Below are 72,089 nucleotides of genomic sequence, written 5' to 3'. Positions count from 1 at the left end.
CATAGAGAAACAACGCAAGTCAGTGACTAATGTTGTTTCTGAAATGATATGAGAATCACGCTTGTAATCTAACCCATATCGAGAAGCCTGACTTATGTGGTTTCTCAGGAGAACTTTGTATTTACCTTCAAAGAATAAGATTCTGCATTAAACCAATTTTGACCAAAAAATGACTTATGTTGTTTCTGAAATGACCTGTTCAATTCACTTAGTAAATTTATAATAAATTATCTGTGAGAAAGTACAAACTATTCTTCTATGTAACTTAATAGGCCTACAATAAAATGTACGGTACTAATTTAAATTGAAATTAGTTTGAATTAATTTTAATTTAATTACATTGAGAACAATGAATTCTATTATTATTCGGAGTTTATCAAGTATAATTATCATTTCGCATAGAGGCATACAAAAGCAAATAGCCTACACATATAGCCTTGCATAACTCAATTTATACTGACTCAATTTATACTTGTAAAGCAAAGGCTGAAGCTGCGTTTACACCAACGTTATCAATGAAATGATTATTTCTCCGTCCTTATATTGTTATAATAACAATATAATAATATTATTATAACAATCTAATAATATTCCTATTAGATTGAACGGAACTTGACAAACACATATGTTCATCATGTGTATGATAATTTATGTTCAATCTAATGGAATCTATAAGGAGGGAAAAATAAACATTTTGTTCATAACTTTGGTGTAAACACAGATTTAGACTACAATTTGTATTACTTCATTTCATTTCATTTATTCATATACAATAGATACAATGCAGGTAAAAACAACAGGCATTCGCCCAAAACTGCTTTAAACCTTAATTTGGAATACACAGTCTAGAGGTTATGTAAATGATAACCCTAATTCACACACTATTTTGAGTCCAAAACATGTATGTACCGTACTACAATAATTTTGAATTTATCAGAGTAATTAATTGTTAAAGGCTTCAATTTTTTGATTTTATGAACATTCTTTGTTGATGAAAGGAATTATGACGATTCTATGATTGTAATGATCAATTAAATTCGATTCTAAAGGCTTCAATTTATTTATTTCATGAACATTTTTTGTTGATGAAAGAAATTATGATGATTGGAATGATTTATTATATGATTCTAAAGCCTTCAATTTTTTGATTTGATGAACATTTTTTGTTGATGAAAGGAATTATGATGATTCTATCACTGGAATGATTGATTGGATTTGATTATAAAGGCTTCAATATTTCGATTTCACTAACATTTTTTGTTGATGAAAGAAATTATGATGATTGAAATGATTTATTATATGATTCTAAAGCCTTCAATTTTTTGATTTCATGAACATTTTTTGTTGATGAAAAAAAATTATGATGATTCTATGATTGGAATGATCAATTAGATTCGATTCTAAAGGCTTCATTTCATTAACATTTTTTGTTGATGAAAGAAACTATGATGGCTCTATGAATGAAATTATCAATTAGGAATTAATATCGATTCTAATTGAAATGATTTTACAGATTCTATGCTTCATCCCGAGTGTAATATTCTTTACAAGTGCTATCGTGGGTACTATAGAAGTTCATAAATATATGGACTTGAGTTATCAAGATAATTGGAGTGACGGATCATCTTCTGAAACTCGCGTGAAAAATTATGAGAATCACAACCACCCATGCGATCATACTGAGAAAAACTGTGACAAATCTGCCGAATTCCCAAAGGAACCTCCTCTGATTTGAAAGACTCTTATCATTTTGAAGGTAAGGTAGAATATTTCAAGATGTTAACATAAATTGAAAGCAATTTCGTCAAAGATTGTATTTATAAAGTAGCCTACATAGATTAATTTTTTGTTGTGGTTAAAACACTGTGTTTACTAGTAAATATTTGAAAAAAAAATTTCAGGAGTGAAATGCATTCCTTAATACTCCAAGAAAAGTAAGTGGTTTTTTTTTCAAATATTTACAAGTAACACAGTGTCAGAACCACAACAAAGTTATTATATAGTGTTTCGTCATTGAAAGCAACATCAAGATTAATTTTGTCAAAATAAATCTTGAAAGTGAAATAGCCTTAGACTATTATTTGATTATTATAGCATATTGAGATCAGAGAAAAATTTCTGGGTGTAGAATTATTTATAATTATTTATCTATGTACAATTTGTGACTTATAGTAAGTTACCTAATAGTTTTATTTATCTAAATGTTGTTATCTATAATGTTGTTATGTGTCTGTCTACTTTTGTTACTCAAATCAAATAAAATGATCTTTATTCACAAAAAAAAAGTAATACAGCAGCAGGAACATTTTATAAATAGTGAATACTCCCCACAAAGACAACAAGTCTGGGTGTGGGGAATGAGCACCGTGAACTGCATTATAACAACTGACAGTTGAAAATTTACAATAGAAAAACAACAAAAAACAATAGATATTGAATGAAAAAGACTAAGAAATTGTCAAAAAACCACTGATTTATTGATAATTAGAGAGACCGGTTTCGGTTATTACACCATTGTCAATCTCTGATAAACAAGTTTACAAGATAAACAACTCAGTTTATCAGAGATTGACAATAATGGTGTAATAACCGAAACCGGTCCTTCTAATTATCAATAAATCAGTAGTTTTTTGACAATTTCTTAGTCTTTTTCATTCAATATGAATAATTACCACAATATCAACTTCTCAACTAAACAAAAAAAGAAAAACAATAGAATAAGTATAGTAGAGTAAATAAATAAAAAAGCATCTTTAGAGGATGTGGAGAGCATTTAATGTTGTTGAACCCAAATTTCTGTAGTATTAAAAAAAATATATATATATAGTATTGAAAAGAAGGAAAAAAATGTAGTACAAACTGAATAATTGAAGAGCTCTATTCCAAATGGGCCCAAGTCACAAAAGTGTTTTTCTCAGGAAATCGATTTTTTGATAGTCATCACTTACATGTTGGAAAATGTTTATAATCCAATGTATAAAGTGTGTATTTTGAATTCCATACAATAATTTTGCATATTTTATGTAATTTCTGTGTAATAGGTTAATTTTCTTGCTTTTTTTTCCAAAATGTCACTAAGTCCATGGACTTGGTGACATTTTGGAAAGAAACTTGGACTCGGACCTTCTTCATGTCACTAATATGATAAGTTTCTTCAAGTGCTGTATTTGCTGAGTTGAATATATTTTGCCAATTTTTTTGAATAAATTTTCTTGATCACTTGATATTCTTGGTAATCCCCAGTGTATGTATTCTTGACTTTCACTGTTCTCTTCCCTTGAAAACGCGCTGATCTCGAAGTAAAAATGGTAGTTAGGCTTCAATCTGTAGACAGACCGACAGAAAAAGATGCTCTGCGCATGCGCAAAGGACTAAGGTTGGAATGGAAAGGAACAGCAATGGACTTAGATACACTTTGGAAAAAAACGTGATATTGTGATATCTATTTTGTAGTGACTAAGGATAGTTTGGAGTAGTTAATATGCTAGGAATGAAGGTCTATGTATAAGGTTCAATAATCAGCTGATATCTCGATTTCCACAAAAATGGACTTAGGCCGGTTTGGAATCGAGCTCTTCAATTTTAAGAGACATATACAGAGTCCTGCATATCCAGACGAACACTCACAACCAGGGGTGATGTTCAATGGATATTGGCGGATGAGCTGCGATGCGGCGTCCCTACCAATTTCATGAATCCACCTTTTAAGGTAGCATTTAAAGGTTCTAATGCTGACAACGTTTTCCATTTGCTTCAGATTACTATTTGACTTTTGTCTTTATTTGTGACAATTTATCACTAGACTTTTGTTACCTTTTGCTTTTAAAAGGTTAGGTTAGGTTAGGTTAGGTTAGGTTAGGTTAGGTTAGGTTCATATAAAACACAACAACTACCATACTTATACTATAATAGTTTTCATCTCATCTCACCTATAAGGCTATAGTTTTCATCTCATTTTAGAGTTTTTGGAAAGGAAAAACTTGAAAATGGATAGGAAATACCATAACTACAGTGAGGTCCACGTTATAATGGCAGTGAAAAAAGATGACAGAACAATGCTGCCAATTCTTTGTCATGTCAATGCCTTCTATAGACTGTAGCTGATACAGGTTTATTGATGTAATATTAACTGTTCATTTTCGTTTAAAATAATCTGTTATATTTTATCAAGCAAACAGGTTATCAAGCAATTATTTCATAATGAATTTTCATAATCAAGATTGAATATTTTGTTAATTGATTATATTTCTACATTGTTAAAAACCGATTTGGCAATCGATAGAGATAGCGCTATCTGCTTTGTTGAATGATAGACAAGGATAGCAATACCCAAACACTGCCATTATAACGTGGAACTCACTAGAGTGTTTATGTGTTTCATAATAAGAAAAAGTTTTGAAAACTAAATTATACTATAGTGTGGTCCACGTTATAATGGCAGTGGATAAAGAAAGAAGAATAGCGATGCCAATTCTCTGCATTAATAAATTATATTTCTACACTGTCAAAAACATAATTGTCATCGTTGTGGACCTAGAAAAGGATAGTACCACCGGCTTTGTCGAATGATTGACAAGCATAGCAAAACCAAAGTTGATCAAATACTGTCATTATAACGTGGACCTCACTATAGTCTATAGAACTATTTTCTATTGATTGTTTGCTACTATTTCCAATCGTTATCAATGATTTTGCATGTGAAATTTTGTTGGTAAATCAATTTCAGATGATGGATCACCAAGATTATTGAGACTTCGTCGCGATGATGATGATGATGATGATGATCATGAAGATGAGTTTGCTGGTGTACATGATGAAGAAGATGATGGAGAATATCCTAATGATGATCCTTCTACTTTCACCAGTTTAGACACGCAACCAAAAAGTATTCTTGAATACATTATTCACGGAGTGGTTTCAGCTTTTCATGGAGGTAGACCTACCTGACTTTTGCAATATTCCAAATTAATTAATCAATTAATATTTTTTAACTATTGATTAATTTATTTGATTATTTTCATTTATTCAGTCATGTACAATATTATTACAGTTATATGAGAAGGCACAGCAGGATTATGCCCAAAACTGTCCCAACTCAAATTTTTACTAAAGTCCAAATTTAATTGTAGGTTAAGCTACTATCACTCTTATTGAAATAATTACAATTTACACTTCAAAAAACTAACAAATCTTCAATCAAATTTTTTGAATTTTGGTTTTTCCTGTAGACAAATTTTTATTTAGATAACCTAATAGTATAAAAATCGAAAAACCATGAAATATTTCAAGATTTTAGACACTGAATCGAAAAGTGTTCTTGACTACATTATTTACGGAGTGATTTATTCGGCTTTTCATGGAGGTAAGTTAGGCCTACCTGACTTTTGCAATATTTTTAATTTTTTAGAATTGGTTTTCGCTGTGGAACCATTCTTATTTAGATAACTTGATAGTACAAAAATCGAGGAACTTTGAAAAATATCATAAGTAAAAAGTGTCTTAGCCTGTTGCACAACGTCATCGAAGTAAAGTGTGTATAATTATATAAAAATGAATCATAGTTAATAACATAGAATAAAATTCAATGAATCCATAAATTTTTCATAGAAACAGAAAATGGACTTTGATCAAATGAATAAATGAATAATGGATAAATGAATTTATTTCCTTCTCAAATTACAAATTACAAAAGTAGAAATTAAATAGTATCTTGGAAATTATACTGATCACGTATCCAGTTGTGTGATCAGATAATTAAAGTATAATTAACAAGGTAAAAACATTATCAACTTAAATAATAAATAATAAAAATAAAAATAAAAGCTATGAGTCTAGTCTAGGTGATTAAGATTGCAAAAACAATACTGAAACTACTGCCTGTAGCGCATGATATAAAAAAACAAATAAATTGAAACAGCCCAGAAAACCAAAAACTGGAATAAATGAAATGCATTTAAATGTAATAATTAATATAATACCGTACATGCCTTAGTGGAATAGTGATTCAATTGAATAATAATATTTTTATGAGAATGGTGCCGTTGAACAATGCTAGCTCAACCTGCACCATTATCTAACAACATTTCTAACCATCCATACGTCGTTCACTGTAAATAACCAGCTCTTTGCTCTCTCACAAAATATAATATAGGAATCACACCTTCTCAATTCAATTGGCAATTTATTGTAAATATAAGGTCCTAAGTACATAAACGAGTGCCTAAAAATTTCCCTGCTCACCTTTGGTGTCCTACACAGTAGCTGGTTAACGCTTCTCATATTGTAATAAAGATTTCCCGTACCACAGTTTCCGCTTTTCAAATAAAACAATTTTAAAACTTTAAAAACGAATAAATTTTGGATAGACATTATTTTCAAATTTACATACAAAGGAAAAGAACTCTCTCTTACATTTTTAAACATTATCAATCTTATATATGATTCTGGGTTATTCTTAACCTATTAATAATAGTTTTAAAAGTTCCACCCCAACATACCAAACCATACTGTAATTGAGAGTGTATGGGAGCATAATACAATGTTTTCATTAGCTGCTCATCGCAGATGCTTCTCAGGAAGTAGAACTTTCTTATTGCTCTTCTAACATTTACATGCAAATTTTGAATATGAGTTTTCCATGACATTTTCTCATCATAAGATAAACCCAAGTACTTGAATGACTTGACCTTTTCAATTTCTTCACAGTCACAATTATCACGATTGTCACAATTTTGTAATAATCTATACAAATGAAAATTTCTACAAATTGCATGAGAAGATCCTTGAACTTTTTCCTTGTATTCACAACAACTTAATCGCTTTCTTCGACTTGAATCCATCCTGATTTAAGAATAAATCTCACACTAAGGGCCGTTTGCACAGTGACAGTTTTAACTGAATTTAATTTTAAACTGGATTAAATCCGTATCATGTCTAGTTTGTTTTGGGATGTGTTACATTTTGAGTTTAAGCCACCAGCTGATTAAATTCAGTTTAAGCTTTGACTGTGCAAACGGCCCTAAGTGACAATAAATATCAAGTATTATTTTAATTATTACTAGCAGAAAACCCGTACTCCGCAACGGTTTATTTTAAAACACTTGACAAACTGAAAACATGACTCACTGAAATCTTGGAGAATTGAAAACATGCTCATAACCATCCTCTGTTAATTAAGAATCTATATGCAAAATTTCAAGTTAATCAGTTGAGTAGTTGAGACGTGATGATGCGTCAATAGTTATTTGTGCAACTAGTGCGCAAAGTGTCAGTTTGCTGCACCGAAAGAAACGTTTACTTGAGTGCAGCAGAGGAACTTTGCGCACGTATTTCACATTAAATTTTTCCTACAGTTACCATTGAATATGAAAAGTGGGTAATTATGGGTAAAATTGCCTGAAATCCATCAAATGTTTGTGTGTGTAATTTTATTATTAATAAATAAAATTGAATAATATAGTAGTGTTTGAATGAAGGGGCGGCTGTGTGCTGAATGTGGTGGCTTTCGCTGTCCTCGTCCTTGATATTATTATAACGTGCACCAAAACACTATACCACACTATACCACACTATACCACAGTTACCAACTTAATTTTGCTGCACTGGTGCTCCATATAACCTACTAACTATTTTGCGTTGACATGTTGCAAATCTGGAGTGCAGAAAAATTTTTTCCCGCACAAGAGCGGAAAAGTGATTCTTTGCGTTCTGTTATCAGTGCAGCAATGGCCACTTTTCAACGTAACTGTAGGAAAACATAATTTTCCTATCCCGTACATGTATAAGCCAGCTCTTTTCTTTATTATAGTATAGACTACTGTGTAATAATGTTATTGTAAATATCCAATGAAAGCTATATATGAATAGAGCTAGGGACTCCTGCTACTCCAAAATTTGACCAAAGATTTATAAGTTATATTAGCCTATGTTATTCCGTGGATAATTCAAATTGTAATGTAGCGATTTCAAAAATATTTTCAGGTTCTATTCTCTACGAAGGGGTTCTGGGATTAGTATTTGGATTAGGAGCAAATTTCCATTTGCTTCTGTTGATTGGAGCCCATTGTGTGAGTAGATTAAAATTTTTCCAATAGAATAATGTTTATCTTAATAAGATCTATAAAATAGATTTTCTTTTGTCATAGTTAGTCTTAATTTGACAAAAGGGTAGTACTTGTTATTAGGTATAACTAATGTTATTAGTTATGTGAAGTGAGGGAATGCTTGATTGAAATTCGAGCCGCGCTATTCTCGAATTTGTTTTTAATCGACTTCATTCTCAGATTCTTAAAATCGGGAAAGTCCTGATAATTCTGATAATATCAGTGAAAAATAGAGATTTTCAAAATCGGTACAGATTCATATCTGTCTATCGATAGCGCCACTATCAAACCGGCACATTATTCCAATACAAAACGATTTTCAAATGGGAAAACTCCATTTTATAATCCCTTGCCTGGACCGGGTCTCCCACCAATATGAAAACTGCCATTTTAGTTCAAGTATTTATTTGCAAAAATCGATTTTATAGTTCTAGCTTGTTACCTCATGCATAAGGAAAAACGCACCAGAAATCATGCAGGATTTTCTTTGGAGGGCGCTGGAGAACTAATTTTTATATTTTCTCATTCCACCAAAAAGTAATTTTCATGCAGTTATAACATGGAGGAAAGATAAAATAAGAAGATATCCCATGGTAAAGGAGGTCGTTTATGTTCCAATATGTCACACTGATTTTTCGTTAACTCAAGCTGATTACTGTTGACTACCACTGTCTATTATTACTGTTTTGTTTTGTTGAACGGTATGAGACTCATACTGTGCCGATTTCTGTCGACTACTGTCTATTATTACTGATTTGTTTTGTTGAACGCAGGCACGGCCCTAGGGACTTTGCCGCCCTGGGCGAGATCGGCAACTGCCGCCCCCCCCCTGCAAGTATTCCGTCTTCAATTGTTAATCCCGGGTTCCACACCTCCTTGAGCGATCGCCTAACGCCGGTTACACATTGGGCGGTTTCTGCCGGGGCGGTAATTTCGCCGTCGCCGCCGTTCGAGCAGTAGTCTATGGACTTGAATGGAAGCTTACACACAGGGCGGCAGAAACGCCGCGCGGCTATATTGCCGTTGGCGGCAGCTGTGCAGCCGTCCACTGCCACTGCGGCTGGCGGTGTTTTTGCCGCTCTTGTCTACGTAGTTGCGTAGTGACCAAATGGGCGTTAACACATTTGGCGGTTGTCTACCGTCGCCGCTGATCAGTCGTCTTTCCCAGTTGCTCCAAGTCAGAGGTCTTTGAAAATCAGCCTTTCAATTTGTGTCTTTTTGTAAAGTTTTTAAGTTGTTTATAACATTTATTTATTGTTTCAAGTGTTTGTGGTTGACGAGTGTGAGAAAATGAGTAAGTTAATAGACAGTGAGTTGTTAATATCATTTGTAGAACAGAGGCCAGTTTTGTGGGACAAAACCCTCGACATAATTAAGGATCGAGATGCAACAAGGAATGCGTGGAAGGAAGTGTGTTTCGAGATAGGGGGGATTTTGAAACTCTGGATGACAAGGAAAAACCTGTAATATGTTGTATATCGCTGTCGATTTGATAAAAACGTTCATTTCAATGAATCCAAGCAAGGCGATTTCTCTTCTGTCTTCTATTCCTTCGACGGTACAACAAAAGTGGTAAAAGTTGTTGCCTTTCCATTTTAAGTTAAACCATAGATGAAGGATAAGTAAGATAGATACTATATTATTCTTGTCTCTGGTTAAACACTTAATAATATAATTATACTTTTGAAAAATGTGCAAAATACAATTAACTGAACACTCACGAAACAGAGAAGTCACAACACGTTTGCGATGAATAACTACAATAATTATTTTCGCTATTGATCATATGTGGCGGTAATTTTGCCGCTCGATGTTTGGCGGTATTTTTTCCGCTGAATGTGTAAGCTCGACTTTTTTTTCGAGGCGGCGACGGCAGTTTCGCCGCCGCGGCAGAAACCGCCCAGTGTGTAACCAGCATTACTATTGTGTCTCCGCTGTGATGCGACACCACAGAGTCTGAGTAAACTCTAAAAAATTATGTTTAACAATATTTATTGACAATTAAACAAATATTTGACAAATATAAATATTGGGGAACAGTAAAGTCCAGTCAATATAGACATAAAAATGGGGGTTTGCTTGCAATTTATATCGTAGTTCTGATTTTTTAATATTTTATTTGGATACATGAGAGAGGTTCAGAACCAAATTCTTCATGTAACATTCCCTTGTGCAGATACAGATTGGCCCAAAAAGTTCGTATTTTAGGTTCATTTTCCAGTTTTCAGATATTTCCGGCAAAATCAGTGATCGGACAGAAAAATTTGCTCTTGCCTTTTTTAAGATCATAAAATTCTGAATGAAATGAGATCTTTTGGAACTCTCTATCTCCAATGAGTACTGAGTTATGATTCTTCAAATATGAGTGATATTTTAAGAAAAAAATCAATTTTGATCATATTTAGTATTTGATCAACAATATAGCCCGATTACAATCTAGATGTGAAATTCCCTCTGTGAAATCCCTCTAGGCGTAATTTTGTGCTCTAAAATCTGAGACTAGGTAGAGCGCTCTATCTCATATAGATTTCCAGGTTCACTTGACAACAATGCTCATTGTATTGTGAAAAACTCATCATTTTTAGCTTCAACCATCATAACTATCTATATTGTCCTCACAGTGATATTTCGCACAATGATATAAGCTCATGAGATTATGTTCTATGAGAATCACCCGTTAGTTGCACTACATTTCGGTATTTCCTAGTGGAGAGGCGCGCGAGGACACGATCAAGGATCGCTTAAGGATCAAGCTATCAAAATGAAAAAGTTTTCTTAGGAAAACATTTTTTTTTCAATCATTACTTTCTGAGACATGAGCGCCTAAAGTTTAAATTTTTGGGACAGAACATTTCAAATTCCGAATTTGAAATGTCCTGTCCCAAGAATTTAAACTTTAGGCGTTCATATCTCAAAAAGTAATAGTTGGAAGAAATTTTTTTCCTAAGAAAACTTTTTCATCTTGATATATACCGGTACAAATCGAAAAACTTTGAAAAATATCACCAGTACAAGAAAGCTTATTTTTAGCCTTTGCACAGCCTTAAGACGTATACTGCAACATAGTATTAGGCCTACTTAACTTGCTAAGTAATTAGAACTACAATTTCTACAAGTTTGTTCAACACACCTGTTTAATTAAGTAGAACTCGTCTGACCTTTGCATGGGGAAATTCTTTCACCAATTCTTCAAGATCTGGGGACTGAACTATTTTATGTTCGCTAGACCACTCAGACGTTCCTGGGACATTGTTATTCTTAGAAAAGTCTTCATTAGCTCGAGGTTGAAAAGCTTCTTATATAATTTTACTATTCACATCATTTTGATATTATGAATTTATTATTTATTTGAATTTTAAAATTTTCCGTTCCTTTACATATGCCGCCCCCAAAACCTGCCGCCCTGGGCGGCCGCCCGGTCTGCCCACCCCTGGGGCCGGGCCTGGTTGAACGGTATATGAGACTTATAGGTACTGTGCCGTTCAATAAAACAAAACAGTAATAATAGACAGTAGTCGACAGTAATCGGCTTGAGTTAACGAAAAATCAGTGTGAAATTTTGAGTGCAGAGAGATTATAGACTATTTATTTATAGTCACTGTAAGTATGAGAGACTTCCATCGTCAGATAGCTGCACGAAAAATAACTATATAGTGAGGTCCACGTTATAATGGCAATGGAGAAAGATAGGAAAGCAGCGTTGCCGATCCTCTGTTTATTTATTTATTTATTGTCACATTACATCAAGTTTTTGAGTTTCACTCATGATGGTGACATGTCAATAATCTAAATTATTATATAATTACTATACAGTATTGTCAATTAAAATAATAATAAAAATTTAAGTCTTCTGATGTTTCTGAAAATTAAAACTTCTGTCTTGTCAATGCCTTCTATAGATGTTAGCTGACACAGGTTTATTGATGTTATATTAACTTTTCATTCTTGTTTGAAATAATCAATTATATTTTTATAAATTATATTTATAAAATTATATTTTTATCAAGCAAGAAATTATATTTTTCAATAATTTCATAATGAATTTTCATAGTAAATTAAGATAAAATATATTTTTAAATAATTGTAAATTGTAGGCTACATTGATAAATGAAGATCAAATCAGAGTAAATCTACAGAGTAAATCGAGAAAGAGATAGCGTTATTCGATTTGTTGAATGATAGACAAGGATTGCAATACCATTGCTAATCAAACACTGTCATTATAACGTGGATTTCACTATAATGGACTATAGGCTTGAGTTAACACTGAAATTTGGAACATAAACGACCTATACCATAGAATATCTTCTTTTGCTATCTTTACTTCATTATAGAACGTAGATATATCATCATAGATGGTATTCGAGAAGAGGAATGATTTTAATTTGAATGAAAAAGGAGGAAGTTCTCTGTTTTCAATGTGGATATTTGAAAAAACGTTTCGGCCATCATTCAGGTTAAAACTATAGGACTATCAGCTTGAGTTAACAGTGAAATTTGGAACATAAACGCTCTATACCATAGAATATCTTCTTTTACTATTTTTCCTAAACGTTATTTTAGAAAGTTCTATGTTTTTAACGTGGATATTTGAAAAACGTTTCATCCATCTTTTTAGCTATCAGGCTTGAGTTAACAGTGGAATTTGGAACATAGACGCCCTATACCATAGAATATCTTCCTATGCTATTTTTTCTATGTTAACATTCAAAGTTCTCTGTTTTTTATGTGGATTTTTGAAACATATTTCAGGATGTAAGCAAGCCCATTGCAATCTGGTTAGCTGGACGAGCAATATTCCTATTCGTTGACTTGGGTTTACTGGTAGCTTCAGTTTTCTACACAGGTGTTTTCCTTATGATTGCTCAGATATTCAGATTCAGTGAGTATTTAGGCTACCTATAACTTACTTTCAATCAATCTATTATTGTAAGTGTGAGTTTTGTCCTTCTGTGTAAGTTTTGTAACTTTTTGTGTAGTTGAGAAGTTGATATTGTGTTAATTGTTCATATCAAAAAAAAAAAAAAAAAAAAAAACTAAGAAATTGTCAAAAACCACAGATTCTATTCATAGTTGGAAAGACCGGTTTCCAACATCAGAGTTTATCAGAGATTGACAATGGTGTAACAACCGAAACTTGTTGACATCTCTAACTATCAATAAAGTTGTGGTTTTCGACAATTTCTTAGTCTTTTTATTTGATAAGTTTTGTAATATGCTATTGTAAGTTTTGCTTATAATTGCACAGATGTTATAAGATTCAGTGAGTATTTATTAAAGCTTACTTTAAGTCAATCCTGTTGATGAAGAAAGAAATATTGTTACCTATATACAAGTAAGGGATAGGAAATACACAAGTGACGCATCATGTCTGCCGAACTAGTCAAATGATTAACTTGCAATTTTATATAAATATTCTGAATTTATTAAGGATGGAAAAAGACTTATTCACATATAGCTATTAATCGAATAATTTTAATTGAATAATTAAACAAATTTTAGAAGAAGAAGAAGAAGAAGAAGAAGAAAAAAGAAGAAGAAGAAGAAGAAGAAGAAGAAGAAGAAGAAGAAGAAGAAGAAGAAGAAGAAGAAGACGAAAAAGAAGAAGAGGAAGAAGAAGAATTACAATACATATATTTGTATCAGTCACTGACTCTGATATACTGTTATTGACTGGAAATTCGTCACAATAATTAAGATACATGATGAAACCAATAATGATAAAAGTAAAAATGAATTAATGAACTGATGAATATTAATTTTTGTCCGCAGGTTTCAACTTGTACAGTTTACTTGTTGTCAGAAGTCATCTCCACTTCTTGAACCACAATGTAAAATTGAAATCCACTGACGCTGTTGAATTAGATATATAGTGTAGTTTTAAAGTATTGCTTCAATGGATCAACCGCTGGATATGAAAGATAACATGAAATGTTTCAATATTATTCAATTGCCAGAGAATACAAGAGATTTTCTAAAATAGTTGTACTAATAATAATAGTTCTAATAAAAGTTTTTTGAAAAGAACAATTTTGTCTATTTATTGCTAGTATTAGCAGAATGAATAAACCTCAGTTTACAACCAATATCTCTCTGTACTGTTTGAAAGGTAATGTTGTGGTAGATTATCTATCTATATACTATATACAGTACCGTATGATATAAAGGAAGGAACTAGCTTAGACATATAAATAAAAATATAAATCTGGTATAAATCCAGTTGATACACCATTATTAATCTCTATAGGACTGATAATTGTGTGGTGTAACAACCTAAACTAAATAAATAAGTGGTTTTTATAATATCAAGTCGTTTTTATCAAACTATTTTGAATACATTCATCATATAAAATGTATAAATTGTCTATATAAAAGTGAATAAATAGATCGATGAATGTATAGGCTAGATAAATAAATTTCAACTACAGTATCATGATAATATATTTTATCAAACCATAAATCAAATAAGGTGATCAAATCAAACCAGAATACTTATATTTTATAAGTTATGGGGGAAAAAAAACAGACGTGACAAGTGACAATTCATTTTAAGAATAAATCTCCATCTTTGAAGGTCAATAACTCATGTATAATTGATTGAAATGTCGTGCTAAACCTACCATTTTGTAGAAAATTTTCTTCTCTTTCAAAAAGGTCCTATACAAAAATGAGATAAAATGCAAAGTTTTCTAGATATTGATGAAAGACCTGATAGAATACACAGTTATGGACAAAATCAGACATGAAAAATGACAATTTTATTTTAAGAATAAATCCCCATCTTTGAAGGTCAATCACTCATGTATTATTTATCAAAATATCATGTCAGGCAAACCAATTTGTAGGAAATTAAGTTCTCTTTCAAAAAGGTCCTCTACAAGAATAAGATACAATGAATAGTTTTCAAGATATTGTTGAAAAACCTGATAGAGTACACATTTTTCTTCCTCACAAAGCTTGTAATGAGAGCAGCTTCTCAGCCGAGCTCTTGGAAAACAGAAAGATGATGAAACTGAACGCTCATGTCATCTAGCGACAGAAACATGAACTAATACCAATAGTTTACAAAAAATTCCGCTAGGTGTCGCATGCTGTCCAGATTCTTTCCAATCCAGCCGGCTTTCACTGAAAGAGCTTCTGAGCTTGACTTGAAAACTGATGAGTTCAGAGAAAAATGTGTAGTATGTCTAGTTTTTTGTTTTTAACTTCTGAACAACGCATCTTAGCGTATTTTTGCAAAGGACCGTTTTTGTAGAGAATATAATTTTCTACATAAACGTGATATTTATTTTCACATTTACTTGATTTTACATTAGCTATAGTCCAGATAAAAATAGATAACAATTTTGAGTTCTAAGAAAAATGTGTAGTCAGTCTAGTTTTTTGTTTTCAACTTCTAAACTACGCATTTTAGCGTATTTTTGCAAGACACAATTTTTGTAGAGAGCATAATTTACTACACCACTGTAATTCTTATATTGTCATTCACTCATTTTCTCATCAGTTATAGTTCATTAAACATGAAGACTTGCTCTTTGAAATTGATAACATACATTTTGTTTATTGTTTACAACTTTTGAACCAAGCATTTTGGCTTCATTTCTTGATGAGAATTTTTTTGTGGAGGATGAAATTAATGTTCCAAATAGTTCCATAATTGAAAATGATGGGATATAAAAGGTTCTTGGAAGTTAAAGTTCATTTTCAGACTGATGGTTGTCATTTTTATGCTTTCAAATATTGTTGCAAGTAGTCTATTTTTAAAGGAATTTTACACATTATTTGGTTTCTACTGAATGGTAACTTGATATTTTCTATGAGATTGATAGCAAAGATGTAAAAAACGTAATTGTTTTTTAGGAATTCGGAATTTTGTTACAGCATTCTGTTTTTCAACAATACAATATAGAATCAAATCTATACTATAATAAAGTAAAGAACTGGCTTATACACGTACAGGATAGAAACATTATGTTTGACGCATCATCACGTCTGACTGATTAACTAGAAATTTTGCATAAATAGATTTTTAATTAACCGAGCATGGTTATAGGCCTATTTCCAATTCATTCATCTCACTAAGAACGAGTTGAAAATTCAATGGAGCAGATTTTCAATTCGTTTCCTTGGATTCCAGAAAATTCGAAATTTGATAAATAAATCAGCTTTAAAACTTTCTCATCCGCTTTTTACAATGGTTTTCAAAATTCCGGTGCAGGGACCTATCTGTTCCTAATCCCCCCACTGTGACAAGTGCCCCAAAAAGCACTTAGCCCCAGTCGAAGGGTGAAAAGGGCCGATTCGAATTTCGAATGATGCGTGCCCCTCGTTCATCAATATTTAACTGCCCTCAGTGCTTTGATGAAGCATTGCCCTCCCTTCAAACTTGTCTGCATATAGTGAGGTCCACGTTATAATGCCAGTGGAGGAACATAGGAGAACAGCATTGCCGATTCTCTGCCTTGCTAATGCCTTCTATAGAGGGTAGCTGATACCGGTGTATTTGATGTACTAGCAACTGTTTATTCTTGTCTAGAATATTCAATGATATTTTATTTTTCAAGGAAATATATTTTTATCAATGATTAAAGAATACATTTTCATAATATTTGAAAAAAAAGATTTTGTTTAATTAATTATATTTCTTCATTGTTGAAAACGAGCAGGTAAAGCTATGGAGGTAGAAGAGGAGAGCATTATCTGCTGTGTTGAATGTTAGACAAGGATAGCGACACCAATGTTAATCGAATACTGCCATTATAACGTGGACCACACTATATCTATGAAAGGATATCACTGGAAGAAGGAGTAGGAGAGAAGGCGAAGATAAAGAAGACGGAGAAACGGGTGAAGAAGAAGAAGAAGAAGAAGAAGCAGGTGAAGAAGAAGAAGAAGAAGAAGAAGAAGAAGAAGAAGTAGGAGGAGAAGAAGAAGAAGTAGGAGGAGAAGAAGGAGGAGAAGAAGAAGAAGAGGAGAAGAAGAAGAAGAAGAAGAAGAAGAAGAAGAAGAAGAAGAGAGGAGAAGAAGATGAAGATGAAGATGAAGAAGAAGAAGAAGAAGAAGAAGAGGAAGAAGAAGAGGAAGAATGAGAAGAAGATGAGGAAGAAGAAGAAGAAGAAGAAGAAGAAGAAGAAGAAGAAGAGAAGAAGAAGAAGTAGTTGCCGATAGTCAAACCCCAAATCCGTGATGTAACCAAGTTAGTAGAAAGTTGGGACTTGGCAGAACCGAACCCAAGTTTATTAACTTGGCTCGAGTCGATAATAATTGAATAACCGGGGTTTGATTTGCCAAATCGAGATATTAACTCGGGTTCACCTCCTCAGTTAACCGCAGTTTAGTGTCCCTTCGTATTAGAGTGGGCTAACTCCGAAATCATCATGTCATGACTAATCTGTCATTAAATCATTTATTAGATGATGAACTATGGTGAGGTTCAATGATAGTACAATATATAGCTATGCACTATCCTTGGCTGAGGTCCACGTTATAATGGCAGTATTTGATCAACATTGGTGTTGCTATCCTTGTCTATCATTCGACAATACAGATAGCGTTATCCTTTCCTAGCCCCGCAACTTTGCCATATCAATTTTAATCAAAGTAGAACTATTATTAACATAATATTTCATCTCAATTATGAAAATTCATTATGAAAATAATGAGAAATATAATTTCTTGCTTAATAAAATCTAATTTATTTTTTGCTTGGTGAAATATAATTGAATATTTCAAACGAGAATGAACAGTTATTATTACATCAATAAACCTGTATCAGCTACCGTCTATAGAAGGCATTGACAAGACAGAGGATCGGCAACGTTGTTCTCCTATCTTCTACACTGTCATTATAACGTGGACCCCACTATAGCTCCGCAACTTTGCAGGATAGTTTTTAATCAATGTAGAAATGAGATAATTCAACAAAGTATTCAATATTAAATTATGAAACTTTATTATTTGATCAATGAATTTATTATTTGAAGGAAAAGGTGTGCCAGGAAAGTGTAAGAATGTAGGTATGATAGGCAGGGCTGACGAAAGGTATGATAGGATGTGAAATATTGGTTCAGGTAGTACTAAGGTTACAATAATTGAGGGAAGAAAATATAGTATATTTCGCACCTAGAGCAGAAAATGAGATTTTTCCGGCTCGAAATCGGTTTTCAATCTAGAAAAGATTGAGAGCCGGAAAAACATTTTTGCCCATGGTGCAAACGCTATTTTTTGCCACACACTAAGATAAACAATATATGAGAATAGTTGTTTACTAAGCACTTCCGAAAGCAAAAGTGGAAGGTGATAGCTCTAGCAAATCTGAGGTAATCTGAATATCAGGAAATTGTCCAAGTATTTTCATTTTTCATTCTGATTTGTCTAAATAACCTAAAAGATGATGTTCAATTATGTGGGAGGTTGAGTTTATACTTTTTTATTCTTTCAAATGACAATAAGATGATATTATTATGAAGTTTTTAATTATTGAATAATGAACACAAATAATGAAAAGTTTTTTGATCAGCTGTTTTTTGATCACCTTTCTTAGTTCCATGTTAGCGGCTGGAAAGGGTACTCTCCGGCCTAGGCCGGAAAGAAACCTGTTCTGACGTCAGACGAGAGTCGTCTGCATACAATGTCTTTCAGATCTATGTAGGGACTGGAAAACAGCTGCAGTGTGGCGAAAATTGCTTTTCATTTAAGCAGCTAACGAAGGTTAGTCCATGATTTTTCTCATTTTTTTGTGAAAAATAAAAATCGCTCAAACTTCATGACCGTATGCTCTTTGATGCGAGAATCACGAATCTGGAATTGCAAAATTCCTTACCGTTCATCAAATATGGCTGTTTGAAAATTTGCAAATTTTATGTTTGAACCTGCATAACAGAGAATTTCTATTTCATAACCTTTGTTATTTTGGTTTTGTAACGTTGACTTTATAGCGTTGATTTCAAAATAATTGAGTTTCATTTGTGATACCAAGTGCAGACTGCTCTCAGTCTTAGTATAGTATACTTGGAAAACGAAAGTGACAACAATGCTCTCCTATCAATTCTGCTGACTTTATAACGTGACCCTTATGGAAAATACTGCATTATTTATTATATTTTTCATTCTTTAATTTACAAGTTTCATCTTAGGAAAATACGCAACTCATTCTTTCATTCCAGAGAAAACAAAATCGTTCAAGAAGTTACTATCAACATTCTACGACACTCAACATTTTCCAAACACCTACTAAACTTTCCAGCTGAAAAAACGCGGAGAACCAATTTCAATGACGTCACAATCACCCTCTTTACACCCGGATTAAAATCTGTCATAAAACAAAGTCTTATCACAGTCATAAATTAGAGGCAGCCGTCATAAATATTCCCATTAAATTTTGCGGGTCATAAACTCCGTGGTTCCACTTTTTGCAGCTTCACAGCGCCACAATCTATAATCTATCTACGAGTATAATAATATTATTATCTATTATATTATAATAAAGGAGAGAATTTGCTTATTTATACACCTGTGGTGATTCTTTATTGATTCATATAATAAGTACCTACATCATCAAAATGATAGGGAGGGCAAAAATAAGGTAACCTTGTGCTATTCCTCTCCCAAATTTAGATGAGGTTACACATAGTCCGAAATAGGTTAAGTCTTGTAGTTGTTCACTTCACAAAATTTTCAGTCCTTAATCATTATTCACAAAGTAGATTTTTAGATTTAGATGCTCCAAAATCAAACATAGAAGAATTATTTCACATTATTATCACTAAAATAGGAAATATTCACATATTACAGATATAATAGAGTGATGAATATCGCATCTTACAGGACGTATTTGAGGGACTTGTTAATCGGGAAATGTCTTTATACGGTGGATAAATTTTTTGCAGTTGAATTTTGATTGGCGTGTTATATGTTTTTGTGTTAATATTTTTAGTTAATACCTTGACTTTGTTGTAACATTTTCCAATGTTTTTAACAATAAATGATTTGATTTGATTTGATTAATTTTGAAGGACCAAAAAAAAATCAAATTCAAAACCAAAAGTAACTATAGTTGCTGAGCTACTGTTAAGTGAATTAATACAATGAGTCAAGCTATGTGACTTCTTATTATTCAGTCATAATCACGAACAATATTGCAAAATATGTGAAGAGTTCAAAATTTGTTATGGACTATAACCATATATTTTAACAAAATATCTATATAGCTGTACGCTTGAAATCGTTTAAAGTTTACGAATATTAAGGGACAGTTTTGAACGGTTAGGGGTGGGGAGAAAAAGTTTTATAGGGAAAATGGGGTAGAAATGGAGGCATAGGGAGGGAATAAGGCAGGGAAAGACAAGAGATGATTGCGCCATTCCTTTCGCTGAAAACAAGGGAACAAGAGTGAGAGAGAGTCAGTGAGAGAGAGAGAGTGAGTGACAGGGGAGAAGACCCTTTTTAACGCAAACATAAACACTTATAATATTCACACCATTTATCAGTGACATAAAGTTAGCGGTGGCGTGTATTATCATGTATCATCATCAGAGTCCCTCGCTAGTTTTGTCTTTTTATCATAAATGTTTTCACTTCCCTTCAAAATAATATTCATTTTTTTCTGCAACACGTTTTCCTGTTGTCTTGTCACTGGACTTTGAATCTATAGTGGGGTCCACGTTATAATGTCAGTGGAAAAAGATAGCAGAACAACGTTGCCGATCCTCTATCTTGTAATAATAATAATACAATATCTTCTATAGACGGTAGCTGATACAGGTTTATTGATGTAATATCAACTGTTCATTCTCGTTTAAAATAATCAATTATATTTTATCAAGCAAGAAGTTATAATTTTAATTGATTTATCAAAATGAAATATTTTGTTAATCAATTATTAATTCTACATTGTTAAAAGACGATCTGGCAACAGAACAAAGCGAGAAAGAGATAGCGCTAACCGCTTTGTTGACTGATAGACAAGGATAGCAATACTATTGCTAATCAAACACTGCCATTATAACGTGGACCTCACTATATCGCTATGGGTGGGTAGACACGTGCATACCACTTTGAATTTAGGATGCAACTGTTGAGAAAGTGTCCCCTCAGATAAATTCGCCAAGAAATTGGAATGAGGTAGAGCTGAGACTGAGTTGGTGAGTTGGTGAGATGTAACCAGATGTGTGCTGTGTGCACCTCAACAGCTCTGACGTATTAGCATATATTTCATGTGACGACGAAAAGGGGAAACCTCTGAAATGAAGTGTGGGGCTTTAAATGGGGGAAAAGTGCATCTGCTATCTGGAAAACTGTTTTCCTTATCAAGTCTCTTCCTCCTTTTCATTCTCTTCCTCTCTTGCTCTTATTCCTTGTTTCTTATCCGCTCTTTCTTTCTCTTTCTTTCATTTGTCACTCTCACACACTCATTCTCTCTTTCTTTCTCTCTCTCTCTTTTGACAGAGTGTCACTGGAAAGGATATTTTGAATATTCTTTCCAAAGAATGGACATTGATATGTACAAAGCTCCGCCAATATTTACGTATATACAAAACAATATTATCTTGAAGGATTTTTTATATTGTATTCTTTTTCGTATAATGTACAGATCAATAATTCATATTTCAGTTTATATATAGTGTTTCAAAAAGAATGACACAATTTTTAACAGTTTTATTCATCAAGAAAATGATGTACACAAACCAATTTCACATAAAATTACTCACATAAGTATCAAGTTTATAATGATGTATTATAATAGTGTTCTATGTGCCCTCCTCTTGAGGCTCGGACGACATCTAGACGGTTGCCAAATTCATCCCAGACTGTTTGCAAGATGTCTTCTCGGACTGTAGCTACTGCATCAGTTATCCTGGTTTTTAGCTCCTTATATTATGAAGGTGCTAAGGGAGGAACATAAAGACGATCTTTAACGTTGTTCCTCCCGTAGCACTTGATATTGAGGAGCTAAAAACCAGAATAACTGATATCATCATCATCATCATCATCATCATCATCATCATCATCATCATCATCATCATCATCATCATCATCATCATCATCATCATCATCATCATCATCATCATCATCATCATCATCATCATCATCATCATCATCATCATCATCATCATCATCATCATCATCATCTCATCATCATCATCATCATCATCATCATCACATCATCATCATCATCATCATCATCATCATCATCATCATCATCATCATCATCATCATCATCACATCATCATCATCATCATCATCATCGTCATCAGCGTCATCATCATAATCATCATAATCATCATCATCATCATCATCATCATCATCATCATCATCATCATCATCATCATCATCATCATCGTCATCATCATCAACATCACCATCATCATCATCATCATCATCATCATCATCTCATTCTTCTTCTTCTTCTTCTTCTTCTTCTTCTTCTTCTTCTTCTTCTCCTTCTTCTTCTTTTTCATGCAAAATTTCAAGTTAAAATTCACGAATGACTCATCATCACGTCTGAACTACTCAACTGATAACCTTGAAATATTGCAAATAGATACCTGATTCACAAAGGATGGTTATAGGCCTATTCCAAATTTTTCAAGATTCCAGATGGTAAAGTTTTCAGTTTGTCAATTTTTGACCGAGCGAAGTGAGGTCTAAGATTCAAGTCGACGGTTTGGCATTTCTCTTAATGTTTAAATGTTTGAATGTTTATGTTTATATGTTGCGCATTTACGGCGAAACGCAGCAATAGATTTTCATGAAATTTGACAGGTATGTTCCTTTTTTAACTGCGCGTCGACGTATATACAAGGTTTTTTCATTTCAAGGATAATATAAAAGGGAAAAGGAGCCTCCTTCATACGCCAATATATAAGAGTGAAAATCAGGCTATAGAATTATTCATCATAAATCAGCTGACAAGTGATTACACAGATGTGTGGAGAAGCCAGTCTATTGCTGTATTTCCATAAGGTCTATAGTTTCAATCAGGTACTTGTGGATGAGAATACTGCGTGAGGTCTACTGTTCACAGAACTACTAATTTAGTTAGACCATTGCAGAGCACGGATTTCCTGCTAGTTTCAAAAGTTATGAAAGTGACAAAAGCAGAAAATATGGACTACGAGAATAACATCTTCCCAAGTACAATCAATTCTAAGGTGTAGCAGCTTTCACAAAGTACAGTCTCAGCCGTAAACATTCAATCAGGGGGGAGTCTAACCTCCCTTAACTCCTTTCCACCCCTCAGTTAGGATGTCACCCCACCAAGTGACATCCTGTGCTATCCTTGGCGTGTCCTTGGCGGAGACAAGCGCTCCTAGAAGGTCCTTCGTCCTTCGTCCTTCGTCCTTGCCACAGCATGTCTGCATGTCGCACCCCAAAACATGGCTCCCCAATATTCAAAGTCAAACTGTCAGGAATCCTTATAGAATATCATTAACGTATCCTATTCAACCAGTAATGACAGTTTAAAACTGAATCCAAAGTGAGAAGAGACAGTAAGATTCACTGTCTAACTGTCAGTAGTCCTAATGGATTAACATTGATGTTTTCCATTCAAACAATTCTGACTATTCACAATGGCATACAGTGAGAAGCATCTTGGTTGTTTCTGAATATTTTATCAGGAAATTTGCATCTGAAATGCAGCAAATGTGGATAACCTGCTCCTTCACTCCATGTACATAGTTTCAATTTATTCCACATCTCACAATGTTATCGCCAACTTATTTCCCTCCCCCACATTTATTTCAAAGTAATCCCCCCTCTTCTTCAATAATCTTGAACTTATTCCCTTCCCCTACATTTATTTCAAAGTTGTTCCCCCTCTCCTTCAGTAACCTTGAACTTATTTCCCTCCCCCACATTTATTTCAAAGTTATTCCCCCACTACTACATTTATTTTCAAGTTATTTCCCCTCTCCATGAGTAACCTTCAACTTATCCCCCTACATTTATTTCAAAGTTTTTCCCCCTCTCCTTGAATAATCTTCAACTCATTTGTCTCCCCTACATTTATTTTGTAGTTATCCCCCCCCACTAGATGTAGTTTCAAGTTATTTCCCCTCTGGTTGGATAATCTTCAATATTTATTTCCTCCCCTACATTTATTTTAAAGTTATTCCCTCACCACTACATGTAGTTTTAAGTTATTTCCCCTCTCCTTGAATAATCTTCAACTCATTCTCTTCCCCTACATTCATTTCAAAGTTATTCCCCCACCACTACATGTAGTTTCAAAGTTATTCCCCCTCTCCTTGAGTAGCCTTGATAGAATATTGTAAACTACTGAATTGTTTCAATAGATTAGTGCTTTTGACAATATTAAGTAGTTTTTATCCATCAATGTTTCAAGTTTTTCCTTCTCTTCTTCTGAAATATTTGTAAGGTTCATATTTGAAATATTTGTTATTTCTGAAGGAAATAAACTGATTTTCTAATACTTTTAAAATCGTTTTATTCTTATCCTCCTCACTTCAAAGTTGATCTCCTCTTCTCCTGTGTTTTGAAAGTATTACCTCATCCTACCTTCCTTGCAACATAATATCATTCTCATTTCTTTTATTGCTTTCTTCTTTATTGTTTGATTAATTGATACAATAAGTTCATCATCAAAATGATAGGGAGAGAAAAAATCTGGTGTGGCGCACTCACACAACTTTCCTTGTCGTTATGAAAATTGATCTTCTCTTCATCCCTTCTACACCCTCTCTCTCGCGCTTTCTTCCTCTTCGTCTCTTTCTCTATCTCTTTCTCTTTGGTAGTGTTACTGGGAAGTATATTTTGAATATTCTTTCCAAAGAATGGACATTGATATGTTCAAAGCTCCGTCAATTTATGCAGATACAAAACAATATTATTATCTTGAAGGAATTTCTGAATCGAATTCTTTTTTCTTATCATGTACAGTTCAAAAATAATTACTTTAGCTTGCATTCTAATAATGTATATATTATATATTTCATATTATATATTATATATATTCATTTAAAACTGTATTTTAAGCTATATACAGCTGTGTATAAGCCAGTATATATTGTAATCTGCTAGACTGGGGAACTCAATCAATCAATTTCTCTCTCCTGACTCTCTCTTTCTTTCTCTCACTCAATCTCTCTCTCTCTCGCTTCGAATATTCTTTCCGAAGAATGGACATTGATATGTCCAAAGCTCCGCCAATTTATGTAGATGCATAACAATATGATCTATTTTATCTATAGTTATTACCAATTGCTTTTTTCATATCATATGCAGTTCAAAAATCATTTTCTTGGTCTTTATTATGCGAATTCATCTATAATTTTTCTGCATTATAAGCTATTGTATATAAGTGTAAAAGCCAGTAAATATTGAAATCTACATGAATAAAGTACTCAATCAATCAATCAATCTCTATCTCTTTCTTTCCTATTGGTTCTCATGGCATTCAATCATAATTGGAATCTAACTGGCTTTTAAGCTATCGGAACATATAGTTTCTTCATATAGTTTCTCCCAGTTCTTGTTGAGAATTTGACAAATAAAATGAATTAAAATAATGTAATAAGTTACATAGTTATTTTCAATTTAATTTAATTCATTTTGAAATATTTTGTTAATCTAGTGGTAAACAATTGCTATAAACTAAGTTGAAAACTATGTGCTTACACGTCTACATTATTAAGTTATTTGAAAAGTTTCAATCAACAGTAGAAACATAGTTTTCAACTCTCTATAACAGCTCTCTTAATAGCTTACTCGTTTGTGGCGGGAAAATTGGAAAATGAGTTTTCACAAGTCGGTGGCAAGCGGAAAAGTGTCTGGAGGTGTTTTCAACTTGAAACTTTTCTCTGTGTAACGACTTTTGTAAAACGTTGAGAGCTCAATGAAAGGAACTCTAGCAGATTAAAACTATTTCGCTGTTGCGGTTATAATAATGGTTTTATTCTTCTACTCCTCAATTCTTCTTCTTCTTCTTCTTCTTCTTCTTCTTCTTCTTCTTCTTCTTCTTCTTCTTCTTCTTCTTCTTCTTCGTCTCCTTCTCCTTTATTCAGAGTTTGCTTTCTTTCATCAAAACGTCAACTGCTACTTTCAGACTTAATCCAATCACCGGTCGGTTCAAATTATTATATGTAGCGCAGGATAGCAAAAGTCTCTATTTTCATCAGAAAGAATACACAATCGTGTTAATAATACACACATATTGAAGATATACAGCGTGATACCTATTGTAGAGACATGGCTAGGAGCATAGATAAATAATATAGAGGAAGTGATATCCGATGGTATAGAGCGTTTATTTTGCAAATTTCATTGTTATATCAAGCTGATTGTCCTAGTAGTTATTTTTCGTGAAACCATGTGACGCTGGTAGTCACTCATACTGTGCCGTTCGTACCCTCTCACCCTAACAAAACAGTAATAAGAGACAGTAGTCGACAGTCGACAGCTTGATTTAACCGAAAATCGGCTTGAAATTTGTAACATAAACTACCTATACCATGGGATATCTTCTAATGCTATCTTTACTCTATGATAGATCCTACATAGATTCTCATAGATAATATTAGAGAAGAGAAACTTTTACACAATCAATCAATCAATCATACAATAATAACACCATCAAAATGATAGGAAGAGGAAAGATAAGGTAACCTTGTGCTTTTGATTCCTCTCCCAAATTTATATAGGGTTACACATAGAAATAAACTAGGAGTCTTCTATATATATAAAAGCGAAATGGCACTGACTCACTCACTCACTCACTCACTCACTCGCATAACTAAAAATCTACCGGACCAAAAACGTTCAAATTTGGTAGGTATGTTCAGTTGGCCCTTTAGAGGCGCACTAAGAAATCTTTTGGCAATATTTTAACTCTAAGGGTTGTTTTTAAGGGTTTAAAGATCGTCTTCTAGCATGTATATTCTTCTTCTCCCAATCTCTTAATTATAATTGAAATTTCCATATCATATGTTACTATAGAACTATAATCTAGATAGAGTACCTCTTCGAAACAGTTGTAAACTGGCAACTAAATTAATAATTTTGTCAGGTTGGCATTAAGTTGAGTTGACTTTGTTAGGTTGGCACCAAGTTGAAGATTTAAATGCATTTATCGCGGAAAAATTAAAAATTGACTGGGCACTGCTACTTCAATCCTGGGAATATTATATTACTAGCAGTCAGGCTCGCTTCGCTCGCCATATCCGTTTAGCCAGCCGTTTAGTCTGGACCCCCGACTGGATTGTCCTAACATATGATAAAAATGCCCAAATGAAAAATGCAGGCGAGCGAAGCGAGCCTGCTGATCTCATTCTTGGACGATCCAGTCAGGGGTCCAGGGGGCGGAGCTCCCTGGCTAGACGGATATGGCGAGCGAAGCGAGCCTGACGGCTAGTTTTGAATAAAAGAAGAAAAAGTGATCAAAAGTTGAAATTATGTGGAAAGTGAAGATGAGGGTTTCGAAAATGTGTAATAGAGAAAGGAAAAAGATAGAGAATACTGGGGGATCAAAATAAATGACAAAGACCGAAAAAGTCTCAGATGTTCCCCAATGCAAAAACCGAGGAAATCGTCCTAAGAATTGAGTAGCTTTATAAACTAAGTTAAAAGGGAAATAAGGTTATTATTCGCCATAGAAGTGCCTTCCCAACAAAGATGAAAAACATTTTCCAAACGTCGCCATCCGCTTTCCACTTTCATTTTTTCTGTCGGAAAATCTTCTTCAAATGAAAGTCGAGCAGCCTTTTGTGATGATCGGAAAAGCCGCGCAATTCGTGGAGAAAACACACTTCATCGCTTTCCCGCATTAAACTTTGACGAAATTTTCAATTGGTCTCTTTTTTCCTATAAGCCCACTTTGATGATGTTTGCAGGGCTCTTGAAAAACGGGATATTCGGAAAATGCATTATGAGTGGAGCGATATTGATTGCATTGTTGGGATCTTCGGTTTGAAAAATCTTTAGATTCGGCAATGAATCAACACTATTGAATATTTTTAATAAATGATAAAGGAAAGAAGTTACTTTTACACGTACGGGATAGGAAATTCACGGATGACGTATCAACACGTCTCAACTGCAGTCTAGTCCAGGGTGGAAACATGTGGGCCATATGAATAAAGTTGAGCATTTGCTTATACTTATAAAATATGGAGCATTTGCTTCATTTTCTATGAATAAACGTGAGCAAAACCTTTTGCTCATGCTCATCAAAAAATAGTTTGAGCATTTGCTCAAAAGTAAAAGCTTATACTCAAAATTGTATGAATAAACAAGAGCATTTGCCCAACTTTTGAAGGAAATGCTCCAAAAAAGGTGAGTCTGGTCTAGAGCAGCTTATCACCTTTTGCTCATGGTAAAATGGCTCAACTAATTCGTATGAGAAAGAGGAAACTATACCATATACGATCACAGCCAATAGTTGAGAACTATAGAACTCTTTTTAGATTCAACCATGATATATATCACCATTATTCCTACAAAAGAATAAATACAAAGATACCTGATATAAAGATAGCCATCACAAAATAGGAAATAGGCATTTAAGAAGATGAGAGTGTAGACTATTATAAGATGGTTATTGATATTATAAGAATATGCTGAAGATTATTATAGAGATGACATTTTTTCACGCTATTATTTCAAAATTCTAAACTCAACTAACCTAAAACTCTATTCATAAATAGAAAACAGAGCAGACGACGCAAAGTAGCGGTGCCCCCTACTTGCATATTTTGCGCTTCCGTGAGCTATAAATACAAAGTAAGGCTAAAAATCTGGTGTGGTACACTCACACAACTTTCCTTGCTCATTAAACTGGGAGCCTCATTTTTAACAACAATAATTTAGAGAAATAACATAATGACGATTGGCGGCAACATAATTATTTGAAACTACGATCAGATTACTGTATATGTGTGTATATAATTGTTTTCAGAGTACTTTTTCCTTTGTGTAAATATTGTGAAATCCGATGATTTTTTAAAAATCGTCAAAACAGCTGTTCTACAGATGAAATATCTCGACTATGTGTTATTTTTATAGACTGCTCTACCTACCTACCACATGCACGAGAAGGAGGTTACAAAGTCCATTTCTGAAGGATAGGGTGAACCCCCCCCCCTTAGTTTCCCAGAAAGGAGACTCATGCCAGTTGTTGGAGCTGATAAATAACTATACAGAGTATGAATTTTAAATAAATCAGTCGAGTAATTTTTGAGAAAATCGTGAAAAACATGGTTTTTCAGTAATTATTCGCCATTTTTCTCGAGAATATTACGCAGCTCCTGCAATTTTCCTAGAAATGAGGCTCATGTCAGTTGATAGGGCTTATAAATAGCTATCCATGGTATAATTTTGAAGAAAATCGTTAGAGCCGTTTTCGAGAAAACCGTGATAAACATGGTTTTTTAGTGATTATCCGCCATTTTTCTCAATAATATTACGGAGCTCCTGGAATTTTTCCAGAAATGAGACTCATGTTAGTTGATAGGGCTTATAAATAGCTATCCGTGGTATTAATTTGATGAAAATCGTTAGAGCCGTTTTCGAGAAAACCGTGATAAACATGGTTTTTTAGTAATTATCCGCCATTTTTCTTGAGAATATTACGCAGCTCCTGCAATTTTCCCAGAAATGAGACTCATGTCCGTTGATAGGGCTTATAAGTATCATGGTAAAAATTTAAAGAAAATCGTTAGAGCCGTTTTTGAGAAAATCGTGAAAAACATGGTTTTTTAGTAATTATCCGCCATTTTTTCCGCCATCTTGAATTGAATTTTATTGAATTTCTTATTGTCGGGTCCTCATGGTATAAGGACCTTAAGTTTAAAATTCCAAGTCAATCGGTTAATTAGGAATGGAGTTATCGTGTTCACAGACATACACACACACACACACACATACACACACACAGACCAATACCCAAAAATCATGTTTTTGGGCTCATGTGACCTTGAAACGTATAGAAAACTTGAAATTGGGGTACCTTAATTTTCTTTGGAAAGCAATACTTTCCTTACCTATGGTAATAGGGCACGGAAAGTAAAAAAGCGAATCAGCTGATGAAAAATCTTTAAAATACGTGAGCATTTGCTCCAGAGTTCAGGAGCATAAGGTGAGAGTATAAGGTGAAGCTTTTTCATATAAAAACGAGCAAATGCTTTTGCTCATGAGCAAAACCTTATGCTCCATGCTCTTGCTCATGAGTATTTGCTCTGGTTTTATTTATATGGGCTATTGTAGCTACAAGCATATTCTTTCGAGGAATAAAATATAATTGATCATTCTCAACAAGAAGAACAGTTGATACTACATCAGATATCCTCTATAGAAGGCAGAGAACCGGCAACGCTGCTCTCCCATCTTTCTCCACTGCCATTGAAACGTGGACCTCACTAGCGGCTGATTTGTATCACAGTTAAATCGCTCACAATGCGTATGAAATTGATAGCAAGGAAACAGAAGAAGTAAAGCCTGATGGTTGGGGATTATAAGGGTGAAACAGGAGGTCCTAAATTGAAATTTTCTCGCTAGGATACTCATGCAAACCATGCGAGCATTTTGCCGGATTGAATAGAAACAGACATTGGAGGGTGTATTGGACAGAGATGGGGATATAGTATAGATAGATGGTGTGAATAGAGATGGGGATAGTTGAGTGGTGGAACAAGTTAGTCGTATTGTAATAAGAAAACAAAGATATTGTCAAATTTCACTAAACATTTATTTAAAACTTTTAAACACAACCAACGCATCATCAGCTGTACTTGATTTTTATCATCATCATTGCGTATGATTGATTGATTTCATTGATCGGAGGGAAAAATGAAATAGAAGTGAGAAGTAGGAACCTGGAGAGGAAATATATATACTAGTAGTTATCTGTGAACAGTAGATCTCGCGCTCAGTAAGTCATATTGACCTGTTGTTATGTTTTCTCAAAAATTAATAAATAATTTATCAATTTAAAATGTATAGAGAAAATCCTAAAAAAACATAGAGCTTTCTGTCCTATCGTACCGTTACGTGTCGTCCCGGAATGTGAGTGTGAGCACTGTTATCAGGTCTGGTTGCAACTGTCAACAACGTTGATGGAAAGATACATTTTCAAGATGTTCGATGTTTTTGAACGGGTAGTATTATAGTCCACTAAACAGCTGATTTATGATGAATAATTCTATAGTCTGATTTTTACTCTTATATTGGCGTATGAAGAAGGCTCCTTTTTCCTTTTATATTATCCTTGGAATGCAACATTTCCAAAAACCTTGTATATACGTCGACGCGCAATTAAAAAAGGAACATACCTGTCAAATTTCATGAAAATCTATTACCGCGTTTCGCCGTAAATGCGCAACATAAAAACATATAAACCGTCGACTTGAATCTTGGACCTCACTTCGCTCGGTCAATTAATATAAAAAAGGGAAGAATTGGCTTATACACGTACGGGATAGGAAATTCACGAATGACGCATCGTCACGTCGGAACCACACAGCTGATTAACTTGGAATTTTTACATATAGATTCTTAATTTACTGAGAATGGTTATGGGCCTTTCTCGAATTCTTCGACTTCATTTAGTCAACTTTTTAGTTTGTCAAGTTTGCAAACAGACATTCCTTGCGGAGCTCGGGCTACCCTCTAGTGTAAAATAATCCTCTCTCTTCCAATACCTAGTTTTCAATCAAATCCAACCCATAAATTTCTCAACGAGCGTAACGAGTTCTTACTGAGCTTAGCATTGTCCGTTTGTGGGTTTGTATGTTCGGCGACTACTTTCAAGGAGAAGAAAAAGAAAACCGCAAAGAGAAAAATAACAAAACATAATGTACACTTTATTCTTACAACATTTCTAATTGAACAGTTTATTCTAATAAGCTGAGAACAGCTTATTCTCTCTCATCCTTTTTCTCCTTCCTTCTCACATCTCTTCTCTTCTCCTCAACTACGACCTTGAGAGTTAAGTGTAAGAGAGGGCCGACTGCACCCTAACTTCGCCCTCCTAGGTCAAAAATGAAGGCAGCCATTCTATTATATTCTACCTTCTCCGCCTTCTTCTTCTTCCTCTTCTTTATCATTATTCCTCTCTCCCTCTTCTTTCACACTCATCCTTATTCAGGTCCTTCTCCTTCATTCCCCTTTCCTTTGTATTTTCAACAGCAGCTCACCCTTTCTTCTCCTCATCCATTCATCTCTTCTTCTCCTCATTCATTTCCTTCTCATCCTACACTTTGTCATCTTTATTTTTCACTCCTCCTCATTCTAATTATTATTGAACGAAAATCCTAAATAAATGCTGCAAATCACCCCGAAGACCTCTGCTACTGCAGACATTGACAACAGGGCTAACAGCTAGATGGAAATCCGATGAGAACTCCTATCCAAAAATTAGTTGCCAGCCCGGGAATCGAACCCCGTACCTCCCAATTGCCAGTCAGGAATACTTTTCCCGGGCTGGCAACTAATTTTTGGATAGTAGTTCTCATCGGATTTCCATCTAGTTGTTAGCCCTGTTGTCAATGTCTGCAGTAGCAGAGGTCTTCGGGGTGATTTGCAGCATTTATTTAGAATTTTTGTTCAATAATAATTATAAATACATTAGCATTTGAATAAATGCATTCTCTATTTAATTCCATCTGTAGCCTCCTCATTCTTTTTCATCTATTTTCTCTTTCTTAGCAGCAAGTTCTGAATCACCGTTTATACTCTCTCCTCCTCATCCACGTCTTCTCCTCATTCATTACCTTCTTCTCCTCCTCTTTTTATAATTCTCCTCTCCCTTCTCTCTGTCATACCTCCGTTATTCAGGACCATCTTCTCCTTTCCCATCTCTTTTCTCTTTCTAACAGCACATCCCTGTAGTTTATCCTTTCTCCTCCAAGTATCTCTTATTCTCCTCATTTTTCACTTTCTTCCCCTCCTCTTTATCATCATCCCGTCTGTACCTTATTCTCTCTCTTCTCTTCCATTCCTCTCCTTTCAATTTATTCCTCTCTCCTTTTCTCCTCCCAGCATCATGTTGGTGACCTTGTGGCCTGCCCTGAATCACGTATGCAATATCACTTCCCCTACCATTTTTGTCGATATTTACTTGTTAATTCTATTTCCGATTTCTCTCTCACAGAATTCCAGCACGTTTCTCTATCTTATTACGGTTCATTTTCTCCCTTCCATCCTCCTCCTCCTCCTTCTACTCCTCCTCCTCCTCCTCCTCCTCCTCCTCCTCCTCCTCCTCCTCCTCCTCCTCCTCTTCCTCCTTTCCCTTGTCTCCCTTCCACTCCTTTTCCTACTTCTCCTTCTCTCCTTTTTTATCATCTACTATCCCTCTTTCTCCTTCCTCTCTCCCTTCTGAACCATTTGCTAGACCTCCTACTCCTTCTCATCCTCTGCCTCTTCACCACCTCCTCCTCTTCCTCCATCACCTTCTCCACCTCTTTCTTCTCCTCCTTATCATCACAATTCTCCCCACATCTCATCCGAACAATTCCCGGAATGTACGAGTGAGTGAATTTTGCAATCTGTGCTCTCGAAGCTCGAGATTTTTACTCATTATTATCTGAGAGTGGAAAAACGAGAGTGTTTTGTGGGAGAGTTATGTTCTCTTTCCTCTTTCTTATTTGAAAATCTGTTAGAAATAGAAGAGAGAGCATTGAGTTAAGCTATATTTTCTCTATGATAGAGTGTTCTGACGTTTATTGTACATTTTACATATTCGTGTTCATTTATTGACCGAACTTAGTGAGGTCTATGTTTTTAATAGGATTTTCTTTTGTCTGTCTGTATATAACGCGATTACGGCCAAACGCGTTGATAGAATTCGATAAAATTTGGCAGGAATATTCCTTTTTCAACTATAATAAATCAAATCAAATCAAATCAAATCAAAATTGTTTATTGTCATTACAAAACAAATTGTATAACAAGGTCAGGTACATTTACAATTCATAACATTCTTCATTCATCAATACATGAATAAGTATGGTAACGTTTTGTAACACTAACAATAATAATAGTAATAACAAATCAACAATATAAAAACAGGACAACAACAATAATATTCTATATGTCTATAGATGTGTTATCAAGTGTCAAACATTCTACAAACTCATTAACACTATAGACACAAAGCTCACACAACATATCTTTCACGCATTTTTTAAAACTGCTCATATTTAATTCTCTGACTTCCGTTGGCAACAAGTTATAAATTCTCTTACCAAATTCATAAAAACTGTTCAGAGTTAGTTGTAAGTTACATTGACTTCTATGCAACAATGTCTTCTGGCGTGTTCCATAATTGTGAATGTAATTATTTGTCTGCATTTCATGCATGTAACTTTTTACATACAACAGACACTCAAGAATAAAAAGAGATGGAACCGTTAGTATTCTTAGCTCTCTGATCAAAGGTTTACAATGAGTTCTACAGTGGACATTAAAAATAGCTCTCACAGCTCTTTTTTGTAAAATCATGAGCTTTTTCATTTCAGACGAGTGTCCCCAAACCACTATGCCATATGACAAATGACTTTGAATGTGTGCATAGTAAATTGACAGCAATACATCAACATTGACAAAAGGTCTAAATTTCCTGATGAGAAATACACCCCTAGCAACTTTTTTACTTATATTTTCAATGTGTATGCCCCATTTCATGTTTGACTCTAACGTCACACCCAAAAACTTCACCTCCCCATTTTCTGAATAATTAGCCAAGGAAAAATTCATCGTTTGGGTTTTGTTGCTGTTCAGACTAAGTGAGTTGGCTGCTGTCCAGTCTTTTATAACAGTATTTGCATCATTTATAAAACGTTCAACTGAATTTAAACATTTATTATTTACCTGAATTGCCAAGTCATCAGCATACATGTATGTATTCACTCTATCGTCTCCTATCGCTAATGGTAAGTCATTAACATATATTATAAACAATGTGGGTCCTAATATGGATCCCTGAGGTACCCCTGATTTGAGAGGCAGATATGCTGAAAAGGACCCATTAAAATAAACCGATTGGTACCTCCCTGACAAATATTCTTTAAAAAGTTGTAATGCAAACCGATCAAAGCCATAGTATTTCAATTTATATAACAATATATCATGGGATATTGTGTCGAATGCTCTACTCATATCATACCAGCTCCCCATGACCTTTTCTCTACTATCTAAAGCATCCACACAAGCTTTCACAAAATTACGAATTGCAGTATTGGTTCCTCTTTTGGATCTGAAACCATATTGTTTATCTGAAAAAAGCTGTTCACCCTCAAAATATTTAACTAATCGAGTATTCAGCAATATTTCAAAAACCTTAGCAATAATTGGTATGATTGACACTGGTCGATAGTTACTACAATCAGATTTAGTACCTCTCTTATACAGTGGAATAACTTTTGACAATTTCAAGCACACAGGAATTACACCCTCTTTCACACATTGATTGAATAAATATGACAATACCTCCACTATATAAGGTGCAGCAAGTTTTAAAAGAGCAGAATTCAAACAATACACATCCAAACTCATACTATTACTGAGAGAAAAAATGGCGTTATAGACCTCTTCAACACTGAAATGGCCAACTGAGAAAACAGAGTTGATATTATTCTGTCTAGCATGAACAAATTTATTCAAATAATATGGCATATCATGTCTTGATTGTTGGATATTTTGTTTTGTTGACTCTACATTATCAAGGAAGCATTTATTAAATTTATCACTTGTGAGATCAGTTACCTGTGGTACCGATGTTCTATCGTTAACATTCAAATTCTCTTTTATAACTGACCAAATAGCATGTGATTTATTTTTAGTCTGCAATACTTTATTACAATAATACTCACGCTTAGCATGAAATACCATGTATTTATACCTGGATCTCAATATCTTATACAATTCACAATGGTAAGCCAGACCCGTGTACTTGTGAAGACTATACATATTCAAACATTCCTCTTTGAGAGCTGATAAATTATCAGTGTACCATCTAGACTTTGGGGTTTTCTTCAATTTGGAGGACTTGACCGTTTTTAGAGGAAAAACTGTATCAACTATACTTAGGAATTTGTTCAAAAAGTACTCAAATTTCTCACTAATATTGCCTGTTGCATATACATCCAACCAATTAACTTTGCTCAGTAGAAGAGTGAAATACTTTTTATTACAACTATTATTAATCGGACGAATGATTCGAGAAACATTATCACTCTGCTTCAAGTCATTTCCACCAGACAACGTGAATAAGCCAAGCAATGAGTGATGATCTGATACTAAGGTCGGTATAACAGACACAGACTTAATTCTATCTTTATGTATGGAAGTAGCCATATTGTCTATACATGTTCCTCTGTCAATACATATCCTGCTTGGTCTTGTCACATCAAACACAGTTAAATTAAGATTGAAGCTATTTAATAAGTTGACAAAAATAGATCTATGTACATCATTCACCAGTAAATCAACATTAAAATCTCCATTGAGAATAATGGATGCATTTGACTTATTTTTCTGTGATACTACATTCAAAACAACGTGAAGCGTCTCAATGAAATAATCAAAATTACACCTATCTGGTACTCTATACACCTCAAGACAAATCACATTCCATTTCGAAACAAGAACCCCAGAAACTTCACATATACTGGCTATTGACATTTCCTTCAAGTAAGTAAGCTCACAGTATTCTAGATCATCTCTTACATAAATAGCCGTACCACCCCTCCGTTCTATAGGTCTACTGTATGCACTAGCCAATCTATAGCCAGTCAAACCAACCTCAATTATCTCACAAGCTTTCAACCAGTGTTCACAAATACCTAAAACGCTGACATTATGCTCTCTAATCAAATCACCCAACTCATCAGTTTTGTTCATGACACCCTGCACATTCCAATGAAACATTGCAAAATCAGACTGCAAAACCTGTGATTCCGGGTCTGCCTGTTCCGCATCACCAACAATGTTTTGGGATTCAGAGCACGACAATCCTACAGAACTCGATCCACTCCTAAAAAAGAGTTAGTGTAATAGTTGAGGGGGATTGAGTCAGATGTTTTTTCTTCTTGAGCTAGCTCACACACCACGTCCATGATCCTGTCACTCACGTATCTTTTCCCCAAAGAATTCAAATGGAAGCCCTGCGATGTGTGGAATCTCCTACCCAAGTTGCTGATATCCACGAAAGTGACATTTCTAAAACGTTTACACAAGTTTGAGTTTTCCTTGTTTGCCCTCCGAATTTCCTTGTTGACTACAGACCATCGTGGAAGATCATGCCTGTGAGGCACAGAAAACACAATCACTTTGCCAGCTCTCCGGTCTTGCAGATCACGCAGTTTACTTCTCAGAGCAGAATGCAGCTCTTCTCTCTCATTGCAGGCTATGTCATTTGAGCCAGCCAAGTAGACATTTACATCGTTGTCGTTCAGTTGACCAGACTCCTCCACAGCATCCCTGAAGCGAGCTCCTGGTTTGATCATGGCCGTGAAGTTATTATTGTCACCCTTGTAGCTCCTGTGAACATCCCTGCCTTGGCTGTCAGCATATAAACGAACATTACACGACATCTTTCTTCGTGATTGCTTTACAGCAGAAGGTGTTGAATTTTCTTTTTGAATACTAGTTTGCTTCCGAACATCTTCCCTGGCAGGTTGCATGTCATGCGAATCATTACTCTCGAATATGGAAAATCTGTTCTTAGTCGGTATTGTCAGGTTAGAGTCACACTTCTTTGGTTTGGCAGTGTGTCTGGGTAAAACAAACTCGGTCCCGGAATTAAAATTTGTCGATTTATTTGTGGAAGAAAGTTTCTCACAGTCAGTTCGGAGTAGATCGATTATTGTATCCTTGTCTTGTACTTCTTTTTTCAATACAAGCAGACTCATTTTAAACTCTTCAATTTCCATCTTCAAAGATTTGATTTCACCCTCCGCCACCTCTTCACATTGCAATGACTCCTCAAAATCAATTCGTCTCTTGTTCTTCTCTGACTCAATGGATTTTACTAATAATTTATTTTCTTCAAGTATATTAGCTACAGAAACCTGTAAGTCGTTGTTCACCTTAATAGCGGAATCATACTTATTGAGTAATGATGTGACTTCAGGCACCAAATCGATTATCACGTCACTCGAATATTTGCAACAAATCACAGAAAGGATACCGTGAATATTCACCGCAATCTCCGCTACTTCCTGGTGGATCAGGTCATTTTTAATATTATTTAGACTTTGCTGTGCTGAATAATTCGCTTTCTCAAACTCGCTTCGCGTTCTAGTCATTTTTATTTCTTATAAGTCTTAGTGAAAAATGAGAATGGGAATTTAGAAAGGGCGTGGAAATGCCTAGAGAGCTATCAAGGCAGGAAGTGATAGGGTAGCTCCTGTAAGAAGGAAAATGGATTAAGAATAGGAGTTTCACTAATATTAGAGCAGCCAATGATAATTATTATTATTCCGAAGTATTGCACTACGTTGTCACTAAACCAAAAGAAGAATGAAAGTGATGCACTTGAAGAGCTATGAAATTGAATTTGGCGCGGCTTATAGACTGCTCTTATGGTTTCACAGCTGTTTTCAAATAGCACAGTTAAACAATAATAACAAACAATGATAACAGCAGACTCTGTCAAACAATTCCAATCAAGCAGGCTATGCACACTTTGACAAGAAGTATCGTAGCTAAGGACGCCTTTCAGTTGCTAAGAACGACCACTTTGACAAGTGAAAAATCGTCGAAGATTAGATAGAGACTTCTCTTTTTTCTCACTTTAATCTACGGTTCTCTCACTCCAATACTTTGGTTGATTACAAGTTCAAGCAATGGAACTGTCTAACCTCTAGCCCTTTCACGAAAAAGAAGAAACCAAAAATCAACTATAACTTCCTTATACTCACAGCTCCAGCAGAATTAGGTGATGTAAGTGACACTCACACATACAGGAACTCAACACACCTAATAAAATATTATTTAAACGTGAGTAAACACTGATATTATTTGAAAATTTGAAGAGCTACAAAATCACGTCTAGTCACACCGAGCGCTCGGCTCAACCGAAAATGTATAATAATATCGAGTGACCTGGTTGGCTCAGGTCTGGTGTCAGAGTTTTCAGGTCGCAACTGATCAATTTCAGGGCCTCTGACATGACCTAACGACTGCTTTCTAGGCAGCCGGGACCGACGGCTCAACGTGTCCATCCGAAACACGGGTGTGGCCCGAGATAAATATCTTGCCCGGGCCGGGATTTGAACCCGGGCCTCTGAATCATAAAGCCAGCATCTGATCCACTCGACTACGGCCACTCCTCTTTTTCAACTGCGCGTCGATGTATACACAAGATTTTTGAAATTTTGTATTTTAAGGATAATATGGGAAGAAAAGGAATTCCTCCGTCCTCTGATATCACTATATATACTTTGAAGATAGGTATAGTCAGACTATAGAATTATTCATAATCAATCAGCTGACAAGTGCATGCATTACACATTGTTCTGAACAAAGCTCAGGCTAGAGCTACTAGAGGACTGTAATTTACTATTTATATAATCAAATACAAACAAGGGGCAAAATTTAATCTTCAATTTGAGCCAGGTTATTTGTACAGTTAAACTCTGCATTAATGAACAATAAAAAATAGCTCAAACTCACCAGATTTAATCCAAGCTTGACTACTTGCCCTTTTAAGCCTTTATTAGGTGTTTTGATCAGGTTCAGGGTGGGGTGAAATCTGGGAATAAGACAGGTTCTGGCTTCTGGGCCGTCTTCTCGTTGATTCTGTGTTCAACTTGCAGGCTATGTTCGAACAAAGCTCAAACTGATTCTTTATAAATTCAAATCTGATTCAAATTAATTCAATTTAACACTATTTATGCTGTTATACTCATAATTCACACACACTACACTCAAACAATTATCTACAAGAAATTTCCGATCGAAATTACATGACAAAAAATACAAACTCGGTCTTCACAACAACGGGGACGAGACAAGACAAGAACGACTGACGAAACAAGAATGACTGGGGCTTTTTTTCTCGACAAGCCAAAACAGCTGGACGGTCGGCACTGGCGCAAACAAGCCTGCTATTGGCAGAACTGCGGTCTGGGATTTTGGCGCTACAGTTCGAATTCTCTGGCCAGATCACACATAATGATGCATAAGAATGGACGTGGAAGAAGCAGGATTTTTGGCATATGTTGTGCTGCGTGCATGAAATTGTCGTCGCAGAGATCACAAATTTTGGTTTCATCCCTTTTCACGGACAGGAGTGCAAAGGGAACATTTTTTACCCATTATCAAGACTTAAGAAACAATGATGCATTACACATAATGCATTACATAACAGATGTCTGTCTGTGTCTATTTCTATAAGGTAGGGTTTCAATATTTCAATGATGCGTGCCCATCAGTATCAATATTCTCACATTTGAAAAAACAAATTTAATAGGTGATTGGAAGTAAAATGAAAAATGATTGAATGAACTGAATAATGCTGAAGAAATTATAATATTCTTGATTGAAAAAAATTAATTTTAAAATGATTGAGAAATATTTTTATCAGATGGAAAGATTATCAGGAAACTGGATGAAATATCATATGGGATACAAATCCAAACGTAAACTGAGTTTTCACCCCACTTGGATGTAATGAGCTGGTTTTCGTGCGTCATATGGAGGCCGAAAGTGATTGTTTTCTGTCCAGGCCGGTAAAATTTTTATGGCCCTAGGGCTGTAAAATAACCTTGAAGTCAGCTGATTCTGATTTGATGTGAACGTGTTTACAAAAAATAGTTTATGAAACGAAATCAGTTTATATGCTTCTAGAATTGAATAAAGTATTCAGCAATAAGATACCATCATTTTATTTGGATGAATGGAATATGAATAAGTTATATTAAAAACTATTCAAATTCTATTTTCAGAGTAGGATAGAACTTCTAACCTCAACTTTCGCAGTCGACGATGACAAGCATTGTTGACATTCAGATTGTCCAAGTTAGTCTGCTAAAACAGCTGATCAAAAAACTTTTCATTATTTGTGTTTATTATTCAAAATAAAAACATTCATACTAATATCATCTCATTGCCATTTGAAAAAATAAAAAAGTATAAACTCAACCTCCCATTTAAACATAGAATCATAAAATTAAAACATAAAACATTAGAACATAATTGAACATAATCTTTTAGGTTATTTAGACAATTTGAAATCCATCCAAAACTGAGATCCTCACCCTGTCGTGGTCGACGACGCATTTACGCTCAAATGAAAACTTATTTTTTGTGTGGCGAAAAATAGCGTTTGCACCACGGGCAAAAATGTGTTTCCGGCTCTCAATCTTTTCTAGTCCTCGGCCTACGGCCTCGGACTTGAAAACCGATTTCGAGCCAGAAAAGTCTCATTTTCGGCCCTAGGTGCGAAATATACTATTATAAGTGAGTTTTTGATCTTGGAGAAGACAAATAACAGTTTTCAAGAGTGAATTATTATTCAACTGTGAATTGTGATTCAACTGAATCAACTAGAACAGGTGACATCAGATACATGTGCATGAGAGAACTGCGTGAGGTCTACCGTTCACAGAGCTTCTAGTATTGCATTATTAGTTGAACGATTTTATTTAATCATTTTATCATTAGTAGTTGAACGATTTCAATGCACCCAGCGATCGTAGAATGTAATACCACAGAGTAAAGATACTGTTCAACTTGCATCAGTTATCTATGCTAATACATTCATTGAGTTCTCTATGAACGATATCCACAATGGGCCGTTTGCACAGTCAAAGCTTGAACTGAATTCAATCAGCTGGCGGCTCAAACTTGAAATAAAACAGATCATAACAAACGGGACTAGAAATTGATCCAATTGTTGATCCTCAACCAATCATCAATTTGATATTGTAATTGTGAAAATAAATAAATGTACTTCGAAATTAGATCAAGTTTAAACTAACACTGGTTTTAACTTTATGATGTTAAACTCACTATAGGGTACACTATAGCTACATAACAAAAATCGAAAGAATTTCAGGGAGGGATCATGGTGTAGTACAAAGGTCTCTCTCCCTCCAGCTCTTCGATTATAAAACCAAAATTGAAAAAGTGTGACCGTGTGTGGAAATAACAAAATGTTTCTAAAGAGTGGATAAGGGATTGATTGAGTGTAAAACATGTGAGAGACTTTCTAGCGCACAATCACTGTTTGTGACAATCTACTGACAGCAACAAGTCTCATGTGATTGAGAGAGTGAGTCAGAGAGAGATAGAGGGAGAGAGAGGGAGAGAGAGAGTCAGATTACAGAAAAGGAGTGAGAGAGCGAGAGTTTGATTAGAGTGAAGGATTGACAGTGTGTGTGTGTGAGTGTGTGAGAGAGAGAGGAAGGTGAAAGAGTGGTTAATAATAGACCATGTCTGGATCAGGTACAGATTGAACAAAGCGTTTCAAATTTGAATTGATCATTGAGTGACGTGTGTTATGAAGTGCGTTTCATTTTTTCACAATCCAAAGATCCGCGTGTGCTAACGACACATGTTCTTGTTCACTACCCCTCTCTGTTTGACTCATTATGATTAACTATTCGTTCTCTCACTCATTCACTCACTCACCATCTATTTAGCACATGTTGTCGTTTATCCCTGTTGTTTCATTTTTTCTTTTCCTTCGCCTCCTTCTTTTGCTTCAGCTCATAATACTGCTACCTCTTCTTCTCATCTCTTCCTGTATCTCTCTCTCCTAGTTAATCTAGTTACCTCTATTTCTCCTATATCCTCCTTCTTTTGCTTCAGCTCATAATACCTCTCCTTCTCATCTCTTCCTCTATCTCTCTCTCCTTATCTTTCTTGCTACCTCTATTTCTCCTATCTCCTCCTTTATTGCTTCAACTCATGATACTGCTACCTCTCTTCTCATCTCTTCCTCTATCTCTCTCTCCTTATCTTTCTTGCTACCTCTATTTCTCCTATCTCCTCCTTTATTGCTTCAACTCATAATACTGCTACCTCTTCTTCTCATCTCTTTCTCTATCTCTCTCTCTTTGGTAGATTTGGTAGAGAGTTAGTGGGAAGAATACTTCGAATATTCTTTCCAAAGAATGGACATTGATATGTCCAAAGCTCCGCCAATTTATGTGGATGCATTACAATATTATCTATTTTATCTATAGTTATTACAAATTGTTTTTTTCATATTATATACAGCTCAATAATTATTTTCTTAATTTATATTTTGTAAGTTCATCCATAATTTTGCTGTATTTTAAGCTATTGTATATAAGTGTTTCAAATCCCAGCCTCTTGTTGAAGCGTCATGTGTCATGATCTTACTCCAAGGGGGGGGGACACGGAAATATATAGTTTGAACTATATGACAATAAATTAGGATTATAATTGTTCAGCCATGAGTACGATTTCCTTGTATAGTAGGTCTTACCTTGTGTTGGCGAATGTTGCAGCCTATTTTGCTCCGTAGAGAGGGGAGGACGTACAGTAAAAAAGTAATTGATAGTTAAAATGGTCAGATTTAATAGAATAATTGAACAATTATAGTACTTGAGGTTATGATTTAACGATGGGTAATTGTAGGTTAGGTTGACCAACCTTTGTTTAATCGGATTGTCGATATCACTTAAATCAGAGTATCGAAGCAGAATGACTGGAGTATGGATGGGACAGATTGAAAAAGTTAACTTGCTCAATAAAGGGGTTGGCGGTCTACAAAGGTAGCCGAAGTAAGGGACCTGAGTTTCTAATTTAATATGGTAGGTGGTTATAATATGGTGAGGTGGAATTAAATTCAATTTAACAATAAAATGCAGTTCAACTTGAACCTGCTGAAAATAAATTCTGCTGTCACTACGATCAGACAGAGACAGTAATTTTGGAGTGAACCTTTTCTCCAAATGATGACTAATATATCTAGAATCCAATAATTGTGCCGTAATTTGGAAAGATATTAGACCGCATGAAACAACAGATAGAATAGCAAATCCATGCGAACCAGGTCTCTGATAAGTACTATAGGTTGTATGAAGGCAAAGTGCTGAACCAAAATAGTAAATATTTCGAGTACCGAGTTCAATTCTAATGTTGTCTATACGATCTACTACCTCTCTTTGCGACGTTGATCGGCTAATGATGTAGGATTCACTTCACCTCGGTGGGGTAGGCTAGTGGAAGTCGATTTATTATTTGATTCTGCGGGGTACTCTCAATGACAGAATTTATTACTTGATAAGAAAATCGACCACCATTTACCACCAGAAGAAATAATAGTCTAATGATAGATACTATACTCGCTAATGTCTGACTATTGCAAAACAGGATGTGTCCTGAATGATCAATGTGTGTCAGTCGAGGAAGAACGAATTTGGAGGTATAATGAAGTAAGCCCAGTTTAATAAAACGGTGAAATAGATATATTCTGAAGGATGTACTTTTACAACAAATATTGAATGAATTAATGAACAGATTATGTAAATAATAGCTTTCAAATAGATACAGAATGAAGATTGGTTGACAGCAGATTTGAATCTTTAAATTATAAATATTATATAAAAAGTTCGGTACTCTTCAATTAGACAAAATAAAATGGATAATAGCCCTTTGGAAAGGGTCATAAACTGAACTAGTTAAACAAGAAAAAACAAGTTAATATTAAATGGTGATTCAGAGAATAGAACAAATTAATAATTAAAATTACTCTCAGGGTGTGGTTTCGCCTAAGGAAAATAGACCTTTTGGCTAAGTACAGCGTGGATAGTTAAATTTATTTAATACTATAAAATTTAATTATGATAAATTTTGTACCCTTAAAACTATAGTCATGACTTTTCTTAAATGGACGAATTTATACGCTGTACAATTTTCGCAGATTTATGGGGATCCCCTTTTATATATTCGAATAACCTACGTAGACTTTTGTTTCCGTTTTTTGGTTTTCGAAATATATTCGGCCGTAGAATATATCGTTCCGGCTGGATCCTTCCACGTGGCGAAAAATGTTGAACAGACTTCACTAATATAATATCGGGGTTTATTTAAATGAAATTTAAAAATCTTAATATCACAATTATTATAGGAACTTTGGAACAACTTTTTAAAAACAGAAAAACGAAGATTGAATTACATTAAACAGAAATTAAAGCTTTTGACCAATTAGGTACGTGGACTAAGTCTGCATCCTACCGATGATCCTTGCAAAATGGCCTCGAGTCTTTCTCTTCTAATTTTCACTTGAATTTCTTCTTCAAATTTTATCTCGCCAAATTTACATATTGTGAAGTTGTGCTCCTGGGGGGGTTATCTCTTATGATAGAGTCCCACGTTATGAAGCTATTGTGAGAAGTTGTAGATTGCAATTCCTTCACATATAATACGATGTTTCTGGTATTTATAAGAGCAGTCTCTAAATTCCCTCTTTTGCGAATAAATTCACAAAAAATTAAGGCCTTCCGGCTCGCAAAATTACTGGGTTCAAACCTCAGCTCTAGCTCAGTGGTAGAAACATGAATTTTATAAGTACAAATAATCACCATAAGGTTCAAGGACCAGGTATTGATAATTCTTACCGCTGCTTCTATGAAGTTCTTGAAGAATACCAGTAAGGAAATTAAAAGAATATTTGATGACTGATTATCAGTAACCATGTACCACTAGAGAATAATCAGGACCAACTATAGTTGTTTCTAGTTGATTCTTAAAACGCTCGTCGTGAATACAAGTATTCACCAATATACCCTTTCAAAATTCCTTAGAACTTACAACGCCAGTTCTTGAAGCTCTCTGGATCCTTATATGATATAACTGGAACCTTATTAATATAATTTCTTAATATACTTGTTCTGGCTGATGAAATGAATATCATCAAAGGATGATAAATATTGAGTGCTTTGAATAAGGTTAATATTATTTGATTCTATGATTTTAAGTGCTGCTAAATATTTGTTGGTACCAAAACAGCTCAAACTATATAACACGAGATGAGTTAGGATATAATAAAAAATTCTATAAGTTTGTATGCTGACATAAAACACAAAATATATTCCCACAAAACAGATATGCATAAAATATTCAATAAATCTGTAATTCACTTAAATAATCTACTTTTAAAATCTGAATAATTATCACAGGCTTTGCTAATATTCACAATAATGAATTTCAAATTCATAAATATATTATATTTAATACTGGTACTTAGACTTCCAATCAATATAAAATTCTGCAGATAAAAACCTGTTCGGTCTATAAGTTTGATATGGTATATTTTGTTCAATAAACAAAATTAATATTTAATAAATTAATATTCAAACATGAGATCTCAGGGCTTTTAATATGAATTCGGGCAGTGCATGGAAGTAAGCTTCCTACATATAATAAATAAATTTATAAAATGTTCTTGTGAACTATGTGATATTGTTCAACACGTGGTGACTTTTTATTTTAACTCTAATTAATTGGAATAGCGCTTTTTTATTAATTATTACCCCACTGAACGTAGACAAATGAGCTCATTTGGTTTGACTTATCACTCACTGACTGAAGTTCTGGATGTTCTCGTGGATTGAATTAATTATTTCCAATAATTAATTAGGTAGGCTCCTTTTCGTCACTGCTGGGCTAACGTGTGATCCAGATTTTTATAAGTTTCTTTCGAATTAAAGCTATTTTTATGGGAATCTTTACAATTACGAACTCCTTGACAGCACTGAGTTCACAAACAATTAACATTCAACAAACATACATTACATTTAAAAAAGGGTTTGGCTTAATAATTCGTTAAAAAATTTTTAAAAGGAATAAGAAAAGACCCTAAACTCCATGTGCATCCTCTCGGGTTGGGATCTTAAGCCAGAAGAAAGAGGTTTTCAGAAAAATTTGCTTCTTCCTAGAATAATTCTATAAGCTACTCTCTGATTGGCCCTCAATTTAATAGACTCAATACAATTGGTTGCCTTGGGAATCAGGGCTTCCTCGGCTTTATAATAGAAAAAATTTAATAAAAGAAGTTTTTATACAGATATATGGGGTATTTATCTTAAATTGAATTCATAAATAAATCGTAACATACGATTTTAATAGATAATACATTTAGTTTTATATGAGTTTTTTATACTCTTGATTTATCATGCTTTTTTAGATTATAATAAATATTTATACAGAAATAATAGTTATTTGTATTTCTACACATCGACTTCCTTTAGTATACATAATATATCCTTTATGAGTGAATTTTATATGATTCAACCGGTCATATGGGTTGATCGAATAATCAGCTGATTCATTCAGTATTGGTTCGGATAATTATCGATTTATCCAAGATCGACTAATTCTTTTCAAAACGTAAACAAGTAACTCTAACCTCAATGTTCATGCATTTTATTTTATTTTTTATTTTTGTAATCCGCCAATAATAATTATGCCGCTTTATAATTTTTTGATCTTACCAATGAGTTCTCATAATTATTAAATCACAATAATACATGTTTTCTTATCGTTGTTGATAATGCTATTACTCCTAATCACTAATAATACTTGATTTGAGTTGATTTACTCTTTAGATAGGTCTAACCTTCTTTCCAATTTTATAGTTCTATTACATTTTATTGGCTCATTTAGAAATATTTGGTGGTTTCAAATTACCACGTGACACAAAACGCCCTCTGATTTCTGATTTAAAACGACAATTCGAGAATATAATATAAATTTTATGATCCAGTTGGTTTTGGATCAGAAATCATATATGTTACAAAGTCTGCTAATAACTCTACTGAGAATCTTACCTCCTAACAATTCAACAACATATACAACAATAAATAAATTCAATTCAAATACATACGCCTTACATCGGCCAATCTCCTTCTACACACAATACACAATATAAACTATCTCCTCCTCCATACATAATATAAATCTTTTTTCTAATCCACGCTCTGCCCTCAGGCCAGAAGCACATTTGAATGTTGGTGCAAAATCATTGCCAACCTAACAAACTGATAATTCTCCGACTTGCAGAGTATAACATATTTTCTCCCTCAACATAGAACAGTGACTTGTACATTTTCATTTCATTCTCTTGCAGAAATTGGGCTTTGTTTTCATGTAATGGATATTTTTAAAGATAATCTTTGGTAGGTTTTATCAACACGAACTTCTTATTCCTCTAATACATTGAGACTTGGGATTAATGCTTTTGGTGGTAACTATGCGGTTTGATCATTTGGCGGATAATTTTAATGATTTTCTTAATAGTTTATACATAAATAATAATAATATAATATTTCTATAATATCTCTACATGCAATTCACATTTATATGACACTTGATCTTCTTATTCGGGGTATCAACTTTGATGATTTAATAGGCATTGACTATTCTGGTTTTCGTAGTGTACAGTTGGTTTACGTTGGCTTCGGCTTGTCACTTGTCGCCATCTTGATGTTTCTTCCTGCTACATGAAGGTAAGTTGGCTTTTTAACATTAGAAGTTATTTATTCTCTTGTTTCCTCAATAAGAAAGGTGTTAAAAAATGGTTTCTAAATTTTTTATTTCTTTATTTTCAGGTGTTGTTGTTCGAAGTGGATACTCGTCTGCGAAATAAGTGTGTTGCCTGGTGTTTGTTTGGTACGTATTTGTTGACAGGTAGATCCATGAATCCAAATATTATTGTTTATATTCTTATCGCTTATTGTCTCGATAATACGGTTTGAGATTAGAAATATTTTGTTTTGATTCTGTAAATAATCTGGCGGTTTTGACGACTGGTTCTCCATCAGCTCTCTTATCCTGGCTAGCCTAGAGTATTTACTTGGTGTATTTTGAATCGTTCTGAGTTTCAGATTAGCTTTGAAAATTTTAGAACTGATTCTCTCAACATAAGACACGCCCTCATTCCTTAGTACTTCAATAATATTTTCCTTAATTGATATCGCAGCCATAAATATAATAATCCTCACAAAATAAATCAATGTGTTTACCGTGTTTCTCACAACATAACCTTTCCACTCATCAATAGTAGTTTCATTTAGTAATAATAATACAATATTTTTCATCCTATCCACAACACAGTCTTTTATCCATATCACAGTCATAACAAATAGTATACAATATATCAGAACATTTATCATTTCTTTAACAATATAATCTCTCAACATATAATAGTCAGGTACTTTCACTCTCTTATTATAATTTCTTATTTCTTTTACTCTTCTTAAACACTTTCCATCCTTTATCAACCTCCATAAATAGTCCACTTTATTATTATCATCCATGCATGTTTCAATCGTAGTTTTCCTTTCAGTTCCGTTTTTATCCCTGTATGAATCCCTATTAGTCCTTCCAGTAGCTCCAGTTTCATTCCATTTATTATGTCCATTTTGCCGGTCACATCGCTGATCTTCTGCTTTAAAGCGGATGTGCCGCGGATGCATGCCGTCGATCTCCGGTCCTCCATCCTGGTCTCGGTCCGGAATCCTCCTCGGGCGTTTGAAACGGGCATGCGGCCTCCATCGTCGCGCGCGGTACTTCTTTTTCTTCCGCTTGACTTTCCGCCTCCTGGCCTTGCGGTGCATGCCTCTTTTCTCCTGTAGTCGGTCATGCAGTCGGTCGTCCGGTGTCTGCCTCAGGCGTTTCCGTCTCCGGGCCTTGCGGTGCATGCCTCTTTTCTCCTGTAGTCGGTCATGCAGTCGGTCGTCCGGTGTCTGCCTCGGGCGTTTCCGTCTCCGGGCCTTGCGGTGGGCGTTCCTCCGATCCTGCATGTTGTCCTCCCGGTACTCACTGGTGTCTTCCTTCCCATCCTTGGTGTGCCTCGGTGGGGTCGATTGATGCGCGGGTGTAGGCTCGGTGCGCGGATGCTTGGTGGTGGTCCTTTGATGCGCGGGTGTGGCGTTCAAAACGAGTTCATCGCATGTGGGCTCCATATTACATAATTCCTCTACTGTAACCTGGTGTTCCTCGGTGGCGGGTTGCTCTTCCTGCGGTGATGGTTCTTCAGTGGGAAATATAAGGCTCAAGAGGGATTGATGTTTACAGGGCGTTTCAAGTGCATGGCGGGCGGCGGTTTTGTGTGGTAGGCTGTCTTGTATGGGCTCCTGTGTGTCTGGTGGTGGGTCATTTGCATGTTGATTTTGTGTTGTCCTTGTTGTATGTGCTATTGTATAAGAAGTATTTGTTTGGTTATGATTTTGTTTATTTTCGTCCTGTTTTGTGAAGGTTATTTTCCGTTTATTATTTCTATTCCAGTGATCTCTGTTATCATAATATGCCTCTTTGTGATGCTGTTTACTGTTTCGGTATTGAAACTTATTTCTATAATTATTATCAAATGATTGAACTCTGTTATTATTTTCAGTATACTTCGCTCTTTGCGCATTTGCTCTAGCATTTGCTATATGATTTTCATTATTACTGTTTTGTTTGAAATTACTATTTTGCTGATTAAAATTTCTTGCTTGTTTATTTATATGATTTGGCTCAGAAGTAGCTGATTGGATAGAATGTAAATGTTCTATCAGTTCTTCACAACTGGAAATCGAAGATACTGCTAGTGTCATACGAACATTGTAAGGAAGCTTTTTTGTTAATATATTCGCTAGTGATGTGTCCGCCAAAGATTCGTCTAGTTGCGAATTCTTACACATCATCTTAGCTACGAATTCAGTATATGATTGTCTGCCTCTATTATCATATGTGCATGATATAATCTCTGATAGTGCGTCCATCTGTTTACGTTTACTCCAATACTGCTGCAGGAATTGGGAGATGAAGTCCTCCAGGCTGTTGATATCTCGCATCCGGCTCTGGAAAAACATCAGCGGCTCGCCAAGTAGTAGACTGGACAGTTGGAAACGCCATACTAACCAAGAGGTGGGTATCAGTTCCTGAATAGCTTTTATTTGGTCTATGAATGGTCTGGGTTGCATATGACGGTAGGAATTATCAAATTTTCCAAGACTTTGAAAAAGTTGAGTGCCGTTTACTGCTTCATTCGGTGTATACTGCACTCGACTGACTGGGATATTTTCCATACGTGTCTCTATTCTGGAGACTCGTTCTTCATTTGCGATCCATTTATCATTCATAATTTTCTTATGTGTATTCACTTCATCATACAATCCGGTTAGCTTCAACTGCTGTCCGCCTATAGCATTCTCCAACATGCCATATCTCTCACTTGATTTTGCCCCCTCCTCCGCTAAATTTGCCATACATGCCTGCACGTTACTTTGTTCCTTGACTATTTCTACTATTTTCTTATTATTTTCCTCCACTTTCGACTCTATCTCGCCCTTATTTTCTAACACCTTTCCCATGACCGTTCCCATGATAGCGGTGCCCAGCTCCTTACCCAATACGTCCACCTGTTTTTCAACTTCCTTTGGTACGTCATCCAACCGTTCATTTATTTGACAGGTGACATCATCTAGACGAGTTTCTAGCTTTTTGATAACTGCAGATTGAGTATCTATTTTTGTATCTATTATATTTCTCACTTCCTCCCTGAAGCTAGAAAATTTTTCATCCATAGCTTTGACATCCTGTCTGACTGTTTTGATCTCTTCTTGTAGGACTTTGGCATTTTCTTCCAATTTGTCCTGGATTATTTTGATAGTTTTGCTGTTTTCCCGGGCTGTTTCCGCTCCTTTAGCTTGTCCTGCTAAGATTTGACTGAGCATGAGTTTGAGTTCGTTTGTAGAATCATTTGCCATAAGATTGGTAACGTAACCGACTGAAGAGTCTAATGTTGTATTGCGTTTTTCCAGGTTGGTGGCGGATGGCGGTTGACTGGTCACGTTGGATGGCGATTGGGTAGCGGCATTCTCCGTTCCCTCGGCGACGCTTGGAGCGATCTGCGAAGACGCCGGTACCGGGTTGGACGCCCTCACTCCCTCATCTCCCTCAGCCGGACTCTCATCGGAATTAATCGCATCGACGACGTTATCAATCTTCGTAGAAGACAATTGGGCTAAGTTTTGCGGGTCGAAACTGATGGAGCATATGCTGCCTCCCTCTCTCTCTCGTGGGGTCTCCGCTGCATCGTCCTGGGGCTGTTGATTTGCCGGTGTCGTGGCTACATAGTTTTGGGGATGTTCGCTGAAGTAGGAAATTTGCGAGTTAGCCGGCGACTGGTTCATGGTGACGTTATTATGGAATACTTCGAGTAAATAGCCAAGTGTGTTGCCAAGTCTCAGGAATATTAAAATGGATTCAGTGATAGTGCCTATTCTGGATAAAATTGTGTTGTGTTGAAGTTTCAAGTGTCATATACATATATTACAAAAAGACCTTCTAGTGCTACAGGTACGCTTATCAACATAGACAGATATGGCTTACAAATTACACTAATATAGTTCTTAAAATTTTAATTAGGGTCTTATCCTCCTGAATAACGATAGTATTATAATGCCTCAAATAACCTATAACCCTGGTCAGCATACAATGTCTAGATTCAAAGATCAAAATCAAAATTTTTACTATAACTTTTATGGAAATTTCCATCCAATTTTCTCTATTATGAGAATTATGTTCTCAAACTCGTGTGATACAGTTTGTCTGTATTTATGCAGCTTGAAAAATTTTAATTTGAAGAGCAACTCAATTATTTTAGCCAGAAACTTACAATAGATCATCAGATATATCTTGTCGAAACAACTTCAGATTATGTTTCTTGCAGCTTTCAGTTTTATCAATAATTTCATTAATCATTGATAGTAAGATTGAGTAGGTAAGCTTTTCATCATGCTCCACTGGTTGGGTGCCATTGTGTGAAGTTGTGCTCCTGGGGGGGTTATCTCTTATGATAGAGTCCCACGTTATGAAGCTATTGTGAGAAGTTGTAGATTGCAATTCCTTCACAGATAATACGATGTTTCTGGTATTTATAAGAGCAGTCTCTAAATTCCCTCTTTTGCGAATAAATTCACAAAAAATTAAGGCCTTCCGGCTCGCAAAATTACTGGGTTCAAACCTCAGCTCTAGCTCAGTGGTAGAAACATGAATTTTATAAATACAAATAATCACCATAAGGTTCAAGGACCAGGTATTGATAATTCTTACCGCTGCTTCTATGAAGTTTTGAAGAATACCAGTAAGGAAATTAAAAGAATATTTGATGACTGATTATCAGTAACCATGTACCACTAGAGAATAATCAGGACCAACTATAGTTGTTTCTAGTTGATTCTTAAAACGCTCGTCGTGAATACAAGTATTCACCAATATACCCTTTCAAAATTCCTTAGAACTTACAACGCCAGTTCTTGAAGCTCTCTGGATCCTTATATGATATAACTGGAACCTTATTAATATAATTTCTTAATATATTTGTTCTGGCTGATGAAATGAATATCATCAAAGGATGATAAATATTGAGTGCTCTGAATAAGGTTAATATTATTTGATTCTATGATTTTAAGTGCTGCTAAATATTTGTTGGTACCAAAACAGCTCAAACTATATAACACGAGATGAGTTGGGATATAATAAAAAATTCTATAAGTTTGTATGCTGACATAAAACACAAAATATATTCCCATAAAAAAGATGTGCATAAAATATTCGATATAACTATAATTCACTTAAATAATCTATTTTAAAATCTGAATAATTATCACAGGCTTTGCTAATATTCACAATAATGAATTTCAAATTCATAAATATATTATATTTAATACTGGTACTTAGACTTCCAATCAATATAAAATTCTGCAGATAAAAACCTGTTCGGTCTATAAGTTTGATATGATATGTTTTGTTCAATAAACAAAATTAATATTTAATAAATTAATATTCAAACATGAGATCTCAGGGCTTTTAATATGAATTCGGGCAGTGCATGGAAGTAAGCTTCCTACATATAATAAATAAATTTATAAAATGTTCTTGTGAACTATGTGATATTGTTCAACACGTGGTGACTTTTATTTTAACTCTAATTAATTGGAATAGCGCTTTTTTATTAATTATTACCCCACTGAACGTAGACAAATGAGCTCATTTGGTTTGACTTATCACTCACTGACTGAAGTTCTGGATGTTCTCGTGGATTGAATTAATTATTTCCAATAATTAATTAGGTAGGCTCCTTTTCGTCACTGCTGGGCTAACGTGTGATCCAGATTTTTATAAGTTTCTTTCGAATTAAAGCTATTTTTATGGGAATCTTTACAATTACGAACTCCTTGACAGCACTGAGTTCACAAACAATTAACATTCAACAAACATACATTACATTTAAAAAAGGGTTTGGCTTAATAATTCATTAAAAATTTTTAAAAGGAATAAGAAAAGACCCTAAACTCCATGTGCATCCTCTCGGGTTGGGATCTTAAGCCAGAAGAAAGAGGTTTTCAGAAAAATTGCTTCTTCCTAGAATAATTCTATAAGCTACTCTCTGATTGGCCTCAATTTAATAGACTCAATACAATTGGTTGCCTTGGGAATCAGGGCTTCCTCGGCTTTATAATAGAAAAAATTAAATAAAAGAAGTTTTTATACAGATATATGGGGTATTTATCTTAAATTGAATTCATAAATAAATCGTAACATACGATTTTAATAGATAATACATTTAGTTTTTATATGAGTTTTTTATACTCTTGATTTATCATGCTTTTTTAGATTATAATAAATATTTATACAGAAATAATAGTTATTTGTATTTCTACACATCGACTTCCTTTAGTATACATAATATATCCTTTATGAGTGAATTTTATATGATTCAACCGGTCATATGGGTTGATCGAATAATCAGCTGATTCGTTCAGTATTGGTTCGGATAATTATCGATTTATCCAAGATCGACTAATTCTTTTCAAAACGTAAACAAGTAACTCTAACCTCAATGTTCATGCATTTTATTTTATTTTTTATTTTTGTAATCCGCCAATAATAATTATGCCGCTTTATAATTTTTTGATCTTACCAATGGGTTCTCATAATTATTAAATCACAATAATACATGTTTTCTTATCGTTGTTGATAATGCTATTACTCCTAATCACTAATAATACTTGATTTGAGTTGATTTACTCTTTAGATAGGTCTAACCTTCTTTCCAATTTTATAGTTCTATTACATTTTATTGGCTCATTTAGAAATATTTGGTGGTTTCAAATTACCACGTGACACAAAACGCCCTCTGATTTCTGATTTAAAACGACAATTCGAGAATATAATATAAATTTTATGATCCAGTTGGTTTTGGATCAGAAATCATATATGTTACAAAGTCTGCTAATAACTCTACTGAGAATCTTACCTCCTAACAATTCAACAACATATACAACAATAAATAAATTCAATTCAAATACATACGCCTTACATCGGCCAATCTCCTTCTACACACAATACACAATATAAACTATCTCCTCCTCCATACATAATATAAATCTTTTTTCTAATCCACGCTCTGCCCTCAGGCCAGAAGCACATTTGAATGTTGGTGCAAAATCATTGCCAACCTAACAAACTGATAATTCTCCGACTTGCAGAGTATAACATATTTTCTCCCTCAACATAGAACAGTGACTTGTACATTTTCATTTCATTCTCTTGCAGAAATTGGGCTTTGTTTTCATGTAATGGATATTTTAAAGATAATCTTTGGTAGGTTTTATCAACACGAACTTCTTATTCCTCTAATACATTGAGACTTGGGATTAATGCTTTTGGTGGTAACTATGCGGTTTGATCATTTGGCGGATAATTTTAATGATTTTCTTAATAGTTTATACATAAATAATAATAATATAATATTTCTATAATATCTCTACATGCAATTCACATTTATATGACACTTGATCTTCTTATTCGGGGTATCAACTTTGATGATTTAATAGGCATTGACTATTCTGGTTTTCGTAGTGTACAGCTGGTTTACGTTGGCTTCGGCTTGTCACTTGTCGCCATCTTGATGTTTCTTCCTGCTACATGAAGGTAAGTTGGCTTTTAACATTAGAAGTTATTTATTCTCTTGTTTCATCAATAAGAAAGGTGTTAAAAAATGGTTTCTAAATTTTTTATTTCTTTATTTTCAGGTGTTGTTGTTCGAAGTGGATACTCGTCTGCGAAATAAGTGTGTTGCCTGGTGTTTGTTTGGTACGTATTTGTTGACAGGTAGATCCATGAATCCAAATATTATTGTTTATATTCTTATCGCTTATTGTCTCGATAATACGGTTTGAGATTAGAAATATTTTCCCACCAAGTTAAATTTGGTTTGCTTTCTTCATACAACTGAACGGTATTACGTTCAGTTACGGCTGCAATTTTGTATGGTCCAGTATAAATATGGAAGAATTTTCTGGTAGTTTTTTCCAATGCATTGGATAATCTATGGCTTTTTAAAAGTATTTCATCTCCGACACTGTATTTAAATTGCTTGGATTTATTATCATGATAATGCTTTCGCGAGGTCGCTGACCTTTCTAATCTCTGTTGTACAATGTGACAGATGTCTAGGTTAGGATGAGTTAAAGCATTCGACGGTGGGAAATCTATTAACTTTTCAATAAACATTTTATTTCTTTCTCCGAAAATAACCTCTACTGGTGTATATCCTGTGTTTTCATTTATGCAATTGTTGAAACATTCTTCCAAGAACGGTAGATATCTAACCCAACTTTGATGTTTTTCAGCACAGTACGCCCTCATGAATCGTGAGATTTCTGCCATGCGGCGCTCCACGGGGTTCGAACTAGGAGAATATGTGGAAGTTCGAGATATTTTTATATCAGCCAGGTCAAGTATTCTTTTCCATGGTTTGCTACAAAAATACGATGCATTATCTGATAGGATGCGCTTAGGTTTTCCTACTTGCGGAGTCCACTTATTCACTATGCAATTTGCTAGGACTTCCCTGTTAGCTTACCGATGGGAAAGAACATGGTGTATTTAGAGAATGTGCATGTTAATACGAATATATATTTCTTCCCATGTTGTGCTAGGGGTAGAGGACCATAAATGTCGGCTGATACTAACTCCAATGGGGCGGTCGGCAATATAGGTATCATTGCTCCCCTGACTTGATATTTTAAATGTTTGGTTTTCTGACATAGGTCGCATGCTCTTAACACTTTGACTACCTTTTTGTGCATACCTTTCAGATAACAGGCTTCTTTTAGTGTACATATCGTTTTTCTTACTCCAAAGTGGCCAATTCTCTCATGCGTTTCCTTAATCACTTCTTCCGCTATTTCCTTAGGTATTACGATTCTCCAATTATAACCTTGTGGTGTGGTGCGGTGAAATAGGAATCCACGGTATCGCGTGTACTGTCGCAGGTAGTGGGGCGGTTCAGATGGTCCTTCCTCCAGTATTTCTAAAATTTGGGATAGCTTAGGGTCTTCTTTTTGCGCATTCTGAATCCTTCTGGGTGTTAGTGTATTCTTGTAGACTTGAGGTTTGATATTCTCGGGATATGGTATGCTTTCGTCCATTTCCATTGCGTAGCATTTCAGGTTTGTGTCGTTACAGTAAGTGGCATCTAATTCTCGGGATAGAAAATCGGCTGTTTGATTTTGCTTTCCTGGTAAGTGTGTGAGATCGAGGTCAAATTCTTGAAGAGCGAGAAACCATCTTGACAGTCTGTTGTGGTTTAATTTAGCTGTCTTAAAAAATGTAAGAGCTTTATGGTCGGTATTGATATAAATTTTATTTCCCAACAGTAGCGTGCGGTATTTTTTACAGACTTCTACTATACTTAATAATTCCTTTTCAGTTCTTGAAGCTCTCTGGATCCTTATATGATATACTGGAACCTTATACTATATTTCTTAATATCTTGTTCTGGCTGACAAACTGAATATCATCAAAGGATGATAAATATTGAGTGCTTTGAATAAGGTTAATATTATTTGATTCAATAATTTTAAAGGCTGCTAAATATTTGGTGATATTAAAACAGCTCAAACTATATAACACGAGATGAGTTAGGATATAATAAAAAATTCTATAGTTTGTATGCTGACATAAAACACAAAATATATCCCCACAAAACAGATATGCATAAAATATTCAATAAATCTGTAATTCACTTAAATAATCTACTTTTAAATCTGAATAATTATCACAGGCTTTGCTAATATTCACATAGTGAGTTTCAAATTCATAAATATATTATATTTAATACTGGTACTTATACTTCCAATCAAATAAAAATTCTGCAGATAAAAACCTGTTCGGTCTATAAGTTTGATATGATATACTTGGTTCAATAACAAAATTAATATTTAATAAATTAATATTCAAATATGAGAGTCTCAGGGCTTTTAATGTGAATTCGGGCAGTGCATGGAAGTAAGTCTACATATAATAAATAAATTTATAAAAAGTTCTTGTGAACTATGTGATATTGTTCAACACGTGGTGACTTTTTATTTTAACTCTAATTAATGGAATAGCGCTTTTTTATTAATTATTACCCCACTGAACGTAGACAATGAGCTCATTTGGTTTGACTTATCACTCACTGACTGAAGTTCTGGATGTTCTCGTGGATTGAATTAATTATTTCCAATAATTAATTAGGTAGGCTCCTTTTCGTCACTGCTGGGCTAACGTGTGGTCCAGATTTTTATAAGTTTCTTTCGAATTAAAGCTATTTTTATGGGAATCTTTACAATTACGAACTCTTTGACAGCACTGAGTTCACAAACAATTAACATTCAACAAACATACATTACATTTAAAAAAGGGTTCGGCTTAATAATTCATTAAAAAATTTTTAAAAGGAATAAGAAAAGACCCTAAACTCCATGTGCATCCTCTCGGGTTGGGATCTTAAGCCAGAAGAAAGAGGTTTTCAGAAAATTTGCTTCTTCCTAGAATAATTCTATAAGCTACTCTCTGATTGGCCTCAATTTATAGACTCATACAATTGGTTGCCTTGGGAATCAGGGCTTCCTCGGCTTTATAATAGAAAAAATAAATAAAAGAAGTTTTTATACAGATATATGGGGTATTTATCTAAATTGAATTCATAAATAATTAACATACGATTTTAATAGATAATACATTTAGTTTTTATATGAGTTTTTTATACTCTTGATTTATCATGCTTTTTTAGATTATAATAAATATTTATACAGAAATAATAGTTATTTGTATTTCTACACATTGACTTCCTTTAGTATACATAATATTCTTTTATGAGTGAATTTTATATGATTCAACCGGTCATATGGGTTGATCGAATAATCAGCTGATTCATTCAGTATTGGTTCGGATAATTATCGATTTATCCAAGATCGACTAATTCTTTTCAAAACGTAAACAAGTAACTCTAACCTCAATATTCATGCATTTTATTTTATTTTTTATTTTTGTAATCCGCCAATAATAATTATGCCGCTTTATAATTTTTTGATCTTACCAATGAGTTCTCACAATCACTAAATCACAACAACACATATCCTCCCATCGTTGTTGATAACGCTATTACTCCTAATCACTAATAATACTTGATTTGAGTTGATTTACTCTTTAGATAGGTCTAACCTTCTTTCCAATTTTATAGTTCTATTACATTTTATTGGCTCATTTAGAAATATTTGGTGGTTCCAAATTACCACGTGACAATATTAATTCGGGATTGGTCCGATTCTGTGACGTAACCAATACGCTGAATGGGTGGTGTCACTGTGTCCAACTTTAAAGCTTTTAAAATAGGGCGAAATTCCTGATTTTAAGCTGTTCCAAATTATCATCTAGTTTTTATAATTATAATAATACATAAATAAATAATAGAATTCGTCTATGATGATATGCATTCAAATTGGCTTCAATGAACAGCTAATGATTATAGAACATAGACATGCTTGTATAACATAAAGTAGACATAATATAAGAATATATATGCTTATAACAATAACGAACACAATAATAAATAAATATTTCTTCCTTTTTTTGTTTATATGATTTTTTATATGCTAGAATATCGACCCTCAATCGTCATATATGGTTAAGCTATTTGTCTATTTATTTTTAACAAGTATGTTTTTTTTGTAGTTCAATAAATAAATATTCGGGCCTATTGGCATAGAAATGAAAGTATAAAAATGAAAAAGTTAATGATATATAATTTTTATGATCGATCTTTAGTCGAACGCCTTCTCAATTTGCTACTTGTTAACGAGTTAGCCTTGTCTGTTTTAGGGTTATGTTTTGTCTCAAAACTAACCTTCAAATATAATTTTACTGATCCAATCCATAAACATACAAACATATACGGTTTTTTCCATTGACAAATTTTTGAAAGGTATACTATTACAGATTTATTTATTTCCTGCTTTGTAGGTTAGATAACAGTCGTCTATCTACCTCAGATAAGATTGTATTGTTTTTACGGTGATAGAAATTATTCCGTTCTCATACTAGCCTATGAATGAATTTGTTGTGTATTTTGAGGGCTGTACAATCATTGGTACATCACAGTGTATGAGTCAGTATATATTGTAATCTACATAAATAAAGTACTCAATCAATCAATCAATCTCCTAGTCATTCTAGTTACCTGTATCTCTCCTATCACACACTCTCTCTCTCTTCTCCTCATTAACAAACGTTCGGGATGTTGTGTAGCCTAATAGAGCTGTTCGAAATTATAACTGAAATGTTTAAATGAGAAACTTTACTTAATAAATTCAGGACTAGATGAACTAGGAGATCCAGATTCAGATTTCTGCATTCATGTGTTCTAAAAAGTCGGAATTCTACTTACGTTCTGGTGTTAGAATAGTATATTTCGCACCCAGAGCAGAAAATGAGATTTTCCCGGCTCGAAATCGGTTTTCAAGTCCGAGGCCGTAGGCCGAGGACTAGAAAAGATTGAGAGCCGGAAAAACATTCTTGCCCGTGGTGCGAACGCTATTTTTCGCCACACACAAAAATAAACAATATATATATGAGAATAGTTGTTTACTAAGCACTTCCGAAAGCAGAAGTGGAAGATGATAGCTCTAGCAAATCTGAGGTAATCTGAATATCAGGAAATTGTCCAATTATTTTTATTTTTTATTCTGATTTGTCCAAATAACCTAAAAGATGATTATGTGGGAGGTTGAGTTTATACTTTTTTATTCTTTTAAATGACAATAAGATCATATTATTATAAATGTTTTAATTATTGAATAATGAAAAGTTTTTTGACCAGCTGTTTTTCGATCACCTTTGTTAGTTCCATGTTAGAGGCTGGAAAGGGTACTCTTTCCAGCCTAGGCCGGAAAGAAACCTGTTTTGACGTCAGACGAGAGTCGTCTGCAAACAATGTCTTCCAGATCCACGTAGGGACTGGAAAACAGCTGCTTTCTGTGCAGTGTGGCGAAAAATAATTACCAATAAGAGTAAAGTGACATGATGAGTTTAACTCACAGACTGAAGAGTTTTACAATATTGAGCACATAAGATAGAAAATGCGAAAGTCGAGGTATGACTCCAAGTTTTTGACATGTAACGGTGGATTTTGAGCCTCGGAGAGAAAGAGAGAGAGAGATTTTGGAGGGAAGGAGGAAGCAGTAGCAATACTAGAAGAAGCAGGAAGAGTAGGGGAAAAAGAAGGATGAATAGGAAAATTGGGAAATGTGGAACTCTTCCGAAAACCAATGACAATACAAATGAAAAGCGCCTACCACACGTTTTCCGACATACATCGCCGGGAAATGGAAAACTCATCTACTGCATGAAAAGGTGTCGACCTCAGCCCACAAGAGGAAAAGAGATCCCAAACAAAGGAATGAAGAAAGTGGAAGTAAGAGAAGAATAGATGGGGAGAAGGAGAATGGGTGAAAGGGAAATGTAGAGAAGGGGAAGGGAATGAGGGATAGAGGATGGAAGATAGGATGGGGAAGTATGCAGGAAGAGGATAGAAGACAGGACAAGGTGGAAGGAAGGTGTGAAGAAAGGTAGAATAATGAGGGATGGAAGATAGAAGATAGTATGGAGGAATAGGGTGGAAAAGGATAGAATACAGGACAGGGTGGAAAGAAAGTGTGTAGGAAGGAAGGAGAATGTGGAAGAGGAAAAAATATAGGATGAAGAAGAGGATAGAATACAGGATGAGGATGTAGAAAGGAGGAGGATAGAAGATACGATAGGGTGAAAGGAAAGTGGAGAAAGGAAGGAGAATGAAGAAGAAGATAAAAGATAGGACTAGTGAGTGGGGGGGGAGAAGGAAAAGGATAGAATACAGGAGAGCGTGAAAGGAAAGTATGGTAAAAGGAAAGAGAATAGTAGATAGGATAAGGAAGAGGATAGATGACATGACAGGGTGGAAAGAAGGTGTGGGAAAAGGAAGAAGAATGAGGAATAGATGATAGAAGACGGTATAGAGGAATGGGGTGAAAAAGGATAAAAGATAAGAACATGGGGGAAAGAAGAACAATGAGTGCAAGAGGAGTGAGAGGGAATGGGGAAAATAAGAAGAAGGAGAAGAAGAAGAAGAAGAAGAAAAGGAGAAAAAGAAGAACAACAACAAGAACAACAACAAGAACAAGAACAAGAAGAAGTAGAAAAAGAAGAAGAAGAAGAAGGATTAATAGGAAAGAGAATGAGGAAAAGAAAAGAAGATAGAAGGAAGAAGTTGATAGAAAAGGGATAGAAGACAGGACAGTGAGGTTTAGGATTGTGGGATTCAGGGATGATATTTGCATTTTTATTATTGTAAGCACGCGCTGCATGGGACCCGAGGGCTAAAAGCAATTAGAGGTACAGTTAGACTCACTTTAAATTGTCAGAATTCCTTATAAGCATCATCAATGCTGCCCATTTCACCAATGCTGATAGCTCTGCAGTGTATCTCAGTGTAGAACGGGCTTTGATTTGGAAAATTGAGAATTTCGAATAATTGTGGCGAAATATTGGCACATGTTCTTCGTTCCATACTGGGTTCAATATTGTGCATTAAGTTGAGAGGTTTCTGGTATTGTTTATTCCTCCGAATTCCAGATTCTTGAACAAATCTATATCTATCCTATTATATTAGGCGAGAAATTTCTGTATATATTTATATTTGTTTATTGATATGATTATTATTATATCCTATACTATTGAACGAGCAATTTCTGTTTAGATGTTTTTACTTTCCTTGCCCTATTACCATAGGTAAGGGAAGTATTTCTTTCCAAAAAAAATTAAGGTACCCTAATTTCAAGTTTTCAAGATACGTTTCAAGGTCCTCTGAGTCCAAAAACATGATGTTTATGTTTATATTTATATCTTTATGTGACCGGATCTCGAAAACGGCTCTAACGATTCTCACGAAATTTTGAACAAAGTAGGTTTATGATATGAAAATTTAATCGCACTAGGTTTCAACCCTGGGATAACTTGCTGAAGGACATTGAAAGGATGAATATGTCCTTGGAAAAACAGCTGGAAATTTTGTCGTCTGTCGATACCGTAATGGAAGTGAGTGAACGAGTGCATGTGTGGGTTATTCCTCAGCTGATCTCACGAGCAGAATAATTCAGCAAGAAAAACTCATTTTCGTTTATTTCTCTTTTTTTATAAAACATGTTCACTTCAGAAAGTCGAAAATAGTAACTAGATGCTGTTAGTGCAGAATAGTACATTTTATATCAACAAATATTGAAGCAAACATAGTATATCATTCTAAATCGAATTCATAGTAAATCTATTTGTAATTGATGAAGTGTTTGTTTTTTGAAGTATGAATAAACTGTTATTTTGATGAGTGAGTGATAGAACGAGTTTAGCCTAGATTTTGATTTGGACTGTAGTATAAATTTGAAAAGGGACAGTTTTGGGCATAAGCCTGTTGTGCCTCCTCATATAACTGTAAAAATAATTGAACGACTGAGAAAATGAATATATAATTATAAACTATAGGTCTAAATTCAATCTATCGTTACAAATTTTCTATGCTTTTACACTCCAGAGCGAAGCTCGGTCACCCGATATTGGTTATTTATATGTCCACCGGATCTCGAAAACGGCTCTTACGATTCTCACGAAATTTTTGGACAAAGTAGGTTTATGATATAGAAATTTGATGGCACCAGGTCTCATCCCTGGGAAAACTCGCTGAAGGACATGAAATGGATAATAATCTAATCATCATTGAAAAAACAGATGCTAATTTTGTCGTCTGTCGATAACAGAAGATGCGTGTGCCTGTGTGGGAGAGAGACAGAATTATGTTCAGCTGAGTAATCGATCACAAGAAATATTATCTAGACATTTCAATCGACTTGATCAAAATAATCTGATTTGTTGACATGACATGATATTCCTTCTAAACTAGAGTATATCATAATTTTCAAAGTTGATCATTATTTTACAGTTTTAGGTGATTAGTGAGTGTTATTTTGTTATTCAATTTGGTTTGTAAACAATCTAAATTGGAACTTTTCTGTTTTCAAATGTTTGGACTGACAATTGGACCTGTATGAAACAAAACCCACTTCTTGGATTGATTATAGTGTATAACTCAAAATTCGGGGAAGAAACAGTTGTGGGCTGTGCCTGTTAATCCTCCCCCAATCATTTTGAAAAAGTGTGTTCTGTTTATCAATAAATAAATAACAAGCAAAGCTCGGCGCCCTGATATTATTATATAAAGGCAGAAAATGACAATAAATCCACAGCCATCACTGCTTGTTCCCTGGAAAAATCCACCTTAAAAATCAGTTAGAAGCAGTGGCTAGGCAGAGAATCGGCAACGCTGTTCACCTATCTTTCTCCACTGCCATTATAACGTGGACCTCACTATAAATACACCATAAGGCTGGTGGCTCAAGTATGCATCATACAACTTGAGAATCAAATCTCAAATATCTAAGTAGGAACTCACTACGATCGTTTTAAAAGTTTGTGAACCCTTCTTCTATTAGAAAAAGAACAGGTGGCTGTTAAGAACATGTAATGTTACTATGATAAGGTCCACGTTATGATGGCAGTGGAGAAAGATAGGAGATCAACGTTGCTGATCCTCTGTCAATGTCAATGCCTTCTATAGACGGTAGCTGATACAGACTTATTGATGTAATATTAACGGTTCACTCTCGTTAAAAATAATCAATTATATTTTATTAAGGAGAAGTTATATTTTTTAATAATTTCATAATTAATATGAAATATTTTTTCAATTAATTATTTATTATTTATTATTTATTTATTTATTCATATGCAAATACAATTCAGGTGAAAACAACAGACATTTGCCCAAAACTGCTTCAAACCTTAATTTGGAATACACAGTCTAAAGGTTATGCTACTTACGTAACTTAAATGATAATTCGTACACAATTTTGAGTCCAAAAAATGTATCTACTACAATTTTGAATTTATTTGATTGATCAATTTCCAAATACGAATCCAAACAAAACTCTTCCTTCACAATTGCAAAAAATATTGAAAATTTCACTCAAATCCACAAACTCATGTAAACATCAAAACATATATGATCATATGATATTGATCAATTAATGATCAATTCTACATTGTTAAAAGACAATCTGGCAACAGAGCAAAGCAAGATAGAGATAGCGCTATCCGCTTTGTTGAATGATAGACAAGGATAGCAATACCATTGCTAATAAAACACTGCCATTATACGTGGATCTCATCCCAAAATATTCTAGATCCAATAAGATAGTGAAACTATAGTAACAGATGCACAAGAATTGTACGAGGTTTCGAGTCCCCATTGAAATCCAACAATGTCTGACTAATTTATAGCATGAATGAAGTGTAAGGGTTAGCCAAAAACTATTAAGAATAGATTTTCCCCATTCATGAATAGCTAAGTCCTCCTCATCTCTCTCTATCATACCTGTGTGGTTCCCTATTCACTGTCTCTATCAACCCTCCCAAGCCCAAATCACAGAGGTTGCCTGTCGTCTTGCTTTCAGCGTACGGGGTTAATCTCACTACCGTATAATGATACTCTAAAGAATAGAGGTTCAATGAACTTGAAGGGATTGATACTTGGTGGTAGATTGATTTTTGAGTAGGGGAGAATTCTTTTGAGATTGATTTTGGGGTTGGGGGTTGAAGAGTACTTTTGAATTGATTTTAGGGGTGACAGAACATTTTTTGAAGAGCGGAACATTTCAAGGGCGGAAGGGAATCGATTTTTGAGAATTTTTTCACACTAGAAGTGGAATTGACACATGTCATACTTTGAGATTTTTAAAGGGTTAGTGCCGGCTGCACAAATTTTAACCGTGATTAATTTCACGAGAACCAATCAGATAAGCCGTCTTTTCAAGACGCTTTCTCTGATTGGTTCACGTGAAATTAATCATGGTTAAAATTCAACCGGCTGTTGTGCAACTGGGCCTTAGTTTAGTTTTCATCTCTCATCCTCATTTTTCAAAATTATTTTTGTCATAGTCATTCAATTTCAGCTGTTTTCCACGCATGAAATCAATCCGGTAAACAGCTATTTGCAGATCAAATAAACATATGATTCTCATTACAGCATACTCTACTGTGATGAAACCATATGTTTTCTTTACAGTCGAGTATGTTTCCTAGTTCCAATATAGGAACAACAAAACAGCTACAAAACAAGGTCTATAAATGCAGGTCATGACACTCATGTTCCTTACGGAGCGGCCATTTCATGGGGTCTTTATGGCAGTACATTTGAATATCCAATCTAATTCAATTTGCTCGTAACAAAACTATATATTTTAAAAACAATATTCTAGTTCAGATAATATGTAAATTCAGGCTTTCAATTTTTTATTAATGAAATTTCAATAATGATGCTTCTTCTAATAATAAATTATCTATTTATTCATTATTAAAAATTGTTCTTGTTCTTGTAAATCAAGGATTATGATTCAAAAGGCATTGAGACAAGAAAGAAATATGGGAGGCCAATTTCAAAAAGAGTTTCAAGTTCCCAATCAATTAAATCTAAAAATCAACAATTCAGTTCCTTGTTGGAATCTAATTCATTATTATTCTGTCGGAACAATTTATTTTACAATTCAAAGCCAAGCAATATCCCTTGAACAATATAACAAAATAACACATCATGTTGTTCAATCCATAATGATAACAGCTGATAAATTTGAAAATTGGTGAACTTGAACCCCATAAAATGGCGATTTTGCAATGCATCACGGGATTGTGTCATGACCTGTATTTATAGACCTTGCTACAAAAAACCACCTCTAATGCTCCAGGGTGAAGTTATGTCAACTTCCACAAAATTCGTGATTCGGAATTTGTAAACAAGGTTAGAATGCATGTAGTAACGTCGGCACAAGCAGGTAATGTTTTCTATTTCTCAATTTTTCTTCTTTAGATTATTATAACAATTGTGTACGTTACTTTGACATGAATGTCTTTTGCCGTGCTCAAATGAAATTCTAGTCTCGGCTAACGCCTCGACTAGAAACATCATTCTCGCCTGCAAAAGGCCCCTTCCCGTCCTTGTTACATAAGATACTATTTCTCCCTATACTCATATCTTTCGTGTTAATTTCTCGTCTTCTACTGTAGGAGGCGGTGGAAACAGAAAATTGACAACTCTGCCATCCTATCATTTTGACTAACTTTATAACGTGAATCCCGTTATAGGATTATAAGTGGAACATAATATCCAGTGTTTCATACACCGTTCACCACATCCAGTATATTAGTAGTGTGGTCTACCTGATATATAGTATCACAGTATATACCCTGGGGAGAAAGGAAGGGTAAAAAGACCCCCTACACAACTTGTCATCATTTTGTATGTCGAGTGAGACGTGTAATGTGAAGCAGGCCTTAATAGTGTGTACTGGGCCTTGGAAGTGTAAGGCAGGTCTGCCAGTGTACACCAGGCCTCTTCAGTTAACAATTGAGTCAGATTAACCAGATGTGATCCTTGAAAGCAGGGAGGGAGGATCGACTCTTAAACTGTTGGATTTATTTGGAGGATGCTGTGGTTGTGTTGTATTTAACAATGCTTGGATTTATTGAGATTAAAATAAAATCGCCTCTATAGAGTGATCCACGTTTTGATGACAGTGGAGAAAGATAGGTGAACAGTGTTGCCGATTCTCTGCCTTGCCAATGCTTTCTATAGAGAATAGCTTATACCTGAAATAATATATTTTATTCCTTTAAGTATAGACAATAAAAAATTGAAAACGTCAACTATAAATTAAATTGAGATCTGAACAATAATAAAAACTATATAAACATTGTATATATAAACTACTAGCAGTCAGGCTCGCTTCGCTCGCCATATCCGTCTAGCCAGGGCGCTCCGCCCCCTGGACCCCCGACTGGATCGTCTAAGAATGCGATCATTTTTCATTTGAGCCTTTTTATCATGTTATTATGATCCAGTCGGGGGTCCAAACTAAACGTCTGGCTAAACGGATATGGCGAGCGAAGCGAGTAGCTCTTATTGAAGTAGCAGTGCCCAATCAATTTTTCCGCGATAAATGCATTTCAATCTTCAACTTGGTGCCAACCTAACAAAGCAACTCAACTTAATGCCAACCTGAGAAAATTTTTAGTTACCAGTTAACAACTGTTTCGAAGAGGTACTCTCTCTAGATTATAGTTTCATATTAACATATGGTATGGACTTGTTTCAATTATAATTAAGGAATAAGAAGAATATACATGTTAGAAGACGAACTTTAAACCCTTAAAAACCACCCTTAGAGTTAAAATATTACCAAAGATTCTTAGTGCGCCTCTAAAGGGCCAACTGAAGATACCTACCAAATTTGAACGTTTTTAGTCCGGTGGATTTTTGGTTCTACCAGTGAGTGAGTGAGTGAGTCAGTCAGTCAGTCAGTGAGTGAGTGCCACTTCGCTTTTATATATATATAGATAATGTAAATATTGCTTCCAGGTCAAATGCAATAGCTAATATGAATTCATATTTAAGAATAATTGACAGTTCATTCTTGTTTAAAATGATTAATTAAACTCTATTCGTCAAGGGAATAAATTTTTATGGTTGATTAAGGTAAGCACATTTCAATAAACTATATCAAACATTTTGTTAATTAATTATATTTCTTAATTCTCAAATAACGGTTTGGCAACGTTACAGAGCTACAAAAGGATAGACCTATCTGATTAGTCGAATGATAGATAAGGATAGCAACACCAATGTTCATCAATATTACTGCCATTACAACGTGGACCTCACTATAGTTTTATACTAGTTTCATCCTTGTTCCGTTCTTAGGGTGGGCACACACCCTAGTTAGTGAAGACAAAGACTAGTCACGATTAGTCACAATACTTGACATAGTTGCTTATGAAGCAGCACACACCGATTAGTCATTGCAATTAGACATGTCTTCATAAGCAGCCATGTGAAGTATTGTGACTAAACGTGTCTTATCTTTTCTTGACTAACTGGTGTGTGCGTAGACTTATACTTCTCCCTCTTTTTAAGATACATGACTTCAGTAAGGGGTAAGTCATGTAATAAAACAATCTTAGAATAAACAAACTTATAGAAGTTTTCTCTGGTTAAGTGTAGAGGTGCGTACAGATAATTATAAGCGCCGCGAACATGAGCAATTCACTTTTAATCAGCTGACTATATCTGTATTTTTACAGAAACAGTAAGATACAGATATAAAAAGCTTGGCATCAGCTGATTGAACGTGAATTGCTCATGTTCGCGGCGCGTACATCTGTACGCACCTTAAGAGTTAACTTTAGTGTAAGAGAGGGCCGGTTGCGCCCTAACTTCGCCCTCCTAGGCTTTAAATAAAGATAGCAAATCAATCAATCTCTCTCTTCAATCACATTTTCATGAACCAGTCAACAGGGAGTGTCGGAACTGATAATGACTAGCAATGTAGTTCGGTGTATTGAAGCATAAAATTGGCGGATAATAGAGATTGTGTGGGTTGCCGGATTATGGAGATTGGGTGGGTTATCGCTTCCAGCCCCACTAAATCCCACCCGGTCATCTGTCAATCCCACATACACAGATTGTGTGACGTCACAATTATGACGTCACTAATACAATTGGTATCTGGAAACTGATATATAACTACAAGATACATGACTATAGTGAGGTACAGAATTATGACGTCACTGAAACAATCGGTATATGGATACCAATACATGACTACATGACATGTATGACTATGGTGATGTTCACGTTATAATGGCAGTAGAGAAAGATGGGACAACAGCGATGCCCATTCTCCGCCTAACACTGGCTTCTGGGTAGTGAAGGTTCCAGCTGGATTTCCACATACAGTGAACAGTTAAAATATTATTTTCTCAAGTTTAATGGATCTGTCCATACTCACTTGGCCGGGCTGAGTGAAAATAATTGAAACTCATGGGAATAAAAAAATATATCATTCACTTTACCGGACCGTAAACTTATACTGATATTATATGACAATCCATCTTTTACTTTCCAATTTGTTTTAGTGCTTAACACTAAATCCTTTTCTGTTTCTGTGTCGAACACGTTTGTTATAGCATATTCGCTATTAACAGAGCAACATAACCCCAAAAGCATACTTTCATAGCCCCAAAAAACCAGAGGGTCAGCACACTATGGGGTATGGAGCCGCCCCTTTTACTGTCCACTTGCAAATTTTGGATATTATAAATCTGCCGACTTGTCACTTTTTGAAAGCTCTATTAATTCAACGATCACCCCTCTCAAATTATATGTTCAACACCTCTCTCTCTCTCTCTCTCTCTCTCTCTCTCTCTCTCTCTCTCTCTCTCTCTCTCTCTCTCTCTCTCTCTCTCTCTCTCTCTCTCTCTCTCTCTCTCTCTCTTATGCACTGCTAAGGCATGGTCATTCGGCTATAAATCCTAAACAGCCACAGTTGTTCTTACGACTCATTATGAAGTTTGTGATAATGGCTCAGCAGGTTTTAGAGGGTAAGTTTTGTAATATCCTAGCTGAGGTGGCTTTCAATTTGTTGGAAAAGTGGAAGAATCAAGGAGAAAAATAAAATGATGGATAAGATGAAGAAGAAGAAAGGAATATAATAATCATATAATTAATATCCTAGCTGGGTTGGCTTTCAATTTATATAAGAAGTGGAAGAACTAAAGAAAGGAATAGAATGATGAAGGATGATGAGGAGGAGGAGGAGGAGGAGGAGTATGAGGAGGAGGAGGATGAGGAGGAGAAGGAGGAGGAGAAGAAGGAGAAGGAGAAGATGTAGAAGAAGAAGAAAGAGAAGAAGAAGGAGGAGAAAAAGCAGAAGATGTAGAAGAAGATGAAGAAGAAAAAGTGATACTGATAATGGTGTGGCAACCGAGATAAGTATCACAAGATGTTTTTTATAAATTAGTGGTTTTGACAATATCATGTCGTACAATAATATTCACTCTCAACTTTCTCCTGATTGGGAAACACTTTGTGATTTGTCTCTACTTGTAATCCAGCTCAATAGAGAGCAGCACATGTTGTGTCATATTTTCGACTCTTCTCAATCTGGTCTGTCATTGGCTGAGCTCTATCGTCACCTTGTCATTGGTCATTTCGTCCACCATTTTGTGTTAAGAGACGACCGTCATCACTAACCTGGGTTCCATCAATTTGCTGATATCAGTTCCAATATTCAAAAAATATTGAAGACTAAAGTGCGAGATAAATTACTTTTAACACGGCTCTTTCTCGAAGACTCCCACTACGTAGCATTCTCCTTCTTTTGTGTTTGAGTGAGAGAGCTTTGTAACGCGACACGGCAACACTCCCCTCCATCTATTGCTGGCAATGTTCCAAGTAGTGTACTGGTCAGCAGGTATATTGGTTTGTGTATGTTACAGAGATGTTTTCATCACAAGAACATGAAGCAGAATGACACGGCGCATTGATTTGTGCGCAGGATGTCCGTCTGTGTCCACGCTACAAACTGTGGAGGGAGAAATGGGTTTCTCCTCTTCATGTTAAAAGTAATTTATCTCGCACTTTAGAAGGTAACCCCTACTCCTCAAGGGTGTGATTAGAACTTGACGAACTAAAAACTTGATCTACTGAAATCTTGAACAATGTGGAATAGCTCTATAAGCATCCTCGGTAAATTAATAATC

The 72,089-nt window shown here is 34.7% G+C and overlaps 2 protein-coding genes and 1 long non-coding RNA gene across 5 annotated transcripts in view; 2 read left to right on the top strand and 1 right to left on the bottom strand.

Annotated features, from left to right (window-relative positions):
* LOC111048877 overlaps positions 1-14,129 on the top strand; it is a 17,228-nt gene extending 3,099 nt beyond the window's left edge. The window contains exons 3-7 of the long non-coding RNA XR_005572430.1: positions 1,514-1,756; positions 4,727-4,933; positions 7,981-8,066; positions 12,855-12,984; positions 13,875-14,129. This is a non-coding gene — a long non-coding RNA (uncharacterized LOC111048877). The remainder of the gene's footprint in view (positions 1-1,513; positions 1,757-4,726; positions 4,934-7,980; positions 8,067-12,854; positions 12,985-13,874) is intronic.
* Positions 14,130-48,328: 34,199 nt separating this feature from the next.
* LOC111050076 lies at positions 48,329-57,796 on the top strand. The gene is made up of 3 exons (XM_039437401.1): positions 48,329-48,541; positions 48,644-48,704; positions 56,720-57,796. The coding sequence occupies exons 1-3, from the start codon at positions 48,536-48,538 to the stop codon at positions 56,977-56,979; spliced, it is 327 nt and encodes a 108-aa protein (XP_039293335.1). The 5' UTR covers positions 48,329-48,535; the 3' UTR covers positions 56,980-57,796.
* On the bottom strand, positions 49,011-51,045 carry LOC120353517. 3 transcript variants are annotated; one of them, XM_039437400.1, is made up of 2 exons: positions 49,724-51,045; positions 49,011-49,639 (listed from the first exon to the last, which is right to left on the bottom strand). In XM_039437400.1, the coding sequence occupies exons 1-2, from the start codon at positions 49,873-49,875 to the stop codon at positions 49,312-49,314; spliced, it is 480 nt and encodes a 159-aa protein (XP_039293334.1). In that variant the 5' UTR covers positions 49,876-51,045; the 3' UTR covers positions 49,011-49,311. The 3 variants fall into 3 exon arrangements, with proteins under 3 accessions (XP_039293334.1, XP_039293333.1, XP_039293332.1); XM_039437399.1 differs by having other exon boundaries at positions 49,011-49,653; positions 49,738-51,045; XM_039437398.1 differs by having other exon boundaries at positions 49,011-49,700; positions 49,785-51,045.
* Positions 57,797-72,089: the final 14,293 nt, after the last annotated feature.

Source organism: Nilaparvata lugens, chromosome 11 (assembly GCF_014356525.2).
Source record: "Nilaparvata lugens isolate BPH chromosome 11, ASM1435652v1, whole genome shotgun sequence".
NCBI classification, from domain to species: domain Eukaryota; kingdom Metazoa; phylum Arthropoda; class Insecta; order Hemiptera; family Delphacidae; genus Nilaparvata; species Nilaparvata lugens.
Note: the sequence above shows the minus strand (reverse complement) of the source record. Positions and strands in the feature narration are given on the sequence as shown.

Coding starts and splice junctions, on each gene's coding strand:
- LOC111050076 (XM_039437401.1), top strand. Junction 48,705..56,719: donor TGTTGCCTGGTGTTTGTTTG/GTACGTATTTGT, acceptor GATGTTTTTCAG/CACAGTACGCCCTCATGAAT.
- LOC120353517 (XM_039437400.1), bottom strand. CDS start 49,875: ATGGGAAGGAAGACACCAGTGAGTACCGGGAGGACAACATGCAGGATC. Junction 49,640..49,723: donor AAAGAGGCATGCACCGCAAG/GCCCGGAGACGG, acceptor ATGCACCGCAAG/GCCAGGAGGCGGAAAGTCAA.